The sequence below is a fragment of the Meles meles genome, unplaced genomic scaffold (genome assembly GCF_922984935.1).
Source record: "Meles meles unplaced genomic scaffold, mMelMel3.1 paternal haplotype, whole genome shotgun sequence".
Lineage (NCBI taxonomy): Eukaryota > Metazoa > Chordata > Mammalia > Carnivora > Mustelidae > Meles > Meles meles.
Genome location: NW_025721228.1, coordinates 29,875 through 101,963, shown reverse-complemented (window position 1 = coordinate 101,963; position 72,089 = coordinate 29,875). Strand labels below are relative to the sequence as shown.

At 36.3% G+C, this 72,089-nt stretch overlaps 1 long non-coding RNA gene across 1 annotated transcript; it reads right to left on the bottom strand.

The window, feature by feature from the left end:
* Positions 1-22,155: 22,155 nt before the first annotated feature.
* LOC123936132 lies at positions 22,156-67,125 on the bottom strand. Its single transcript, XR_006817086.1, has 7 exons — positions 66,702-67,125; positions 64,764-64,836; positions 63,213-63,287; positions 61,369-61,482; positions 26,954-27,057; positions 26,102-26,233; positions 22,156-24,904 (listed from the first exon to the last, which is right to left on the bottom strand). It is a non-coding gene; the product is annotated as an uncharacterized LOC123936132 (long non-coding RNA).
* Positions 67,126-72,089: the final 4,964 nt, after the last annotated feature.

Genomic DNA, 72,089 nt, shown 5'->3' with positions numbered 1-72,089 from the left:
TAAGGCTTCCTATAAAACCACAACACATAAATAGCCTTTCCTTAATATCCTCCTAAACAACTATTAAATTTTAAAGACCTGGTCTAAAATTTAGGAGATGAGGACAGCCTTCAAACTTCTAAAGGACCCAAACAGGTACAGTTCAAACTAGTGCATAAGTAAAATTCCATAAGCTTGGTACTTAGAATTATATCATTCAAAAAGAGATTCTTTTGAAGAGGTATAAGCCATCTTAAATAATTGCTGGAGATCTCAGACTGGGAAATCCTAGGAACCAATTCAAAGCATATGGTCTTTGGAGGAAAATGGCTTTTACCTAAGACCTTGCAACCAAGTAGATGACTGTATGAAATACAGACCTATATGCTTTGATGGGTCCCAACTTCCACTCAAGGTCCACATAACAATATTATAAATTGTTGTATTTTAATCTGCAGTCTTTTATTGTTTCTTTTTTTACCTATCTGGTTTAAAGTCACATTTAACTATGTTACTTATAAAACATTTATTATTTGTATTGTTTTATTTATTTTGCATTTCAGTTACTCTTTAGTATAAGTCTGGTACCTGGTTAGGATTTATGTGTGAAGTGATTAATGCATACAATCAAGTTGGCTGTTGGGTTTGTACACATTTTCCTTTGTGAGGCACTCAATTTCCATTGGTTCTAATTCCTTAAAATGAATCAGTAACTAAGGCTTAACAAATAGATGGCCAGGCAAACACAACAACATGCTTGACAACCAGAAATTTAAAAATTCCTGTCTTGCCAAAATGAGCTTCCTGTGTCTACCAAGACTATACTGGATTGGGTGGAAGTTAGCTTTTCTAACTAAACTTTCAGAGGACTAGAACTTGCATAAGAACTTGAAAGCAGAGAGGTTTTGTTCAGAGCTACCTCAATTTCTCAGATCTTATAAGTAAGTAAATAAGTAATAAGATATGGATTTTTTTTTGTTGTTGTTCTTTTAGATCAATAAATGATATTGAAAACACAAAATTTACTGTCTGACATTAAACTATTCTTGATGAGTAGTAATAAAAACATTACAGCCTTATTTGGAAATCTCATAGGAATAATTTTTTTAACACTTTATTTTTTATTTAATTTATTTAGGCTGAGGGGAAGGAGGGGTATGGGGAGAGAAAAAAAATCTCAAACAGACTGCACTGAGCATGGATCTTTGCAGGGCGGTCCCTCTCACCACCCTTAGATCATGACCTGAGCCAAAATTAAACCAGACACTTAGATACCCCTGAAGTATTTTGCTTTTAAACAGATCACTGAGTATCTCTGAAAGACTTTTACTGGATTAGTGAAACAAAAGTCTCCTGGGCTATTTCCTGTACTCTGGACTGGAACTTGTTACCTTGATAAATTAAAGTCTGCCTTCAGTATAATCTCTGATATCACCTGGGTTCTAATTTGGACAATTAATTTCTCTTCTAAGAAGAGATCCTTACATAACTTCATTTTAGAAAAAGAAAAGCCAGGTCTTGATGTTAGATCCAAAGCCCTACAACTCAATGAGAATTATGCATTCCTTTCTATCTTCAAGTCCCCCACACTGACAGACCCACCTCAGTGAAGCTTCAAAATGTCTTCCCATTTTTTTATATACTTCTGAGACTCTGCCAAGGTGGACTCTCTCTTACTATCAAAAGCTAGCATGGTATTTTGGGTGATATTTTTTCAGTAGCCAGAATTTGACATTCATAACATAAAAAATTATTGTTAAATGTATGTGCCCTCAAAGATTCACAAGTAATATTTATTGAACACACAATGCAACAGATGCTGTGCTAAAATAAATCTTCCACCAAGAGATCTCATTTAATTTTGGTAATAGTTGGCATATCTCATCTCTCACCGCAGAGGCAATAAGGAAGACATGGTGAATGGGTCTTTGAATCCAGGCAATGAATCCCAATATCCATTTCCTTAATGAAAATGCATTTGTATCTATTAACACAATCTATTTTCATGATTACAGAGAGCTTTACCCCCTTGTTTATACCTATTTCCCTACTGCCTAGAACAATTTCTGTCTCATACTATATTCTCCAAAAATATTTTTAGAGTGAATAGGTTTAAAACATTCCATGTTGGTACACTTAGTGGTATCTGAGAACATGGGCTTTGAATCCAGCAGTCAAAATTATAATAATAGATATGCTACTTAGTAATTATCTTTTTCCCCTCATATTTGTAGTGAAGGAGTTATTTAGTTTCATGCTAAAGGATATATGGTAGAATTATACAAATCAGCAACCACAGGTGCTGGAATAGACTTGATAATACAAAGTGTATCTATTATTATGATGATGATTATGACAATAATTATTGTATCATTTTCACCCCAGTACTCTTCTTCCTGTATGATTTTATCAAATGGCATATTCCCTTACTTTCTTCAGCTTGTTCATGGTTCTTTAGTAACATTAAAAAAAAATCTGTATTGTAGTTTTCGTTTTTTTTAAATTTTATTTAAATTAAATTTATTAACATAAATTGCATTATTGTTTCCAGAGGTAGATTTTAGTGGCTCATAAGCTGCATACAATACACAGTGCTCATTATTTTAGTCTTCTTTTTTCCCCCGTTCATAGATTTTATTTTTCTTTTATTTTTGTTTCTTTTTTTAACATTGGAGGTTGTTACCTGAGTTTCTGGAGATTACATATGAAGTGGACCATAACCACTTAGTTTCTAACACATCCTACCCAGAATTAGAAATTAAAAGGAAAAAGGAGAACTACGTTGAGTATATGAGGGAGTAAGCTAGTAGTTTTATTCCCAGGGTGGGGGGGGGGGTCTTCTCAAATGTTTATGGTAAGCTGCTTTACCACTAGGGCAAAGTATATTCCAGATCACCTTTCCTGATCTCTATATATTGGAGTTTCTCCTCAATTAAGTGAGTTTAAGCCTATATATATATATATATATATATATATATATATACACACACACACATATATCACATAGACAGGGGTAAAGTATGTGGCTACCATATGGCAAGACCTCAAAAAATGGTAGTAATAGGATAGCTAGTATAATCACAGTTACCTCTGCATCTATTAGCTCATTCAATACAGAATAAATCAAACAACAAATAATCAAATTAATAATAATCAAACAAGTAGTAAAAATGAAATAATTGCCAGTTTAAACACATGCAATAATGTGTTTTTAAACTTCTTCGCTTATAATAGGTTAAATATAATATGACTTAAATATGATAGGTTAAAAATCCATATGACTTCAAAAATTAGGTCTCATCATAGTTTTAGCTATAAGAGTTCTCCTAATACAACTCTTTCATGGAGGTAACAGCTACAAAAACTTCAGACAGAAGGTAGGCAAAAATTATTTTACCCAGTTTTTCAATCATTCATATTTTTTGGTAATTAATTCAATAGACAAACGTTGCTATGGCATCTCTTCTATGCCAGGTATTGTACCAGACACAAGAAGAGTAAAACCCTTCCTCTGGCCTTTTTCATGGAACTCAAAATGGTGCTTGATAGCCAATATGAAGTTGTCAATGCCCCTTTGTTCATTATATCATATCACTTGTATCTCTGATACACACCTCCAATAAGTTTATTCTACCTTTTGAACTTTACATGTTCATGAATACTCACTAAAAGTCACACTAATTAAAGAATGGAATATACATATGTGTGTATGTGTGTGTGTCTATGTCTGTATACAGTTGCACATTCATGAGATTATAGTTTTTACATATGTGTATGTATAATACACACATATGAATGGATATATAATACATTCTACATATAATTATGTATATATAATTGCCCATTCCTTCAATTATTTAATAATAAATTATCCAATGTATTGAAGTTGCATCTATTAAGCACAAGATGTGGGAAGCACTTAGAATATGAAAAAAAATCTAAAGAAGCTTATATTTCCTAGAGTCCATAGTCTTTCATGGTCTGTCTGATCCTCCCCCTCCCCTCTGATCCTCCCCCATTACAGGAAGCAAACTGAGGGTTTCAGAGGGGAAGGGGGGAGTGGGTAAGCCTGATGATGGGTATTAAAGAGGGCACATATCACATGGACCACTGGGTGCCATACACAATCATGAAACACTGCATCAAAAACTAATAATGTACCATATGGTGACTAACATAACATAATAAACAAATAAAGCATAAATGATCTATATAAATAAATAAATAAATAAATAAATAGCTTATAAATTCTCAAGGGTAAAAAAACATTGACAGTAATTGAAATAAAAGTGATAACTGGGTGAAATTACAAACAGTTCTAAGAATAATGTTTTGATTTTTTCCTGAAGTGTTATTTAGAGGACGTTTTCCCTATTTTTTTCCTTAAATTATACATTTAATTTTGTTAGTAATGAATGCAATGTTCTCCAAACCAGAGTAAAGGAAGGCTTGCCCTTCCCTGAAGGGTGTGGAACATGCTAAAGAGAGTTCACTATGGTATCATACAAGTTATAAGTGTCTTGAACAGGATTTTCAGGGGGAGGAAACAGAGACAGAAAATACCAAGCAATTCCACTTTTAATTGTATAAATATAACATGAAATTAATACCATTTTCCTTGTGGTCTACCCAGGACACCAGGAATCATATCTTCAAGGTAAGGGTTGCTAATATAGCATTTATGTCTGCCACTAAAATTTTAAAGCCTATACTCTGGTTACAATTAGAGAAGTCAATGATGCCTGTGTATTCCTTTAACTGGTACTGTTTTCTTTTATCTGTATGAAACCCTTCCATCTGTAGTAGAGGTAATGGCCCATTTCTATATCAGATATGTGATTTCTTCCTTTCCTTATCAAATTTCTTCCTTTTAAGTTTTAAGAGATGACATGGTAATTTAATTTTACACACCTAATTCTACAACTGCCTGAAAAGTATCACTGAGGTGATGGATGGGCAGCTAGGTGGGGCTTAAACATAATTCAGTAGGAAAGAATCAAAGGACAAAAGAACAGTAATTTGTGTGCCTCACATATATTATTTTCTTCACCTCTATAGTTCATTTGAGGAAGTTCTACTTTATTCTACTATCTCACATCTAACTGAATGGGCTTTCCAATGGAAAACTGGCAGTTATTTTGAAATTATATCAAGCAATGCAGTAACATAATATTTGGATATTCATGTACTAGGGCCTTAGAATCTTTTTTTTTTAATATTTTATTTATTTGACAGAGAGAAATCACAACTAGGCAGAGAGGCAGGTAGAGAGAGAGGAGGAAGCAGTCTTCCCATGGAGCAGAGAGCCCAATGCGGGGCTCGATCCCAGGACCCTGGGATCACGACCCGAGCTGAAGGCAGAGGCTTCAACCCACTGAGCCACCCAGGCGCCCCAGGGCCTTAGAATCTTTATCAAAACATATAATGATGTTAAGGGTATGGTAATTATTCATGATGATGTTGCCATGAATAAATAAGTACCATTCCAACTGCCCTTCTAGATTCAGAGAATAGCATATAACTTTGTGGAGAAGCTTTTTTTCCTACAAAATATTAAGAAACCCGAGAGTCAAGCAGTCATGGAAATAGAAAATTTGTCATACCCACATTCTTCCCCAAAAAAGTCAGATGATAAATATTTTTCAATATCTCTAGATACACACTCTCTTCCTTAATGGATAGCAACATCACTAGCCTTTAAAACAATCCACTTAATAGGTCATTTCCTCAGACAGAAAGTGATGCTTAATTATTATCCTCTATTACTTCAACAGCCTGAGGCCAAGGCAGAAAGAACCATTTTCTCTCTAAAGGTGGAGTCCTGATTTAAGCACCATGATTAGTAATGGTGCCTAATAATGTTTTTATATCCCAAGGAGTTCCCTCAATCAAACTGCCTGTCAGTCTGGTGCTTCAGGGGAATTGAATATGCAAATTGGAAACTTAAACCCTAACCACCAAAGAATAATAATTCCCTGAAGCATTGATAAAAGGAATTTTTAAGTCATGATAATCTACAGAGAAGGAACTCCCTGCCACTGTCATTATACAGCTTTTAAGCCTACTAAAAATTAATTTCTTCCACAAAAGCAAACAGGAACAGGTAGATTAATTGGCCAATTAACTAATTTTAGTTGAAATTTATTGCTGTTGTCTAACAGGCTCTAATGCATATTTGGTGGTATGTAGGTTTGTTTGATCATGTAAGCTGGTGGTAATTATTAATGTGATGTATATGGTCATAAAGACTTGCATTAGAGCACATAGCACTCTGGTGGTGGGTAGGGATATATATACATTATAGTTGCCTGGTCATGTTTACAACTCACTGTCTTTCCTTTTCTCTTAGGGAACATTCTCTTTCAGACTATGAAATACTGGTAGACAGTTGATAATCATTGGTTGCCATAGCTCCACTGGGGTTGTGACAAAACTACCCAGAGTCAGTAGATGTCTTAATGAATCAAATTATCCCACTGCTCCACTCTTTGCTTATACATAATTCATTCTTTGCAATTAATTAAGCTGAAGAAGCCTGAGGATAAAGTTTGAGACAAGGTTAATAAAGATCTTTATCTAGTATATGTATATTTTTTTCATTGACACTGATTTGTACACAGAAAGCAAAGTTGTTTATAGAAAGCTAATCACAGCATGTAATATGGCTGGTCAACTCTGATGACATTTGATTAAAGATATTTAATGGCAGTGTAATGTCACAAAGGTGGTAAAAATTTCTCATGTTTTAAAACTCTTCCCCAACCAGATGTCTAACAGACACATGAAAAGATGTTCGACATCACTCGTCATCAGGGAGATACAATCAAAACCACAAGAGTTACCACCTCACACCTTAGAATGGCTAAAATTAAAAGCACAGGAAACAACAGGTGTTGGTGATGATGAGGAGAAAAGGGAACCCCCTTGCACTGTTGGTGGGAATGCAAAGCTGTGCAGCCACTTTGGAGAACAGTATGGAGGTTCCTCAAGGAGTTAAAATAGAACTAGCCAGCAATTGCACTACTAGGTATTTATCCAAAGGATGAAAAAAATAGATTCAAAGGAGTACATGCACCTCAATGTTTATAGCGGCATTACCAACAACAGCATATGTAAACTGTGGAGAGAGCACAAATGTCCACTAAAATTGTATAAAGAAGATGGCACACATTGTGTTGAGCACTGGGTGTTATACGCAAACAATGAGTCACAGAATACTACATCAAAAACTAATGATGTACTGTATGGTGACTAACATAACATAATAAAAAGAAAGACGTTGCACATGCATGCGTGCACACACACACACACAGAATATTACTCAGCCATCAAAAAGAATGATATCTTGCCATTTGCAATGATGTGGATGGAGCTACAGTGTATTATGCTCATTGAAATAAGTCAGTCAAAGAAGGACAAATACCATATGATCTCACTCATATGTGAAATTTAAGAAAGGAAACAGATGAACATATGATAAAAGGGGTAAGGGAGAGAGGGAAATAAACCATAAGAAACTCTTAGTGATAGAGAACAAACAGGGTTGATGGAGAGAGGTATATGGGGGATAATACAGATAGGTGAAGGGTATTAAGAAAGGCACTTTTTGTGATGATCACTGGGTGTTGTATCTAAGTGATGAATCACTGAATTCTACTCCAGAACTCAATATTATTGTGCATGTTAACTAAGTAAAATTTAAATAAAAGGGAAAAAAAAGTTTTTCCCCAGCAGTCGTCAGGGCTACTGTGGTTTATGTAGTGGGTATAATGACAAATGAGAATGGGGAAAAAAGTATAAACCACAAGAAGATAAAATGTATTGATTCCATTAATGATAAATATCATAGCATCAAAGTTCATAAAAACAAAAACTGTACAAGATCCATGAAATTTAAGGAAAACTACAAAGTTTAAAATAGTTTACTCAGTATTTGTCCAATAAAGGAAATTACAAATAAGAGTAGAGTTAAAGTAATTAAGTCTATGGTTGGCTTTAGGTCCACCATTTTGTTATTTGTTCTCTATATAACTCTCTGTATTTAGTTTCTTCCTTCATTCTTTTCTGATTTAGTTTCAATTAAACCAAGTATTTTTATCCTCATGTTTTAATCCTGCTATTGGCTTTTTACCTATAATTCTCTGTACTTCCTAGTATTTGTTCTAAGGTTATAGTATGCACAAGTTATCAGAGTCTACATAGACTTTATGTAGTATAGCTTTATGTAAAATATAAAAAACATGCACTACTATAGTTACATTCATCCTTGCTCTATCTTACATACTCTTGTTATAATACAGATTATATTTCCATGTGTTACAACACCAAAGAAAAATACTATAACTTTAGGTTTTAATAATAATAGTAATATGGCTACTAATATTGAAAGAAAAGATAAAAAACATCTTTTTTATTAACCAACATGTATCCGAAATTATTTTTCTGTCCTAATTTTTTCCCAAGACTCCAATTACATTCATGTCAATAGAAACATACTAAGATGATCCCAATGTGGTATTAACAGTTTTGGACTTTAAAAACTCATTAAAATATGTTCAAAATGGTTGAAGGAAAATATGCTTATAATGAATGAATAGATGGGAATATAAGCAGATAAACTGAAGTTATAAAAGTGAGCCAATGAATGTTCTAGAACTAAGAAAGACAAATACAAAAGTAAAAAATATATATATATAAAGTAAAATTGAAAAAAGAAGACATAGTCTGTGAACCAGAAGACATCTCAATAGGTATTGCTGAATTGGAAAATCTCACAAAAAGAATAAATAAATAAATAAATAAATAAATAAATAATTTAAAAAGAAAAGAACACAGGGGCACCTGGGTGGCTTAGTCAGTTAAGCACCCAACTCTTGATTTTGGCTCAGGTCATGATCTCAGCGTTGTGTGATTGAGCCCTGAATTGGGCCCAGTGATAGGGATGAAGCCTGCTTAAGACTCTTTCTCTGCACTGCCCTCACTTCCTTCCTAAATAAATAATAAGGGGCGCCTGGGTGGCTCAACTGGTTAAACATCTGCCTTCAGCTCAGGTCATGATCTCATGGTCCTGGATCATGATCAGATTGGGCTCTATGATCAGTGTTAACTCTGCTTCTCCCTCTCCCTCTGCCTCTGTGATCTCTCTATCTCTCAAATAAATAAATAAAATATTTAAATAATTAATGAGTAAATAAATAAATAGAAAATGAACAGAGCATCACTAATCTATGTAAAAACAGAAAGTATTTCAACATAGGTATAGTTGTAGTCCATGATGAAAAGGGGGGAGTGGTAAGGAGAAGAAAATACTAGAAGAAACAAAGGGCACAAGTATCTCTAGCTTTTTTTTTTTTAAGATTGTATTTATTTGGAGAGAGACAGTGAGAGAGAGCATGAGAGGGAGAAGCTCAGAGAGAGAGGCAGACTCCCCATGGAGCCAGGAGCCTGATATGGGACTATTCCCAGGCCTCTGGGATCATGACCCAAGCCAAAGGCAGTTGCTTAACCAACTGAGCCACCACATGCCCACAAGCATGTCAAATTTCATGAAGGAAGTCAGTCTGAACATCTAAAGGTTTGAACACCAAACAGGATAAATACAAATAAAAATACACTTAAATACACACTAAATAAAATAGAGGAAACCTTAAAAGTAGATGGAGGAAAACAGATAAAATAAATAAAAATAAATAATAATTCAAGGAATGTCTGTATTCTCAAAAACAGTGGAGGCCAGAAAAGAATAAAATTCCATACTTAAGGTATTAAAAGGAGAAAAATGTCCATTTATAATTGTATGTATTCAGTAAAAGTGAAAGTAAACATATTTTCAAAAATAGAAGTAAGAAAATTTGTTCTTAATACACCTCCACTGTCAGAATACTAAAAGAAGTTTTTCAGGCTGAAAAAAAAGTAGAAATGATAAATATATAAGTAAATGCAAATATCTCCTCAATTGTTTTAAAATACTGATGCAGAAAGGATAATTTTAACATATAGATTTTATATCATATATAGATATAAAATATGATGAACACAAAGGATGAAAGAGTACAAAGTTTAATGATTTTGCTAAAAGTTTTTATACCTTAAATGAAGTATACAATATTAATTCTAAGACTATCATAATTTATAGCTACACATTATAATCCATATGGGAACTCAAATAAAAACACATAAAAGTAAAGCTAAAATTTAAATAAAGAACTTAATATGGAAAACTAAAATGCATTCAATTAACTCATAATTTGGCAATTACTTTTTTTTTTTAAAAAAAGGAAACAAAACAGGGAGAGAGAAATAAATTAAAAGGGAAAAATATGGAAAAAAGTAGCCAAATAGTAGGCATAAATCCAAATAGGTCCTTAAGTATATTTAATGTAAATAGGCAAAAAAATTTCAAAATATTTTTGAAACAGTAGTCATAAGAAACAGTAGTCATAAGAAAGCTGGTATTACTATTCTAATAGTAATTCATCTAAATAGATGAACAAAGGTTTGGACATATACCATCTTGTATCAAGATTTACTATGAAGTTTCAATGAAAAAGAATGACACAGAGTTTAAAACAGAGTTCAACAGCAATCAGGCAACAAAGAGAAATAGAAGGTACCAAATTGGCAATGAAGTCAAACTCTCTCTCTTCGCAGATGGCATGATTTTTTATATGGAAAACCCCAGAGACTCCACCCCCAAATTACTAGAACTCATACAGCAATTCAGTAAGGTGGCAGGATACAAAGTCAATGTACAGAAATCAGTGGCTTTCTTTTTTTTATAAAGATTTTATTTATTTATTTGACAGACAGAGATCTCAAGTAGGCAGAGAGGCAGGCAGAGAGAGAGGAGGAAACAGGCTCCCCCCTGAGTGAAGAGCCCGATGCAGGGTTCGATCCCAGTACCCTGGGATCATGACCTGAGCCAAAGGCAGAGGCTCAACCCACTGAGCCACCCAGGCGCCCCAATCAGTGGCTTTCTTATACACTAATAATGAAAATACAGAAAGGGAATGAGAGAATTGATTCCATTTACTGTGGCCTGGAGAATCATAAGATACCTGAGAATAAACCTAACCAAAGAGGTAAAGGATCTGTACTCGAGGAACTACAGAACACTCATGAAAGATATTGAAGAAGACACAAAAAAATGGAAGACCATTCCATGCTCTTGGATCGGAGGAATAAACATTGTTAAAATGTCTATACTGCCTAGAGCAATCCATACTCTTAAGGCCATTCCGATCAAAATTCCACTGATATTTTTCAAAGGGCTGGAGCAAATAATCCTAAAATTTGTATGGAATCAGAAGAGACCCCGAATTGCTAAGGAAATGTTGAAAAACAAAAACAAAACTGGGGGCATTATGTAACCTGATTTCAAGCTTTACTACAAAGCTGTGATCACCAAGACAGCATGGTACTGTCAAAAAAACAGACACATAGACCAGTGGAATAGAGTGGAGAGCCCAGATATGGACCCTCAACTCTATGGTCAAATAATCTTCGACAAAACAGGAAAAAAATATACAGTAGAAAAAAAGACAGTCTCTTCAATAAATGATGCTGGGAAAATTGGACAGCTATATGTAGAAGAATGAAACTCGACCATTCTCTTACACTGTACACAATGGTAAACTGGAAATGAATAAAAGACCTCAACGTGAGACAGGAATCCATCATAATCTTAGAGGAGAACATAGGCAGTAACCTCTTCGATATCAACCACAGCAACTTCTTTTTTTTTTTAAGATTTTATTTATTTATTTGACAGATAGAGATCACATGTAGGGAGAGAGGCAGGCATAGAGAGAGAGAGAGAGAGAGAGGAGGAGGCAGGCTCCCTGCCAAGCAGAGTGCCCAATGCTGGGCTCAATCCCAGGACCCTAGGATCATCACCTGAGCAAAAGGCAGAGGCTTTAACCCACTGAGCCACTCAGGCGCCCCAACCACAGCAACTTCTTTCAAGATATGTATCCAAAGGCAAAGGAAACAAAAGTGAAAACGAATATTTGGGACTTCATCAAGATCAAAAGTTTCTGCACAGCAAAGGAAACAGTCAACAAAACAAAGAGGCAACCCACAGAATGGGAGAAGATATTCACAAATGACAGTGCAGACAAAAGGTTGATATCCAGGGTCTATAAAGAACTTCTCAAACTCAACACACACAAAACAGATAATCACGTCAAAAAATGGGCAGAAGACATGAACAGACACTTCTCTAATGAAGACATACAAATGGTTATCAGACACATGAAAAAATGCTCATCATCACTAGTCATCAGGAGATTCAAATTAAAACCACATTGAGATACCACCTTACACCAGTTAGAATGGCCAAAATTAGCAAGACAGGAAACAACATGTGTTGGAGAGGATGTGGAGAAAGGGGAACCCTCTTACACTGTTGGTGGGAATGCAAGTTGGTGCAGCCGCTTTGGAGAAGAGTGTGGAGATTCCTCAAGAAATTAAAAATAGAGCTTCCCTATGAGCCTGCAATTGCACTACTGGGTATTTACCCCAAAGACACAGATGTAGTGAAAAGAAGGGCCATCTGTACCCCAATGTTTATAGCACCAATGGCCACAGTCGCCAAACTGTGGAAAGAACCAAGATGCCATTCAATGGACAAATGTGTAAGGAAGATGTGGTCCATATGTACTATGGAGTATTATGCCTACATCAGAAAGGACGGATACCCAACTTTTGCATCAACATGGCCATGACTGGAAGAGATTATGCTGAGTGAAATAAGCCAAGTGGAGAGAACCAATTATTGTATCGTTTCACCTATTTGTGGAGCATAAGAATGTAGAGGACATGGGGAGATGGAGAGGAGAAGGGAGTTGAGGGAAATTGGAAGGGGAGAAGAACCATGAGAGACTATGGACTTGAAAAACAATCTGAGGGTTTTGAAGGGGTGGGGGTGGGAGGTTGGGGGATCCAGGTGGGTATTATGGAGGGCACGTATTGCATGGAGCACTGGGTGTGGTGCATAAACAATGAATTCTGTTACACTGAAAAGAAATTTTAAAAAATAACAGAGTTCAAAAGAGATCCTTTCATATATAATCAATTTATTTTCAAACAAGGCATCAGATAATGGAACAGAAAAAGAAAATTCCCTTCAAAATGTTCAACATCACTTGGCATCAGGGAAATACAAATCAAAACAACTAGATACCCCCTGACACCAATAGAATGGCTAAAATTAACAAGTCAGGAAACACTACATGTTGGCCCAATGCAGAGGAAGGAGAACCCTCTTACACTGTTGATGGAAATGCAAGCTGGTATAGCCATTCTGGAAAACAGTATGAAGATTCCTCAAAAATCTGAAAATAGAGCTAACATAAGACCCAGCAATCACACTACTAGGTATTTACTCAAACGATACAAGCATAGTGATTCAAAGGGGGTACCTGCACCCCAGTGTTTATAGCACAATGTCTACAATAACCAAAATATGGAAAAGCCCGGCTGTCCACTGACAGATGAGTGGATAAAGAAGATGTTATACACACACACACACACACACACACACACACACACACGAATATTATATATATAATATCATTATATAATATATAACTATAAAAATGCATATATATATTTATATATTATAAATATTAAACATATGTAAATAAATACATAATCATATTTGATGTAATTATATGTCTACCATATATAAATTCCATTATATATAAATATAATATTTTTTATATATATTTGTATAATATATATAATAGAATATTACTCAGCCATCAAAAAAAAATATAAAATGAAATCTGAACAGTTTTAAGGATGTGGATGGAACCAGAGGGTATTATGCTAAGCAAAATAAGTCAATCATAGAAAGACAATTATATGATTTCTAATATGTGAATATAATAAACAAAGCAGAGGACTATAAAGTAAGGGAGGGAAAAATAAAATAAAGTAAAATCAGAGAGACAAACCATAAGAGACTCTTGACTATAGGGAAAAAACAGGGTTGCTGGAGTGGAGGTACGTAGGTGGATGGGGTAGCTGGGTGATGGGCATTAAGGAGGACACATAATGTGAAGAGCAATGGGAGTTAGATATAAATGATGAATCACTGAACTCTACCTCTGAAAGTGGTAATACACTATATGTCAATTGAATTAAAATTTAACCAAATTAAAAAGTTATTTTCAGTAAATAACTCTGGAACAATTAAAAGAATACATTAAAAGTGAACTTGACTCCAGGAAACAAGGTTGCGGAAAGGGAGATTGGTGGGAAGTGGGATAACTGGGTGATGGGCACTAAAGAGGGCATGTGAGGGGCGTCTGGGTGGCTCAGTGGGTTAAAGCCTCTGCCTTCAGCTCAGGTCATGGTCTCAGGGTCCTGGGATCAAGCCCCACATCATTGGGCTCTCTGCTCAGCAGGGAGCCTGCTTCCTCTCTCTCTCTCTCTGTCTGTGTCTCTGCCTACTTGTCATCTCCGTCTGTCAAATAAATAAATAAACTCTCTTATAAAAGAGGCCATGTGAAAAAATAAATAAAAATAAAAACTGTAAATACAGAAGAAAAAATGAACTTTGACCCTGATAACATACCATACTGGGGGAATCACATTGCCTGATGTCAAGTTTTACTACTAAGCTGTGATCACCAAGATAGCATAGTAGTGGCACAAAAATAGACACATAGACCAGTAGAAGAGTAGAGAGCCCAGATATGGACCCTCAACTTTATGGTCAATTAATCTTCGACAAAGCAGGAAAAAACGTACAGTGGAAAAAAGACAGTCTCTTCAATAAATGTTGCTGGAAAAATTGGACAGCTATGTGTGGAAGAATAAAACTTGACCATTCTCTTATGCCATACACAAAGATAAACTCAAAATGTATAAAAGACTTCAATGTGAGGCAGGAATCTCTCATAATCCTAGAGGAGAACAGAAGCGGTAACCTCTTTGACATCGGCCACAGCAACTTCTTTCAAGATATGTCTCCAAAGACAAGGAAACAAAAGCAAAAATGAAATTTTGGGACTTCATCAAGATAAAAAGTTTCTGCACAGCAAAGGAAACAGTCAACAAAACAAAGAGGCAACCCACAGAATGGGAGAAGATATTGGCAAATGACAGTACAGACAAAGGGCTGATATCCAAGATCTATAAAGAGCTACTCAAACTCAACTCGCACAAAACAGATCATCATGTCAAAAAATGGACAGAAGACATGAACAGACACTTCTCCAATGAAGACCTACAAATGGCTAACAGACACACGAAAAATGTTCATCATCACTAGCCATCAGGGAGATTCAAATCAAAACCACATTGAGATACCACCTTATACAATTTAGAACGGCCAAAATTAACAAGACAATAAACAACATGTGTTGGAGAGGATGTGGAGAAAGGAGATACTTCTTACACTGTTGGTAGAACTGCACGTTGGTGTAGCCATTTTGGAAAACAGTGTAGAGATTCCTTAAGAAATTATAAAAATAGAGCTTACCAATGACCTTGCAATTGCACTACTGGGTATTTACCCCCAAGAAGCAGAGGTAGTGAAAAGAAGGGCCATCTGTACCCCAATGTTCATAGCAGCAATGGCCACAATCGCCAAACTGTGGAAGAACCAAGATGCCCTTCAATAGATGAATGGATAAAGAAGATGTGGTCCATATATACTATGGAGTATTATGCCTCCATCAGAAAGGACGGATACCCAACTTTTGTATCAACATAGATGGGACTGGAAAAGATTATGCTGAGTGAAGTAAGTCAAGCAGAGAAAGTCAATTTTATGGTTTCACTTATTTGTAGAGCATAAGACATAACATGGAGGACATGGGAAGATGGAGAGGAGAAGGGAGTTGGGGGAAACTGGAGGGTAAGATTAACCATAAGAGACTGTGGACTCTGAGGAACTAACTGAGGGTTTTGGAGGGGAGGGTTGGGAGGTTGGGTGAGCCTTGTGGTAGGTATCATGGAGGGTACGTATTGCATGGAACAGTGGGTGTGGTGGATAAACAATGAATTCTGGAACACTGAAAAGAAATAAAAAAATAAAAATTTTAAAAAAGAAAATGTTTTGAGATAGATATTACACTTATGTGGAGAAGCTATCAATGTAAAGCTTCTAGAAGAAAACTTAGAACATATTCGCAAACTTGGAGTAAGCAAAGAGTTAATAGTGAGTTCATAATAACCACTAAAATGAAAGAATCAGACTGATACACTGGATCTTCATCAAAATTAGTAATGACTGCTTATCTATGGCTGAGTATATGCATGTATAAATATACACACACACACACCTTCTTTATATATTCATCCACTGATGGACATTTGTCCTGTTTCCATATCTTAGCTATTATAAATAATGTTTCAGTAAGCATAGGGAATGAAATTTTACCCTTTGTGACAATGTGGATGGACCTGGGGGGATAATACTAAGTTATATAAATCAGAGAAAGACAAATATAATATCCTTCATACATGGAATTTAAAAAACAAAACAAATGAACAAAAAAATGAAAAACAAACAAAAACAGACTTTCACATACCCACAAGAAACTGGTGGTTGCCAGAGGGAAGGTGGGTGGGGAATGGGTGAAATATATAAAGGAGATTAAGAGTTTTGCTTATCTTGATAAGCACTGAGAAATACATAAGATTGTTGAAACACTACACTGTACCTCTGAATCTAATATAACAATGTATGTTGGGGTGCCTGGCTGGCTCAGTGGGTTAAGCCTCTGCCTTTGGCTCAGGTCATGGTCTCAGGGCCCTGGGATCAAGCCCTACATCGGGCTCTCTGCTCAGTGGGGAGCCTGCTTCCCCCCTCTATCTGTCTGCCTCTCTGCCTACTTGTGGTCTCTCTCTCTGTCAAATAAATAAATAAAATCTAAAAAATCTAAGAATCTAAATAAATAAATAAAATCTAAAATCTAAGAAAAGAAACAAGTAAAATCTCAAGTAAACAATTTTATACCTAAAGGATCTAGAAAAAGAAATAATAACACTCAAAGCTGGTAGCAGGAAGGAAATAATAAAAATCAGAGCAGAAATAAATGAAATAGAGAACTTAAAAAACCATAGATCAGCTCAATGAAATCAGGTACTGCTTTTTGAAAAGATAAACACAATTGATAAATCTTAAGCATCAAAAGAAATGAAATCTTGCCATTTGCGACGACGTGGATGGAACTAGAGCGTATCATGCTTAGTGAAATAAGTCAATCGGAGAAAGACAACTATCATATGATCTCCCTGATATGAGGACACGGAGAAGCAACATGGGGGGGTAGGGGGATAGGAGAAGAATAAATGAAACAAGATGGGATTGGGAGGGAGACAAACCATAAATGACTCTTAATCTCACAAAACAAACTGGGGGTTGCTGGGGGGAGGTGGGATTGGGAGAGGGGGAGCAGGCTATGGACATTGGGGAGGGGAGGCGAACCATAAGAGACTATGGACTCTGAAAAAGAACCTGAGGGTTTTGAAGGGTCAGGGGTGGGAGGTTGGGGGAACAGGTGGTGGGTAATGGGGAGGGCACGTTTTGCATGGAGCACTGGGTGTTGTGCAAAAAGAATGAATACTGTTACGCTGAAAAAATAAATAAAATGGAAAAAAAAAAGAAAAAAAAGAAAAAGAGAGAACTCAAATAAAATTAAAAAAAATGAAGAAACAACAACCAACACCACAAGGGAAAAAATGAGAAAGAAGAAAGAGTGTAATAATTGCTGTAGGCAAGAATCATCAATGGGTGCTAAAATTAGTGAGTAAATATATGATGAAAAAGAAGATATTTGCATATCTCTTTCAACGTACTTACTAACCACAAAGAGAAAACTGTAACTTTGTAGTAGAGAAATCTTTCATACATCACTTTAACCAAATGAGTATATTTAACATCAACAGAAATAAAACATAATGATATCATATATTTCTTATATGGTCCACTGAAAACCACACACTATTAACACTCTTTTCTTTTTACCGGAAATGCGTAATCACGATCTAGTCATGAGAAAATATTTTAAAAATTCAAATTGAAGACTATCATACAAGATTACAATCTAGTTTTCCTCAAATGTGTCAAGGTTATGAAATGCAAAGAAATACTGAGGAACTCTCCATTGGGGAAGTTGAGGATTGTGTACTAAGACAAGGAAATGCTGTGAATCAATGTATGTGGGATCTTGAATTGGATTCTGAACTAGGAAAAAAATGATAGTAGGCAACTAACAAAATTAAAATATGGACCTCAGAACTTTTAATAGTATTATGTCAATGTTAGTATATTTCAATAATTGTTTTATGTATCAATGTTACAATAATGATTACATAAGATGTTAACATTAGGAAAGCAAAGTAAATAATACATATGAACTTTATTATTTTTTGAAAACTTTCTATAAGTCTAAAATTCCTTCAAAGTGGGTTAAAGCCTCTGCCTTTCGCTCGGGTCGTGGTCCCAGGGTCCTGGGATCGAGCTCCGCGTCAGGCTCTCTGCTTGGCGGGGAGCCTGCTTCCTCCTCTCTCTCTGCCTGCCTCTCTGCCTACTTGTGATCTCTATCTGTCAAATAAATAAAATAAAAATCTTAAAAAAATAATAAATTACATATCTAGTAATGCAATTGCTAGATCATAGGATAGTACTATTTTTAACTTTTTGAGGAACTTCCATACTGTTTTTCAGAGTGGCTGCACCAGTTTGCAATCCCACCAAGTGCAAGAGGGTTCCCCTTTCTCCTTGACAACACTTGTTGCTTCCTGTGTTGTTAATTTTAGCTATTTTGACTGGTGTGAGGTGATATTTCTTTGGAGTTTTAATTTGTATTTCCCTGACGATGAGTGGTGTTGAGTATATTTTCATATGTCTGTTGGACATCTGTATGTCTTCTTTGGAAAAGTGTCTCTTCATATCTTCTGCTCATTTTTTTAACAGTGTTATTTGTTATTGGGTGTTGAGTTTTATAAGTTCTTTATATGCTTTGTATACTAACCCAGTATCAGATATATCATTTGCAAAATACCTAAAGGATACAAAAATATTAATTTAAAGGGATACATGCACCCAATATTTATAACAGAATTATCAACAATAGCCAAATTATGGAAAGAGCCCAAATGTCCATTGACTGATAAATCAGTAAAGATTTTATATCTTTATACATAGATACATGTATATATACATATGTATATGTATGTATGTATACGTGTGTATATACATGCATGTGTATATACATAAATGTATATGTACATACATATACATACATCTATATGTACTATGTACATATGTATATATACATATATATACATATATACATATATCTATGTATAGAGATAAAATCTTATATCTCTATACATAGATATAAAATCTTCTTTATATATATATATATATATATATATATATACACACACACACAAAGGAATATTGCTCAGCCATCAAAGATAATGAAATCTTGCCATTTGCAACCACATGAATAGACGTAGAGTGTATTATACTAAGGAAAATAAGTCAGAGAAAGACAAATACCACAAGACATCACTCATACATGGAATTTAATAAACAAAATAAATCAAAACAAAACAAAACATAGGTGGGGGGGAAGAGGAAAACCAAGAAACAGATTCTTAACTATAGAGTACAAACTGATGTTTAGCAGAGGGGAGGTGGGTGGGCAGATGGGTTAAATAGGTGATAGGGGATAAAGAAATGCACTTGCTGTGATGAGAACTGGTATTGTATATAAGTGTTGAATCGCTAAATTCTATACCTGAATCAAATATTTCATTGAATGTTGCCACCTGTAATTTAAATAAAAGCTTGGAAGAAAAAAATAAACTTTGGAGAAAAGAAACAGAAATTTTACCAAATAATATTTATAACTGGCAGCTAACCTCACGAAAAATTGTTTATCTTTTTAAATAAACACAGTGAATATTGAAGTCACAATAAGACACCACTTCACACCCACTGAAATAGATAAAAATTTAAGAGAATGACAATGTCCCAGGTTAGTGATAATGGATAGTAACTGAAAATATCATCCAGCATGGGTTGAGAATGTAAAAATCTACCAAATATTTAGAGAACATTTTTGAAGTTTCCTATAAAGTTAAGCAAATTCTATCTTATGATAAAGCACATTCCATTTTTAGGCAATTATGTAAGAGATCTGCTAACATATTCAAAATGGCCAGAAACAACCCAAATGTCCATCAATAGAAGAATAGGCAAGTGAATTATAATATGCCCATTCAGTTGAAAGTTACTCTGCAATTAAAAGGAACAAGTTTTAAAATTCACTAATATACAGAATAACATGGATGAATTCTAATATCATGATGGGTGGAAGGAGCACATACCATGGATGAATTCTAATATCATGATGGGTGGAAGGAGCACATACTATGTGATTCAACTTATATTAATCTCAAGAACAGAAAAAAACTCATCTATTATAGAAATTAGAACACAGTTTTCTATGAGAAATAGATGTGGTTGAAAGGAGGCAGCAGAGGAGGTTCCCAAGTAATAAAAAGATTCTACTTCCTGATTAAGGTAGTAGTTACATGGGTATGCACTTAGGAAAACTCAATGAATTATACAGTTAAGATCTCTGCATTTAACTATGGAAATGTTAGCTGTGTAAGAATATAAATATTTAAAAAGCTTCTCAATACTGATATGAATTGATCTGCTAGAAATAGTAAAATATACCTTTCTAAAAAAGATTTAATTTATGTATTTGTGTGAGAAAAAGAGAGGGCACAAGCAGGAAGAGTGGCAGAGGCAGAGGAATAAGCAGGCTCCCCACTGAGCAAGGAGTCCAGTGCAGGACTTAGTCCCAGGACCCTGGGATCATGACCTGAGCTGAAGGCAGATGCTTAACCAGCTGAACCACCCAGGTGTCCCTAGAAATAGTAAAATATTTATATAGTACATAAATACAGAAAACTAAGTTATACAACATTACAAAATGTGTGTGTGTGTGTGTGTGTGTGTGTGTGTCTGAGAGGAGAAACAAGAAGTTTTAAGGCTAGTTTTCTCCAAAAAGGGAAAATTAGGTAGTTATAAAGTACAGAATTGAGCTGAATATCCTCTTGTAAATTTTGGAATTTTGTGACATATATTACTTGTAACAAATATACAATTTGAAAAATGATCCTGGGGAAAGAGAAGTTTTATAATTTCTGTAAGTTATTTGAAAATACCTTATAATTAACAGGAAGTAAATATGGCTTTTTTGTAAATACAAATAAATATCAAAACTGTTGATAATGGTGGACCCTGATTTCCTGATGTCTGCAAATTTACTGTTCTTTTCTCTTTACACTCTGCATGCTTACACTGTGTTCATAATGAGAGAAGTTTTATAAAAGTTGCAATAGAACAAATCTTTCATTACCAAAACAAATGAAAATAAGTGTATTATACATGTTTAGAATTTATTTAAAAAACACAAAAGACTACAGAAAAATATATAAATAAATTAGAACATAAAAAACCCCACACTGATAAGTTACACCAAAAAGCTGATTGTGGGAAAGGAAAAGGATTAGCTAATGTTGCTAAAAATCCATGAGTTCATTATAAAAAAAGCATAGCAGAAATAACCAAAACTGGGATGAAAAGTAATATTAATTGAAATGAGAAATTAATAGAGTGATGAAAGAACACTTTGCATAACTTCCTGTCACTGTGTTGGAAAATATTCTTGGCTTATGATTTTCTAGGAGGAAACAAGTTAATTAAAAGATGTAAAAAAAAAAAAATCACTGTGGAAAAAGGTGAGAAAATTGTCTAGATAGCCTCAGTTCTACTGCAAACCACCAAAATCAAAGGAGAGGTCGGATTATTTAACTGAAGTGTTCACTTAACTATTCATACTAATGCTAAAGATTTTCAACCCATTCTACAGTATTGAGTAAAAAAAATCCTCAAAATTACTAAATGCAAACAAAGCATCTGAAATCAAAATATGGCAAATATATAGAGGGGTGAGGGGTGGGAAGTTGGGTGAGATTGCTGGTGGGTATTATGGAGATCATGTATTACATGGAACACTGGGTGTGGTACATAAACAATGAATTCTGGAACACTGAAAAGAAATTTAAAAAAAAGAAAAAAAGAAAATTGCAGATCAACTTCATTTTATCGTTTACTTGCAAAAAGTCAAAATCAAATTAAGATACTCATAATTTAGCAGTAAATTTAGAGCAACTTTTTGGTACGAAATAGGGTTTTTCATTTAAGGAATAAAAGAAAATTTTAATAATAGAATTATTTCACAATAATAAAAGCTTGAAGAATAATACAATTTTTTATGCAAAAAGCATTTATTACATCTACCACCTGGTCCTGATTAAAATTTCTTAGAAATATATATAAAGTGGGAGACTTACCTAACATGATACACAAAAACATTTCAAATTTAAAATTCACCTATTTCATTGATGGTTGAGACCACCTAAATAAAAATAACTTACCTATTGGGACTAGGACTTGAAACCATCCCTAGCAGAGTCCTATACAAAAGATAGAACTTCAAACAAATAAATACATTTACAGTCTTCTCATATAAGCTACATCTCTTCTATCATTGAAAACATCTTACTCGCATAAGCATACAGCTTATCAGACAATTTTTTTTCTAGACTCACATCAAGGACCTCATGTTACTCTTTTGCCAACCTTATACTACTGCTTCACAGATTTTGTCCATTCTTAGCCAGTTTTATATTTTGAAAAGCCCATTTTAAATCACATCACCCGAGACCCCAAAGCCAACTTTTAGAACACTATTAAACATTGTCAAAATGGTGTTTTCCCTTGCTGCAGTAAGTTTAACACACTCAGATCTTGTTGATTATAGTTTTTTTCCTTGGAGTCTTTTGGTGTAAAAGACCAGCAACAATGTACTGGTCAAACCCAAGAAACATTCTATTAAAAACTGCTTAAATTAAGGATGGGTAATAATTCCACATTTAAGTGCTCTGAAAGTACCAGTCAGTGAACATTATCAATATAATTAAATCAATATCATTTGGAAGAAAAGAATCAAAATGATCAATATTTGCAAAGGTTTTGGTATGTACTTTGGAAAAATCTGAAAAGTCATGAGAAATAGTAAGGTGAGCACTTACCACCCAAAACAAAACTTTCAGATGTAGAAAAAATATCAAGGGAGAAAATAAAGAAAAACCCCCGTCACAAAGTGAAAATATTAACAGTAATTAAAATTGTTTAATAAAAAGAAAGACATACCTTATTCTTGGGTAGGAAGACATATTATTAAAAACCAAATTCTCCCCTAAATTAATTTATTAAAGTTGATGAAATTGCAGTCTAAACTGTAATTTCTTCCAACAAGAAGACACATGAAACAGGAGGCAGAAGAAGAGACACACAGATCCACAGAACAAAAATGGTGCCAGTCACAGATGAGAATACAGCACATGTGTAAGATGGCATTACAGATAAATGGGCAATTATTGGCAAATAATCGCAAGTAATGGCAAATAACTTGGCAACTTTAAGATTTCAAATCAAAAAAATTTTTCATGATTTAAGAATTTGAATAAAAGAAAGACAAAAGAATAAAAGTTAACATAGGTGAACGGTTTTATGAAATCAGTATAGATATTTTTCCAAAATGTCATGAAACTCATAAGCCATTAAAGCAAACATGGTTATACTTGGACATATAACAATCATACACATTATTATAACAAAAATAAAGTTTAAAAGTGCATAAAAAATATCTGTAAAGCTTGACAATCCAAACGTTTTTTCCTCAATAATAAATGAGCTCTTCAAAATTAGAAGATTAAACCTCCACCCCCAAAATTGGACATAAAGAGGAAATTAAAGAATACAAATGGCTAATAAACATATGAAAAAATGATCAAACTCAAAAACAAAAGAAATACAATTTAAGACAATAGTTTGGGCTATCACATTTGCAAAAAGTTTAAATATTTATAAAATCCATTGTCTGTGAACTGTGGGAAAGCTGGCAATCTTGTTCATTGCCATTTGAAGATAAAGTTGTTACCACATTTTAAGGAAATCTTGTAATAATTTGAAATGTGCATAATCCCAGTATTTCAACTGCTAAGTAATTTATTATGATATAAGAGACAAATGCAAAATTATTGATAGGGAGGTTCACTGCACAAAAATTTTGTGCTAACAAATATCTATGGATGAGAAATTCTTATAACATTTAATTATATTTCATCTACAAAACAGTCATGCAGTCATTCAACAAATGACACAGATGCAAATTACTGAAGTAGAAAAGAGTATTAAAACTGTAAAATGAAAGGCAATTTGCAGAAGAATGTGTACAGTATGGCCCCACTTCCAGAACGCCTCAAAATAGTTTGTGTATATGTGTGTCTGTGTGTGTGCATCTATCCACTTAAAGAATGCACACAACTCTTAAGAGAAGAAAATTCTGGGGGAGAGAACTGGCAGAGAGGAGGGCACATAATTTATATATTAGATATTTAAATATGTTTTGAATTTTTGAAAAAAAATTTGTGCAGTTTCTTTTTAATATATCTTATTTAAAATTTTTACCATATGGCAAATGGAAATTATAAATGTATATTTATGGGAGCACTGAGAAATTCCACCATTTTGAGTTTCTTGTATAATAATATTTCCTCTACTGAGGCTCCTGTGATTGAGTCAAGTGGCAGCAAGGGAAACAGTCACCATGCCCAAATTAAAGTCTCATCGATGATATCCCAACATGAGCATTTCTCAGTTAAGCATTTCTTATCTGCAGGAGGTGTCCGCTGCAACACAGGAAAGAGAGGAATCGCCAAGCATAAAGAAGAGTGTATCATTGTTTTGGTGAAGTCGGTGGTAGAAGTAATGGCACCCTCAATAACAAATTCACCTCATATTTGTGGTCACCACCTGCAAGGTACAGAGGAAAAATATGGCAAAGGTGAGAGACACATTTTCTAAGAAGCACACTGAGGACTATGAAATCCTTATATACTCTACCTCTACATGTGCTATGTATGAATCTCTCCAGAGAACAAAAAGAACGCCATATTTTCAGCTGCTGCATTCACCATGTGGCCAGAAAAATTACTTTAAACCTTCCTAAATCAACATCAGTGCTACTTTTTCTTCTTTACCAAGCTAAAAACTAATAGACATCTCCAATTACCTATGAATTTTATCTGTCTCTTTCTCTCTGTATCCGACCTTAAAATTCTAGGTCACTCATTCATTTGATCAATTATTTCAGACAAAACTATTATTCTTTCTTCCAGTCAAATAGATACTGAAAACAACTAAATCTCAGGCACGCAACTACTTTCTGTTAACACAATGAATTCAGCCAAGTAGGAGCTTAGTTCATTGGATAAGAAAAGCTAGGGAGGGGCGCCTGTGTGGCTCAGTGGGTTAAGCCTCTGCCTTAAGCTCAGGTCATGATCCCAGAGTCCTGGGATCCAGCCCCGCATGGGGCTCTCTGCTCTGCGGGGAGCCTGCTTCCTCCTCTCTCTCTGCCTGCCTCTCTGCCTGCCTCTCCGCCTGCCTCTCCGCCTGCCTCTCTGCCTGCCTCTCTGCCTAGTTGTGATTTCTCTGTCAAAATAAATAAAATAAAAATAAATAAAAAAAGATTTATTTAAAAAAAAAGCTAGGGAAATCTTTCATATTCACCATAAACATACTAACAAAAACTATAGAATATCTATGAAGGTATATAAGAAAAGCTGTATCTCTTTTTAAAAAAGATTTATTTATTTATTTGAGAAAGAGAGAGAGAGAGAAGAGAGGAAGGGAAGAAGGAGGGGAAGAGAGAGTTTTAAGTAAACTCTGCACTGAGTGTGGAGCCTGACACAGGGCTTGGTTTCAGGGCCCTGAGATAACAATCTGAGTGGAAACCAAGAGTTGGATACTTAACAGACTGCACCACCGCCCTGAGAAGCTGTATCTCTTAATTCCCATGCATTGTGGCCCTAGAGTCAATTAGAATATAGCCAAAATCATTAATCCTTAACTAGAATATAGCCAAATTATCAATCTGCAGAAAACTACATCTATTTTCCTACTCAAATATGATTGCTCCTAGAATCAAGGACTATTCTGACAAAACATTACCTTCAAAGCATGATCCTCAGACCACAGTCTCCTTGTCTGAAGAGTCTTGTTTCAGAGATTTACTGGTATCATTCATTCCCAAGAGTTCCCAAGAAGTAATCTTCTGAGGGAGGAAGATGAGAAACACCACTTCTAGTGAAAAAAGGTTAATCAGCTGGATGCTGGGAAGTTGTTCTTTGGTACTCTTTCATATTGATTTCATTTGGGAGCTGCTTCTTACTCTCACACAGCTCTGAAACTACAGCTAGCTGCACTGTAACTCTACACATTTCAATATCAGCATATTTTATCAGAAACTTTCTCTCCCATGCATTTCCAAGACAGTCTGGATTGCTTGAATCCCACTGAAAATCATGCCTCTTTTTTCCCATCATTTATCATTTTCTGCTTAGTAGGCCAGGTTATTTACAAAATCACTTAAATAATCTACTTATACATCTATATGCAATAAAAGTTCATTGAGAACCTATTGTATGCCTGGCAATCCCTAGGTACCTGTATCACAAAAGTAAACTAAAAATATCAGGTCATAAGAAATTAAAAGCCCATTTGATTAGTCAAACATAGAAATAAAAACATGAGAAGCAACTTAGTAAATGGTCTTGTAGAAGTTGATTCTGTCTTAGGAGTGATGGTTGAGGAAGTCCCCCATTTGGTAAGACCTGTCATGACCCACAGATACAACTCCCAGTTACTGTGCCCACTATTATCTGCATCTTGGATGGGTTTTTAATGATATTTAGTTACGACCAAATGTCATCAAGCTTAAGAAGAGTAAGATCTATCAACTGCTGTCCCTCTCGGGATTTTTTTTCCCAACAATCATGCAGTTCCCTGATAATGTAGTCATACCTGCAAGGGTGTCCAAAAGACCACAGGTAGCCACTGGAGAACAACTGACTTAAAAATAATTTGTCATCTCACTCTCTAGAGATGGCATAGGCATCCATCATTATCTGGCAGGAAAAAAAAAAAGAGGAAAAATAACTTATTAAGAAAGAATATGCAGATATAAATATAAATGTATCTATATACACAAAGAATTGTGTATGTAATAAAATTTTGCAATAAAATATTCACAAATTGTGAGTATCATGCTATACAGATTTTGAAGGGTGCATATTACTAAGTCTTTGTGTGTCATGGGCACAACCTTCAAATGTGCACTGCTTGCCCTTCCCCTGAGATCCAATAGACCCAATAATTGGCTGGCTAATAATTATTTTAGCAAAGTAAAATATTCTTATCCTATTAAGACTGCATGTTATAAAACATTTTTACTATTATATATAGACCACTAAAAATATGGTTTCTCGATTACTATCTGGTGAAGTCCAAGGGACGTTCCCAACAATTCCATTTACAAAAGAAAATTGTTATTTATCAATGTTTCCAAAACCATCTTCAGAAGAAAATAATAATATCTAAATATTTGGAAAAATTAGACTAAACTAAATTACTCTTTTATAACAACAGTCTAATATTTGCCACAAAGCAAAGCCATTTTTTAAAATCTCAAATCTTTTTTAAATCTCAAATTCACTGATTACTCAGTGAAATTGAACTATGTCTATCTTAAAGCAATGTCCTAAAAAGGTATTTCTTAAGTCATCTGTAGAACATGATATCACAAGGTTAATCAAATATATTTAGATTTTCTTCTTTTAACATGTCAACCATTAAAATATCTTGAAGTACTAGATTTAAGTAAAGGTATAAAATGTTAACCCTTATATTAAAGCAAAACTAAGCAAAAAAAAACCCCATAATTGTTAAAAAGTGTATTTGTCTTCTGAATATAAACATATTAATACAATACCATTGTCTTCTTTATTTCAGTACCTGTCTACTGACAAATTTAGAGATATTTATCATAATGTGGTATCTTATAATTCTATTTTCAAATATATTTTCACCAAAATCATCTTAGTTAAGATTTCAACAACATATTTTAAAGAGGTTATTTTTATAAGATCCATATATTTCATAATATGTTGGCATGTATGAGAGTAGCTCTAAATAATTTGTTTTCTTTTTTTTTTAAAGATTTTTATTTATTTGACAGAGAGAAATCACAGAGAGGCAGGCAGAGAGAGAGGAAGGGAAGCAGGCTCTCCGCTGAGCAGAGAGCCCGATGCGGGACTCGATCCCAGGACCCTGAGATCATGACCTGAGCCGAAGGCAGCGGCTTAACCCACTGAGCCACCCAGGTGCCCTAAATAATTTGTTTTCAACAGAACTTTGGCTCCTGCTGAACAGAAATTTATAAATCTCACGGGCCAAGATAATGGTATAACATTGTGCATATGTAATTCTCTGGTCTCAGAGAAAATTTGATTCTGAAAATTGCTGTTAGCAAATAAATAGATGTGGACCTTGGGGTTTTCTCAAAGTCTCAATGAAAGACAAGCAGCCTTCCCCTTCAAAGGAACCACACAGATACAGTTTTTCAGAAAATATTTAAGATCTAAGTTAGGATAGTATATCCTGGAAGAAAAAGATATTAAATGAGTCTAAATGGGAAAAGAACCACAGTCTCTGCAAAAACTGCTACTACTGAGGAAATCTTGACCAACTGTAGCAACTGCTCTAGCTTCCATTACATCTGATTCTTAAAGTTAGATGGCAGAAATAGATTTTCTTTAGACTTGTATGATAGTGTTTCTCAACATATTTTTAATATTTTATTTATTTAACAGAGAGAAATCACAACTAGGCAGAGAGGCAGGCAGAGAGAGAGGAGGAAGCAGGCTCCCTGCGGAGCAGAGAGACCGATGCCGGGCTGCATCCCAGGACCCTGAGATCATGACCTGAGCTGAAGGCAGAGGCTTTAACCCACTGAGCCACCCAGGCACCCCAGTGTTTCTCAACATTTTAAAAAAATTATTTTCACCTTCACGGATATCTTTTTTAGACATCTCCCCCTAGTTTTCACACCCTCAAACTTTAATATCATAGATATGTTTTATATCTACTTGTGTATGATCGCTGTCTGGAGGGCCATGATCCACCAACTATTTAAGATTTCTTTTGCTCCCAAGAACTAATTTTCACCTCGGAAGTATGACATCATCTATTTTGAGAATCATGGTGTACAGTAAATTGAGAAAAATAACTAAACAGGTTGGAAGTGCATACAGTCTTCCAGCTTGTCATGAAATGTGTTTAGTTTCTTATTCTTTTCTAATGCTTGTACCCAACAGGACACACTATTGAGTCCTGTTGAGGGATGATTCCTGTTGAGGGATGATTCCTGTTGAGTGATGAGGGATGATTGAGGGATGTTCTCTCAATCACATACCTTACTTTGGCCCAATATCATCTTCTTGTCTGAAAATAACTATGCTTTTATGCTTTGGTCTAAACACAAAAATGCCCCAAATCCTAGAATCCACAGGAGTGAAAAATATGGAGGACTCACCATATCATTAATGTACATATCTAATGTTGAGATTACAGAAGGTCTCCTAAAATAGATTAAATTGTTGATTAATTAAAACAAACATTGGCTAGAAACATAGATAAATATGAATGGGTTATACTACAGTGTCAAGGGACCTTCTGGAAGTTTCACAGACATAAGCGCTGATATTGATTGGAATCTAAATATCAGTGGCACATGGTTGAATTTTAAGTGAAACTATACCTTGTATTCCTCCATATCCATCTCCCCTCAAGAAAACATGAGGTAAATAATATTTCTGATGGAATTTAGAGATCATTAGCAATGCCCCTCTTTCATTCCTAACATTTTCTGTTTCTTGTTCAGTCTAACTAAAGTCTTGTGAGTTTCATTAACCTTTGAAGAAATGTAACTTTTAGTCTCATGGGTTTTCTTTACAGTTTTTTTGGGGGGGGTTATTTGTATTTCATTGACTTTGTTCAAATATTTATTTACTTTTACATACTTGATTTTCTAGTTGAGTCTTTTTCTTGTATCTTAAGGTAGGAGTTTAGGTTATTTATTTGATATATTTACTTTTTTCTCATAGTCATTTAAAACTATAAATCTTGGGCAAGATGGTGGAGAAATAGGAGACTCAGTTTCAAATCGTCCCCTAAAGTGAGCTAAGTGTCTACCAGAACACTCTGAACACCCACGAAATCAGCCTGAGATGTAAGGTTATACACGTCTGGATCTCTATGGGGGCAGAAGACATCAATGGAGAGGTAAAGCAGAGTGGGAATGCTTGGACTGATATGGAAGGATAAACAGAAGGGGGAGGGAGCCACCATAAGTGACCAATTGGAAAGAAATACGCAATAAAAAGGTGCCCTATGATTGGGGACCAGCATTAACTTGGAGTCTGGTTAAAAGCACTCAAAAAAAGCAAAAGATCTTAAGGGGAAACTAGTGGAATCAGGCAGTCATGGGCACAGGCCAAAGCCCACATTCCCAGGACAGTCACTTCTGGTGACCACCCATGCCAGAGAGAGTCCAGCAGGGCCTCCAGTCCATGGTCCCTGAGCCCATGACTTTCTGCTGCTTGCATCACCATTCAGGCTGAGCACACTCCCACTCGCACCTGAGAGAATCAGATGTGGGCGCCAGCCAGTGTTCTCTAGGACTGCAGGCTTCCACAACTAACCACAGGGTCCAGACATTCCCAGCCCATGCTTGAGAGAACCCAGCACAATCTCGGGTCAGGATCCCTCAGCAGGCAGCCCTCCATGACCTTCATGACCACTGGGTCTGAGTGCACCTGGTATGGGCCTGGACTCCAGATGGAAGTCCTGGCAAAGGCAGCCACTGGAAGTGGGCTCCCCGGACCAATATCACTCGCAGTTTTAGTGGCATGGGGTGCAGAGAGAAGCAGGGACCTCAGGTGACCACTGGGATGGTGACTTGGGGTACACACCACCTATGGGAGGTTGCACTGTTCAGAGGTCTGGAGAGGGGAAGTCTGTGTGTTGTGGATCACCCAGAGGGGAACAGTCTGAGGCTTTTCTCTGAGGCAGAGGCTTGGGTGCAGACAGATATTTTCTTTGCTCCGACCCTCAGAAAAGCGACAAAACCCACTAAAGAACAAAAACCTCGAGAGAACAAAAGCCTGAAAAACTGGTTTCCACAGAGCCCAGCCCCTTGATAAACTGCAGGGCAACTCAACCCAAGCAAGATTGACAGGAGAACAATGCAGCAGCACCCCCCCCCACAAGACAAGCCAAAAGAACAAGAGGACAACACCACAGGGTCCCCATAAATTATATAACCCTAACACTAGGGGAAAATAATACGTTAAGCTCCCAATATTGTCCTGAAACCTGCATACTTCATACATAAAACTTTTTAAAAATTTGTTCTCATGTTTCTTGTTCTTTTAATTTTTTAAACCTACTTACCATTACAACTAGAGGTTTAATGCAACAAGTTCCATAATAACTTTTTTAAAAGATGTTATTTATTTGACAGATATCACAAGTTGGCAGAGAGGCAGGCAGGGAAAGAAGGGAAGCAGGATCCCTGCTGAACAGAGACCCTGATGTGGGCTTGATCCCAGGACCCCAAGACCATGATCCGAGCTGAAGGCAGAGGCCTAACCCACTGAGCCACCCAGGTGCCCCCATAATGACTTTTTAATTTGAACTTTTTTCATACATAAGCCTGTGTTTGTTTCTTTTTCTTTTCTTTTTTAAAATATGCATATAGATATAAGCTTAAGGTAATCTTTTTTCCCCTATTCAATACTACCCTTATATATAAACCAGTTTTAATTTCCCTGTATCACTGGATATTGAATCCTTTAACAAAGATATCAAGATACACCCAGGAAGAACCAAAATAACGTTCCTCACACATATCAAGGACTTATAACCACCCTCCCAACTTATTCTTCTGTCAGTGTTTCTGTGTATTTGTTTTATTTGTTTTTGTTCTGGGATCATATAAATCATATTCTTGGGATTCATTTTCACTGGGCTCTTCTTCTTTTTTTTTTCGTGTCATTTATTTTGTCGGTCCTTTTGTTTGTTAGTATTTGTTTATATACCTTATAAGTCTTACTTTTGGGGCTCATTTTGTCTGGATTTTATCTTTTTTGTTGTTGTTCTCTTTCTCTCTCTTTTTTTCTTCTTTCTTTTTGGTAGTGACCTCTAAATGTTCCAGAACATTCCAGGGTTCACCTTGCCTGGATCACAGTTGTTACATTCAGCTATACATCCCCTCACCCACCTTTCACCAAAATGACTAGGAGGAGGAACACCCAACAGAGGAAACATTCAGAGACTGTGCCCTCTCCATCAGAGTTATTGGATATGGACATAAACAGTATGTTTGAAAGGGAAATCAGGGTAACAATTATCCAGGTAATGGCTAAGCTGGAGAAAACCATTAGTGACAACATAGAATCTCTAAGGGAAGAAGTAAAAGCTGCCTTGGGAGAACTTAAAAATGCTATCAATGAGATCCAATCTAATCTAATACTCTAACAGCTAGGGTAACTGAGGCAGAATATAGAATTAGTGATCTAGGGAGCAAAGTGATAGAGAAAAAGGATCAGGAGGAGGCATGGAAGAAACAGCTTAGAAAACATGAAAACAGAATTAAGGAAATAAATGACGCCATGAAATGTTCCAATGTCAGAATTACTGGGATCCCTGAGGGAATAGAGAGAGAGAAGACTAGAAGATATAGTTGAACAAATTCTGGATGAAAATTTTCCCAATCTGGGGAATGGAACCAGTGCTCATGTCCTAGAGGCAGAAAGATTACCCCCTAAAAACAACAAATCTCAAAAGACCCAGAGACATTTGATTGTGAAACTGATGAACCATAATTTTAGAGAAGAGCTCCTGAGGGCAGGTAGGGGAAAGAGGTTCCTTATGTACAGATGAACGTCCATCAGAGTAACGTCAGACCTGTCCACAGAAACCTGGCAAACCAGAAAGGGCTGGCAAGAAATATTCAGTGCACTAACTGAGAAGAACATGCAGCCAACAATACTTTATACAGCAAGGTTACATTCAGAATGGATGGAGAGATAAAGAGCTTCTACGATGGACAAGGGTTAAAAGAGTATGTGACCACCAAGCCAGCACTACAAGAAATATTAAGGGGGGGGGGGGGATTCTATAATAGAAGAAAGAACCCATGAGTGACATAGAACAGACATTTACAGAGACAATCTATAGAAACAAGGACTTCACAGGCAACATGATGTCAATAAAAACTTACATTTCAACAATCACTCTCAACATGAACAGCCTAAATTCTCCCATAAAATGGCACAGGATTGCAGACTGGATAAAATGACAGGACCCGTCCATATGCTGTCTACAAGAAACACATTTTGAACCTAAGGATACATCCAGACTAAAAGTGAAGGGATGGAGAGCCATCTCTCATGCCAACTGGACACAAAAGAAATCTGGGATAACAATTCTCATATTAGATAAGTTAGTTAATAAGCTAAAGACTGTAGTCAGAGATACAGAATGAAACTACATCATTCTTAAAAAGTCTATCCATCAAGATCTAACAATTGTAAATATTTATGCCCCCAATATGGGAGCAGTTAACTACATAAGCCAACTGTTAAACAAAATAGTCATATTGAAATTAATACATTAATTGTAGGGGATCTTAACACACCACTCTCAGTAATAGATCATCCAAGCAGAAAATCAATAAAGAAACAAGAGTCTTGAATGACACATTGGACCAGATGGACCTCATAGATATATACAGAACATTCCACCTTAAAGCAACTGAATACTCATTCTTCTCAAGCGCACATGGAACTTTCCCCAGAATAGACCACATACTGGGTCACAAATCAGGGCTCAACTTACAACAAAAAACTGAGATTATTCCCTACATATTCCCAGACCATAGCACTTTGAAATTGGAACTCAACCACAAGAAAAAGTTTGGGAGGCTGGAGTCAAGATGGCGGAGAAGTAGCAGCCTGAGACTACATCAGGTAGCAGGAGATCAGCTTGATAGCTTATCTAAACATTGCAAACACCTACAAATCCAACAGGAGAGCGAAGAGAAGAAGAACAGCAACTCTAGAAACAGAAAATCAACCACTTTCTGAAAGGTAGGACTGGCGGAGAAGTGAATCTAAAACGACGGGAAGATAGACCGCGGGGGGAGGGGCCGGCTCCCGGCAAGCGGCGGAGGAACGGAGCACAAAATCAGGACTTTTAAAAGTCTGTTCCACTGAGGGACATTGCTCCAGGGGCTAAACCGGGGTGAAGCCCACGCGGGGCCAGCGTGGCCCCAGGCCCCGCAGGGTCACAGAAGGATCGGGGGTGTCGGAGTGTCGGAGAGCTCGCAGCTATTAGAACGGAGAAGCCGGCTGCCAAGACAGAGCCGAGGACTGAACTCTCAGCTCGGGGTTACCTTGAACTGGTCGCGGGCTGGGTGAGCTCCGAGCGCGGCTAGAGGCTGGGGATACGGGAGTGATTGGGTGCTGTCCTCTGGGGGCGCACTGAGGAGTGGGGCCCCAGGCTCTCGGCTCCTCCGGGCCGGAGACTGGGAGGCCGCCATTTTCATTCCCGTCCTCCGGAACTCTACGGAAAGCGTTCAGGGAACAGAAGCTCCCAAAAGCGAACCCGAGCCGATTACTTAGTCCGGCCGCCGGTAAGGGCGGTGCAATCCCGCCTCGGGCAAAGACACTTGAGAGTCACTACAACAGGCCCCTCCCCCAGAAGATCAACAAAATATCCAGCCAGGACGAAGTTCATCTATCAAGAAGAAAGCAGATTCAATTCCTAAGACAGCAGAGCAATTCCAGAGGAGGAGAAAGCAAAGCACGGAACTCATGGCTTTCTCCCCATGATTCTTTAGTCTTGCGGCTACTTCAATTTTTTTTTCTTTTTTCAATTTTTTTTTCTTTTTTCAATTTTTTTTTCTTTTTTCTTTTTTCTTCTTCTGCTAAATTTTTTAAAACTTTTACCCTTTTCTTTTTTAACATTTTTTGACTAGTTCATCTAAATATATATACTTTTTCTTTCTTTTTTGTATTTTTTTATTTGTTTTATTTTTTAAATTCTTTTCTTTCTTTTTTTTTTTTTCTTTTTTTTCAGAAGCTGTTTTATCCCCTTTCTCCCCCCCACAATTTGGGGTCTCTTCTCATTTGGTTACAGCGCATTTTTCCGGGGTCTTTGCCACCCTTTTAGTAGTTTATTTGCTCCTTCATATCCTCTTATCTGGACAAAATGACAAGGCGGAAAAAATCACCACAAACAAAAGAACAAGAGACAGTACCGAAGGCTAGGGACCTAATCAACACAGACATGGGTAATATGTCAGATCAAGAGTTCAGAATGACGATTCTGAACATTCTAGCCGGGCTCGAAAAAGGCATGGAAGATATTAGAGAAACCCTCTCTGGAGATATTAAAGCCCTTTCTGGAGAAATTAAAGAACTAAAATCTAACCAAGTTGAAATCAAAAAAGCTATTAATGAGGTGCAATCAAAAATGGAGGCTCTAACTGCTAGGATCAATGAGGCAGAAGAAAGAATTAGTGATATAGAAGACCAAATGACAGAGAATAAGGAAGCCAAGCAAAAGAGGGACAAACAGCTACTGGACCATGAGGGGAGAATTCGAGAAATAAGTGACACCATAAGACGAAACAACATTAGAATAATTGGGATTCCAGAAGAAGAAGAAACAGAGAGGGGAGCAGAAGGTCTATTGGAGAGAATCATTGGAGAGAATTTCCCTAATATGGCAAAGGGAACAAGCATCAAAATCCAGGAGATGCAGAGAACCCCCCTCAAAGTCAACAAGAATAGATCCACACCCCGTCACCTAATAGTAAAATTGACAAGTCTTAGTGACAAAGAGAAAATCCTGAAAGCAGCCCGAGAAAAGAAGTCTGTAACATACAATGGTAAAAATATTAGATTGGCGGCAGACTTATCCACAGAGACCTGGCAGGCCAGAAAGAGCTGGCATGATATATTCAGAGCACTCAACGAGAAAAACATGCAGCCAAGAATACTCTATCCAGCTAGGCTATCATTGAAAATAGAAGGAGAGATCAAAAGCTTCCAGGACAAACAAAAACTGAAAGAATTTGCAAACACCAAACCAGCTCTACAGGAAATATTGAAAGGGGTCCTCTAAGCAAAGAGAGAGCTAAAAGTAGTAGATCAGAAAGGTACAGAGACAATATACAGTAACAGTCACCTTACAGGCTAATAATGGCACTAAATTCATATCTCTCAATAGTTACCCTGAATGTTAATGGGCTAAATGCCCCAATCAAAAGACACAGGGTATCAGAATGGATAAAAAAACAAAACCCATCAGTATGTTGCCTACAAGAAACTCATTTTAGACGCGAAGACACCTCCAGATTTAAAGTGAGGGGGTGGAAAACAATTTACCATGCTAATGGGCATCAGAAGAAAGCTGGGGTGGCAATCCTTATATCAGATCAATTAGATTTTAAGCCAAAGACTATAATAAGAGATGAGGAAGGACACTATATCCTACTCAAAGGGTCTGTCCAACAAGAAGATCTAACCATTTTAAATATCTATGCCCCTAACGTGGGAGCAGCCAACTATATCAACCAATTAATAACAAAATCAAAGAAACACATCAATAATAATACAATAATAGTAGGGGACTTGAACACTCCCCTCACTGAAATGGACAGATCATCCAAGCAAAAGATCAACAAGGAAATAAAGGCCTTAAATGACACACTGGACCAGATGGACATCACAGATATATTCAGAACATTTCATCCCAAAGCAACAGAATACACATTCTTCTCTAGTGCACATGGAACCTTCTCCAGAATAGATCACATCCTGGGTCACAAATCAGGTCTCAACCGGTATCAAAAGATTAGGATCATTCCCTGCATATTTTCAGACCACAATGCTCTGAAGCTAGAACTCAATCACAAGAGGAAAGCTGGAAAGAACCCAAATACATGGAGACTAAACAGCATCCTTCTAAAGAATGAATGGGTTAACCAGGAAATTAAAGAAGAATTGAAAAAATTCATGGAAACAAATGATAATGAAAACACAACAGTTCAAAATCTGTGGGACACAGCAAAGGCAGTCCTGAGAGGAAAATATATAGCGGTACAAGCCTTTCTCAAGAAACAAGAAAGGTCTCAAGTACACAACCTAACCCTACACGTAAAGGAGCTGGAGAAAGAACAAGAAAGAAACCCTAAACCCAGCAGGAGAAGAGAAATCATAAAGATCAGAGCAGAAATCAACGAAATAGAAACCAAAAAAACAATAGAAAAAATCAATGAAACTAGGAGCTGGTTCTTTGAAAGAATCAATAAGATTGATAAACCCCTGGCCAGACTCATCAAAAAGAAAAGAGAAAGGACCCAAATCAATAAAATCATGAATGAAAGAGGAGAGATCACAACTAACACCAAAGAAATACAGACAATTATAAGAACATACTATGAGCAACTTTACGCCAACAAATTGGACAATCTGGAAGAAATGGATGCATTCCTAGAGACATATAAACTACCACAACTGAACCAGGAAGAAATAGAAAACCTGAACAGGCCCATAACCAGTAAGGAGATTGAAACAGTCATCAAAAATCTCCAAACAAACAAAAGCCCAGGGCCAGACGGCTTCCCAGGGGAATTCTACCAAACATTTCAAGAAGAACTCATTCCTATTCTCCTGAAACTGTTCCAAAAAATAGAAACGGAAGGAAAACTTCCAAACTCATTTTATGAGGCCAGCATCACCTTGATCCCAAAACCAGACAAGGATCCCACCAAAAAAGAGAACTACAGACCAATATCCTTGATGAACACAGACGCAAAAATTCTCGCCAAAATACTAGCCAATAGGATTCAACAGTACATTAAAAGGATTATTCACCACGATCAAGTGGGATTTATTCCAGGGCTGCAGGGTTGGTTCAACATCCGCAAATCAATCAATGTGATAGAACACATTAATAAAAGAAAGAACAAGAACCATATGATACTCTCAATAGATGCTGAAAAAGCATTTGACAAAGTACAGCATCCCTTCCTGATCAAAACTCTTCAAAGTGTGGGGATAGAGGGCACATACCTCAATATTATCAAAGCCATCTATGAAAAACCCACCGCAAATATCATTCTCAATGGAGAAAATCTGAAAGCTTTTCCGTTAAGGTCAGGAACACGGCAGGGATGTCCATTATCACCACTGCTATTCAACATAGTACTAGAAGTCCTAGCCTCAGCAATCAGACAACAAAAAGAAATTAAAAGCATCCAAATTGGTAAAGAAGAAGTCAAACTATCACTCTTCGCAGATGATATGATACTATATGTGGAAAACCCAAAAGACTCCACTCCAAAACTGCTAGAACTTGTTCAGGAATTCAGTAAAGTGTCAGGATATAAAATCAATGCACAGAAATCAGTTGCATTTCTGTACACCAACAACAAGACTGAAGAAAGAGAAATTAAGGAGTCAATCCCATTTACAATTGTACCCAAAACTATAAGATACCTAGGAATAAACCTAACCAAAGAGACTAAGAATCTATACACAGAAAATTATAAAGTACTCATGAAAGAAATTGAGGAAGACACAAAAAAATGGAAAAATGTTCCATGCTCCTGGATTGGAAGAATAAATATTGTGAAAATGTCTATGCTACCTAAAGCAATCTACACATTTAATGCAATCCCTATCAAAATACCATCCATTTTTTTCAAAGAAATGGAACAAATAATCCTCAAATTTATATGGAACCAGAAAAGACCTCGAATAGCCAAAGGAATATTGAAGAACAAAGCCAAAGTTGGTGGCATTACAATTCCGGACTTCAAGCTCTATTACAAAGCTGTCATCATCAAGACAGCATGGTACTGGCACAAAAACAGACACATAGATCAGTGGAACAGAATAGAGAGCCCAGAAATCGACCCTCAACTCTATGGTCAACTAATCTTCGACAAAGCAGGAAAGAATGTCCAATGGAAAAAAGACAGCCTCTTCAATAAATGGTGCTGGGAAAATTGGACAGCCACATGCAGAAAAATGAAATTGGACCACTTCCTTACACCACACACAAAAATAGACTCCAAATGGATGAAGGACCTCAATGTGAGAAAGGAATCCATCAAAATCCTTGAGGAGAATGCAGGCAGCAACCTCTTTGACCTCAGCCGTAGCAACATCTTCCTAGGAACAACGGCAAAGGCAAGGGAAGCAAGGACAAAAATGAACTGTTGGGATTTCATCAAGATCAAAAGCTTTTGCACAGCAAAGGAAACAGTTAACAAAACCAAAAGACAACTGACAGAATGGGAGAAGATATTTGCAAACGACATATCAGATAAAGGGCTAGTATCCAAAATCTATAAGGAACTTAGCAAACTCAACACCCAAAGAACAAACAATCCAATCAAGAAATGGGCAGAGGACATGAACAGACATTTCTGCAAAGAAGACATCCAGATGGCCAACAGACACATGAAAAAATGCTCCACGTCACTCGCCATCAGGGAAATACAAATCAAAACCACAATGAGATATCACCTCACACCAGTCAGAATGGCTAAAATGAACAAGTCAGGAAATGACAGATGCTGGAGAGGATGTGGAGAAAGGGGAACCCTCCTCCACTGTTGGTGGGAATGCAAGCTGGTGCAACCACTCTGGAAAACAGCATGGAAGTTCCTCAAAATGTTGAAAATAGAACTACCCTATGACCCAGCAATTGCACTACTGGGTATTTACCCTAAAGATACAAACATAGTGATCCGAAGGGGCACGTGTACCCGAATGTTTATAGCAGCAATGTCTACAATAGCCAGACTATGGAAAGAACCTAGATGTCCATCAACAGATGAATGGATAAAGAAGATGTGGTATATATACACAATGGAATACTATGCAGCCATCAAAAGAAATGAAATCTTGCCATTTGCGACGACGTGGATGGAACTAGAGCGTATCATGCTTAGTGAAATAAGTCAATCGGAGAAAGACAACTATCATATGATCTCCCTGATATGAGGACATGGAGAAGCAACATGGGGGGGTAGGAGATAGGAGAAGAATAAATGAAACAAGATGGGATTGGGAGGGAGACAAACCATAAATGACTCTTAATCTCACAAAACAAACTGGGGGTTGCTGCGGGGAGGTGGGATTGGGGGAGGGGGAGCGGGCTATGGACATTGGGGAGGGGAAGCGAACCATAAGAGACTATGGACTCTGAAAAACAACCTGAGGGTTTTGAAGGGTCAGGGGTGGGAGGTTGGGGCAACCTGAGGGTTTTGAAGGGTCAGGGGTGGGAGGTTGGGGGAACAGGTGGTGGGTAATGGGGAGGGCACGTTTTGCATGGAGCACTGGGTGTTGTGCAAAAAGAATGAATACTGTTACGCTGAAAAAATAAATAAAATGAGAAAAAAAAAAAAAAAAAAAAAAAAAAGAAAAAGTTTGGAAGGAATTCAAACACTCGGAAGCTAAAGACCAGTCTGCTCAAGAATGTTTGGATTAACCAGGAAATCAAAAAAGAACTTAAATAATTCATGGAAACCAATGAGAATGAAGACACATAAATCAAAAACCTATGGGATAGGCAAAGGTGGTCCTAAGAGGGAAATACATAACCATCCAATCCTCACTCAAAACAAAAAACAAAAACAAAAACAAAAACAAACCCAAAAACAAAACAAAACCAAAACAAACCTGAATATACCAGCTCTCTTTATACCTTAAGGAACTGGAAAAATAAAAACAAAACTTTGGACATCATGTTGCCTGATTTCAAGCTTTACTACAAAGCTCTAATCACCAAGACAGCATGGTATTGGCACAAAAACACATGAACCAGTGAAACAGAGTAGAGAGTCCAGAAATGGACCCACAACTCTATGGCCAAATAATGTTCAACAAAGCAGGGGAAAATATCCAGTGGAAGAAACACAGTCTCTTCAAGAAATGGTGCTGGGAAAATTGGACAGCTATATACAGAAGAGGGAAACTTGACCATTCTCTTATAACATACACAAAGACAAAGCATGAGAGACTGTGGACTCTGAGAAACAAACTGAGGGTTTTGGAAGGGAGTAGGTGAGCCTGGTAATGGGTATTAAGGAGGGCACATATTGCACGGAACAGTGGGTGTGGTGCATAAACAATGAACCTTGGAAAAGTGAAAACATAAAGTTAAATTAAAAAAACAGATTAAGCCATCTATCATTATATAATATCTGTTTTCATTTCTAATAATATTTTAACTTAACGCCTGTTTTCTATATCAGAATAGCAACTCCTGTTCTCTTCTGGATATTCCTTGCATAATATAGTTTTACCCACCATTAACTTTCAAACAATTTGTGTATTTTATTCTAAATTTTCTCTTTCAAAAATAATGTATAGCTGTTTAATTTTTGATGAGTCTCCCACTTTCTGTCTTTTAAACTTGATAGTCATATGGCTGGATTTATGTTCTCCCTTCTTCTGTTTTCTATATATCTTGCATCATTTTGGCCTCTCTATTCATTCTTAGCTGCTTTCTTTTGTATTAAATGGGTACTTTGCTATTGTACTATTTAAATCCTTCAGGGATATCTTGTAATTATATATAAATATAATTATATATAAATATAATTACAAGATATCCCTGAAGGATTTAAATAGTTATATATATATAACTAATATATATATTCATTTATATATAAAACTATGTATATGTTATATATATAATACATATATGCTAATATATGTATTAGTTTATATTAGTTTATTATATAAATATATATTAGTTATATATATATAATATATTATATATATAATAACTATGATATATATTTAAGTAGGCTCCATGCCCAGAATGCAGCCCATTGTGGGGCTTGAACTCATGACCCTGAGATTAAAAGCTGAGCTGAAATCAAGAGTTGGATGATCAACTGACTGAGCCATCCAGACACCCAGACACCCTTCCTGTGGTAATTTTGTGTTATTACTTAGTACTTACCCTGTGCCTTTATTATCTTGGTATCTATTTTATCCAATAAAGTAGATTTCAAGTTACTGCTATATATTTCAGGTCAACACTAACTCTGTTATATGTTCTTTATATGTCTTGAACTCGGTTTCAGAGAAATGTTTTTGTCATTCAGGTTTCCCATGTTTTCAAACAAATAATTTCAAACAAATTATTTATGCCATCATTGACCCAGGCATGTTTGTAAGTGGCTGACCGTCCGAGATAAATGATAAACACTAAACACTAAGGATTTTGTGACCATTGGACACTAGGATCACATCTTGAAGTCAGGGAGAACAGCAAATACAATGGCTGGCCAACATAGGCAGAATCTTACTGCCGTTTGGAGCATTATAATTCCCTGGAAAAATGTCAGTATTCTTGGAATAAAATGCATACCTACGGTTTAATTTTCATATATTTGTTTTGCATACTAGAGAAAAGTAAGTCTATAATCTCTTTGGATTTTGACCATCTAACAGTCCCCAAAAGACCAATGAACACTGAGAAGATTCCATCAGGACAGACAAATGTGTAAATGGCTCACATGTAGACAGAATCATTTCTCAAATTTTCATGCTCATGTGATAATTCCCCAGGTCTCTTTACTACAACTATATTTAGGCTGTCATCTATGCACTCAAATAGATAGCTTCACCCATGAATTGGATATGTAAGATCACAGTATATTTCAATCCCTCTTATGCATGTAAATGGCTTAGCCTTCCTTTTTTTTCATTTACAAATATTTAAATTCTGTTTGGTTAACACATAGTTTCATATCAGTTTCAGGAATAGAATTTAGTGATTCATCAGTTACAAATAACACCCAGTTCTAAATGCAACAAATGCCTTCCTTAATACCCACTGTCCATTTTGCCCATCCCCCAGCCACTTCCCCTCCATCAGCCCTCAGCTTCTTCTGTATGATAAGGAGTATCTTGAGATCTTGAGGTGCAGGGAATATGGTGGAAGAATAGGGGACCCTCATTTCATCTGGTCCCTTGAATTCAGCTTGATACCTATCCAATTATTCTGAACACCTGTGAATTCAGCCTGAGATCTCTGTAGAATTTCTGTAATTCTACAAATAGAAAAGCAACAATTTTTGCAAGGTAGGAGGTGTGGATAAGTGAATTGGAGGAGATATATTGGAAGATAAATCACCAGGGGGCGTGAGCCTGCATAAACTGGCTACCAGAAAGAGATATAGCAGTAGTGTGCAAAATCAGAACTTTTAGAAGTCTGCACCTGTGAGGGATGTCCATACCAGAAGTGTGCTCACATGGCAAAGTGGGGGAGAATCCTAGGTGGGCCAGTGTGGACTCAGGTCCCTGGGGTCACAGAAAGAACAGGGATGTCTGAGTGTGGCGAGTTTCCAGGCATTGGAATGAGGAAGCCAGCTATGATCACTAAGCCCAGGAGTGGGCTCTCTAATCAGTGTTGTCACACAATGAACCATGGCACAATTGGGAAGCTGCTATCTGAGCAGGGGCCCAACAAATGCAGGACACCAGCAAGACCTTCCTCATTCCCCTGGGAAGATAAATGGGGGTGTGTACTATATAACTCTGCAGACTTTGGGGCACACAAAAGTAACTAACAGCTTTTTCCAGTGGGTACAGTAATGAGTGCAAGCCATGATCTTTCAGTTACAGGTCTGGAAATCAGGGTGCCACCATTTTTATTTTATTTTTTTCTTTATCCTCTCAAGTGGCAAGAAAAGCCTTCAGGGAACAAAAGCCACATAGAGCAACCCAGTGCAGATTAAACTGAGCCTGGCCAATTAACAAGAGGTGCTGCAGCTCCACTCAGGAGAAGATACCTGAGGATCAATGGAACAGGCTTCTCCCACAAAAGACCAGCAGGAACATCAGACTAATACCAAGTTTACAGATCACAGAGAACTGAGAAATTCCTACACTGGGGGAAGCAGTATATAGAATTTGAGGGTTTTTTCCTCATGATTCCTTAGTCTTTCAGTTTAAAATTTTCTTTTTCTCTTTTTCTCTTTTCTTTTACTTTCAACTAGTTTTTTAAAAAAACTTATCAACTTTTTAAAAAGTATTTTTTAATTTTTAATTTTGCTTTACCTTTTAGGGATATATTCTTCATTTTGGCTTCCTTTCACTGTACACATTTTTTCTTCTGTATATACATATCTGGGTTTAATTACAATTTTGGGCCTAGTGTCTTCTAATACACAGACTAAAATACATCCAGGACCAAGTGTTTTTATCCACCTATTAGATTATATTCTTTCTTTTTCCTTTTTTCTTTTCTTTTCCGGTTTCTAATCTCTTCAGATTTGTCTAGTGTACATTTCTCGGGAATCATGGTTGATGTTTTTAATTTTGTTCTCTCATTCATCTAGTCTCCTTTGGAAAAAATGACTAGAAGGAAAAATTCCAACGAAAGAAAGAACCAGAGGTAATACTATCTGCCATAGATTCAATCATTATGGATATAAGTAAGATATAAGACATAGAATTCAGAATAACGATTATAAAGATACTAGCTAGGGTTGGAAAAAAAGCATAAAAGACACTATAGAGTCCCTTAGTGCAGAAATAAAAGAACTAAAATCTAATCAGTCAAAAAAAATTCTTTATCTGAGATGCAGTCTAAATGGACACTCTAATGGCTAGGGTAAATGAGACAGAATAGAGTCAATGGCACAGAAGACAAAATGACAGAAAATAAGGAGGCTGAGAAAAAGAGACAAACAACTACTGGATCATGAAGGGGGGCTTCAAGAAATCAGCAACACCATAAAGTGAAACAATATTAGAATAATTGGGGTCCAGGGGAAGAGGAAAGAGAGAGGGAGAGAGGTATATTTGAGCAAATCATAGCTGAGAATTTGTCTAATCCGGGGAAGGAAACAAACATTCATGTCCAGGAGACAAAGAGAACCCTCCTCAAAATCAGTAAATATAGATCAATACCCAGACATACAATAGTGAGCCTTGCAAATTTCAGTAAAGAGAAAATCCTGAAAGCAGCTCAAGATAAGAGTTCCTTAACCTACAAGGATGGAAAGAGTAGACTGGCATCAGACCTAGCCACAGAGACCTGCCAGGACAGAAACAGCTGGCATAATGTATTAAGGGTAATACATAAGAAAAACATGTAGCCAAGAATACTTTATCCAGCAAGACTGTGATTCAGAATGGAATAAGATATAAAGAGCTTCCAGGATAAACAGAATCTAAATGAACTTGTGATCATTAAACCAGCCCTGCAGAAATATTTAAGGGGATGCTGTAAGTGAAAGAGAGACCAAAAGCAACACAGACCAAACAGGAACACAGACAAAATACAGAAAGAGTGATTTTACAGGTAATACAATGACACTAAATCATATCTTTCAATAGTGACTCTCAATGTAAATGGGCTAAATGCTCTAATCAAAAGATGCAGGGTGTCAGACTGGATAAAAATGCAAGGCCCAACCATATGCTGTCTACAAGAGACTCATTTTAGACCAAAAGAGCCATTTATCATGCTAATAAACATTAAAAAAAAAGCTGGGATAGCAATCCTATCAGATAAATGAGCCTTAAACCAAATGCTACAGTAAGGGAAGGAGAGGGACACTATATAATACTTAAAAGATCTACCCAACAAGAAGGTCTAAAAATTATAATTATTCATGCTCCTAACTTAGAAGTAGCCAATTATATAATCCAATTAATAACAAAATTAAAGAAACACATTGATAATAATACAAAAATACTAGGGGACTTTAATACCCCACTCACGGCAATGGACAGATCATCTAAGCAGAATATAAACAAGGAAACAATGGCTTTGAATGAAACACTGGACCAGGTGGACTTCACAGATATATACAGAACATTCCATTCTAAAGCAACAGAATACACATTCTTCTCAAGTGCACATGGAACATTCTCCAGAATAGATCACATACTGGGTCACAAATCAATTCTTAACCAGTACCAAAAGACCGGGATTATTCCCTGCATGTTTTCAGACCACAATGCTTTAAAGCTTAACCTCAATCATAAGAGGAACTTTAGAAGAAACTCGAACACTAGGAGGTCCAAGAGCATCCTGCTAAAGAATGAATGGGTAAATAGGGAAACTTAAAAAGAATTTTAAATTTCATGGAAACAAATGAAAATGAAAACACAAATGTTCAAAACATTTTGGATACAGCAAAGGCAGTCTTGAGAAGGAAATACATAGTAATATAAGACTTTCCCAAGAAACAAGAAAAGCCTCAAATACAGAATCTTAAAATACGCCTAAAAGAGCTGGACAAAGAACAGCAAATAAAGCCTAAATCAAGCAGGACAAGAGAAATAATACATGTCAGAGCAAAAATCAATGAAATAGAAACCAAAAGAAAAGTAGAACAGATCAATGAAACTAGGAGCTAGTACTTTGAAAGAATTAATAAGATTGATAAACCTCCTAGCCAGACTTATCAAAAAGGGAAGAGAAAGGACCCAAATTAATAAAATCATGAATGAAAGAGGAAAGATCACAATTGACGCCAAGGAAATACAAATAATTTTAAAAACTTAACATGAGCAATGCTATGTCAACAAATTAGGCAGTCTGGAAGAAATAGACGCATTCCTGGAAAAATGCAAACTACCAAAACTGAAATTGGAAGAAATAGAAAACCTGAACAGACCCATGACCAGCAAGGAAATTGAAGCAGTAATTAAAAAATCTCCAAAAAACCAAGAGTCCAGGGCCAGATGGCTGTCAATGGGACTTCTACCAAACTTTAAAAAATAATAATAATACCTATTCTTCTGAAGTTGTTTCAAAAAACAGAAAAGGAAGAAAAACTTCCATACTTGTTCTATGAAGCCAGCATTACCTTGATCCCCAAATTAAAGACCCCACCAAAAAGGAGAATTATAGATCAATATCCCTGATGAACATGGATGCAAAAATTCTTACCAAGATACTAGCCAATAGGATCCAAAAGTATATTAAAAGGATTATTCACCACAACCAAGTGGGATTTATTACTGGACTGCGAGGGTGGTTCAACATTCACAAATCAATCAACTTGACACATCACAATAAAATAAAGGACAAGAATCATATGATCCCCTCAATTGATGCAGAAAAGCATTTAATAAAATACAACATTCTATCTTAATTAAAATTCTCCACATAGAGGGAACATACTTCAAAATCATAAAAGCCATATATTAAAAGCCCACAGTGAATAGCATTCTTAATGTGGAATACCTGAGAGCTTGTTCCTGAGGTCAGGAACAAGGCAGGGATATCCTCTCTCGTCACTGTTGTTCAACATAGTACTAGAGTCCTAGCCTCAGCACACGCACATCAAAAAGAAATAAATGCCTTCAAATGGGCAAAGAAGTCAGTCTCTCACCCTTTGCAGATGACATTATACTTTTTTTGGAAAACCCCCAAGACTCAACCCCAATATTTCTAGAATACATACAGGAATTCAGCAACACGTCAGGATAAAAATCAATGCACAGAAATCAGGGGCATTTCTATACACTAATAATGTGACTGAAGACAGAGAAATTAGGGAATCAATCCTATTTACAATTGCATCAAAAACCATATGATGCCTAGGAATAAACCTAATCAAGAGATAAAGAATCTATACTCTAAAAACTACAGAATACTTATGAAAGAAATTGAAGATGGTACAAAGAGATGGAAAAACATGCCATGCTCATGGATTAGAAGAATAAATACTGTTAAAATGTCTATGCTACACATAGCAATCTACACATTCATGAATCCCAACAAAATACCATCAAGAAATATCTGTTCATGTCTTCTGCCCATTTCTTGACTGGATTATTTGATTTTTTGGCTCTTGAGCTTCATGAGTTCTTTATATGTCTTAGATATTAGCCCTTTATCTGTATTGTCATTTGCAAATATCTTTTCCCCATTTTGTAGGTTGCCCTTTAGTCTTGTTGACTGTTTCCTTTGTTGTGCAGAAGCTTTTTATATTGATGAAGTCCCAATAGTTCATTTTTACTTTAGTTTCTCTTGCCTTTGGAGACGTGTCAAGCAAGAAGTTGCTGTGGCTGTGGACAAAGAGGCTCCTGCCTAGGTTCTCCTCTAGGATTTTGATGGATTCTTGTCTCACATTTGAGGTCTTTAATCCATTTTGAATTGATAATTGAGTAATGGGCATTAAGGAGGGCATGTGATGTGATGAGTACTGGGTTTTATACACAACTGATGAATCATTTAACACTATATCTGAATCAAAAATATTCTATATTTTAAGTAACTGAATTTAAATTTTTACAAAAGTCATTTATGGTTTTCTTCTCTTTTTCCCCTTTCTTCTATGTTCATCTCTTTTGTTCTTTAAATTCCATATATGACTTAAATCACATGGTATCTTTCTCTGAACTGATGTATTTTACTTAACACACAAGCTCTATTCATGTTGTTGCAAATGGCAAGATTTAATTTTTTTGAGGACTGATGACTTTTGATGACTGCTCCATTGCATATATATAATCTCTTCTTTATCTCTTCATCAGTTGATGGACATTTGGGCTCATCCCATGATTTGGCTATTGTTTATAATACTGCTATAAACATCAGGAGACATATCCTTCTTCAAACCAGTATTTCTTTTTAATCCTTTGAGTGAATACCTAGCAGTGCAACTAGAGGGTAATAGGGTGCTTCTATTTTGAACATTTTGGATTGTTTTCCAAAGTGACTGCACCAGTTTGCATTTATACCATGGATGTGTAAGAGGTTTCCTCTTTCTCTATATCTTTGCCAGCACCTGTTGTTTCCTATGCTGTTAATTTTAGCCATTCTGACAGGTATGAGGTGGTATCTCATTGTGGTTTTGATTTGTATATTCCCCTGATGCTCAGCTATGTTGAGCAACTTTTTATGTATCTGTTGGCCATTTTGATGCCTTCTTTGGAAATGTGTCTATTCATGTCTTCAACCCATTTCCTTACTGGATTGTTTTATGGGTATTGAGTATGATAAATTCTTTATCTGATATGTCATTTGCAAATATATTATTCCATCTGCTTTTTACATTTGTTGATTGTTTTCTTTAATGTGCAGAAGATTTTTGTTTTGATGAGGTCCCAATAGTTCATTTTCACTTTTGTTTTCCTTGCCTCCCAAGGCATGTCTACTAAGAATTTACTACGACCTAGGTCAAAGAGGTTGCTGCCTGTGATATCCTTAAGGATTTCGATGGTTTTCTGTGTCACATTTAGGACTTTCAACCATTTTAAATTTATTTTTGTGTAGGGTATAAGAAAGTGGTTCAATTTCATTGTTCCGCATGTTGCAGTCCAGTTTTTCCAACATTTATTCAACACTATTTTTTCCATTGGATATCCTTTCCTACTTTGTAGAAGATTATTGATCATACAGGTGTGGGCTCATTTCTGGGTTTTCTCTTCTGTTCCATTGATCTATGTGTCTTATTTTTGTGTCTTATCTTGATGGCTACAGCTTTGTAATATAGCTGCAAGTTTAGAATTTTTCTTTTTTAAGAATGATCCTTGGGATCTTTCTGTGGTTCCACACAAATTTTAGGATTTTTAAATTTTTGTTCTGTGAAAAATGCTGGTGGTATTTTGAGAGGGACTGCATTAAATGTGTAGATTGCTTTGGGTAGTATAGACATTTAACAATATTTATTTTTCCAATCCATAAGCATGGGATGTTTTTCCATTTCTTTGTGTTATCTTCAATTTCTTTCATATGTTTTACATGGTTTACAGAGTTTTACCTCTTTGACTAGGTTTATTCCTAGGTATCTTTTGTGGTTTTTTTTTGTGTGTGTAATTGTGAATGGGATTGATTCCTTGAGTTTTATTTCTGTTGCTTCATTATTGCTGTATAGAAATGCAACTGATTTCTGTACACTGATTTTATATCCTGAGACTCAGCTGAAGTTTTGTATCAGTGATCACAATTTTTTTGATGGAGTCTTTCAGGTTTTCTACATAGAGTATCATGTCCTCTGCTAATAGTGAAAGTTTTACTTTTGCCTTACTAATTTGAATGCTTTTTATTTCTATTTGTTGTCTTTTTTGCTGAGGCCAGAACTTCCAGTACTATGTTAAATAGGACATCTCTCTCTTCTACATGACCTTAGAACCAAAGCTCTCAGATTGCCCCAGTGAGGATATTAGCTGTGGTTTTTTCATATAAGGCCTTTATGATGTTGAGGTACGTTACCTCTATCCCTACTTTGTTGATGGTTTTAATCAAGAATGGATGCTATATTTTATCAAATGCCTTTTATGCATATTTTGAGGTGATCATAAGCTTCTTATTCTTTATTAATGTGGTGTATAACACTGATTGATTTGCAGATATTGAACCACTTCTGAAGCACAGGAATAAATCTCACTTGACCATGGTGAATAATTCTTTAAATGTACCATTGGATTAGAACTGCTCATATCTCAATGGGAATTTTTAAGTCTGTGTTCATCAGGGATATTGGTCTGTAATTCTCCTTTTTAATGGGGGTTTTGGAGGTTTTGGAATCAAGGTAATGCTGGCCCTCTAGAATGAGTTTGGAAGTTTCCCTTCCAGTTCAATTTTTTAGAACAAATTGAGAAGAAATTGTATTAACTCATCTTTAAATGTCTGGTAGAATTCCCCTGGGAAACCCTCTGCTCCTGGACTTTTGTTTGTTGGGAAATTTTTGATTACTGATTCAATTTTTTGCTTCTTATGGGTCTGGTCAAATTTTTTATTCATTCCTGTTTCAGTTTTGGTAGTTTTCATGGGTCTTTCTTTCTTTTTTTTAAGATTTTATTTATTTATTTGACAGACAGAGATCACAAGTAGCAGAGAGGCAGGCAGAGAGAGAGGAGGAAGCAGGCTCCCTGCCAAGCAGAGAGCACGAAGTGAGGCTCAATCCCAGCACCCTGGGATCATGACCTGAGCCAAAGATAGAGGCTATAACCCACTGAGCCACCCAGGCAACTAGTTTGCATGTTTCTAACAATTTATCCATTTCTTCCAGATTGCCTATAGTCTATGGGCATATGATTATTAATTACATTCTCTTATAATTGTATTTCTACGGTGTTAGTTATGATCTCTCCTAAAGTAGTGATTTTACTTATTTTGTTCCCTTCTCTTTGCTTTTTGATAAGTGGCTAGGAGTTTATCAATTTTGTTAGTTCTTTCAAAGACCAAGGTCTTAGTTTTGTTGATCTGTTCTACAGCTTTTTTGTTTGTTTCTGTCATTTATTTCTGCTCTGATATTATTATTTCCCTTCTTCTGTTGCCTTTATGTTTTATTTGCTCTTCTTCTAGTTCCCTTAGTTGTAAGGTTAGGTTGTATATCTGAGACTTTTTTGTTTGTTTGTTTAAGATTTTATTTATTTATTTGTCAGAGAGAGAGAGCAGAAGCACAGAGAGCTGCAGGCAGAACAGGCAGAGGGTGAAGCAGACTCCCTGCTGAGCACAGAGCCCAATATGGGACTCGATCCCAGGACCCTGGGATTATGACCTGAGCCAAAGGAAGATGCTCAACCAACTGAGTCACCAAGTAGTCCTGTATTGATATATATGTCTCTCTGAATTCCAAAGAATTTGGACTATTATGTTTTCATTGTCATTTGCTTCTACGTATTTTTATTACTTCTTAAATTTCCTGGTTAACCCATCCATTCTTTAGTAGGATATTCTTTAACCTCCATGTATTTGTGTTTTTCCAACTTTATTTTTTGGTGTGCGTGGGGGTGGGGATTGATTTCAAGTTTCATAGCATTGTGGTCTGAAAATATGCATGGCATGACCTCAATCTTATTGTACTTATATGTCCTTTTGTACTTGATCCAGTATGTGACCTACTCTGGAGAACGTTGCATGTGACTAGAAAAGAATATATATTCTGCTGCTTTAGGATAACATGTTCTGGATATATCTGTTATGTACATTTGCTTCATTGTTGGTATTCTGCTTAAATGATCTGTCCGTTGCTGTAAGTGGGGTGTTACAGTCCCCTAGTATTACCGTAATAAGTCATTGAGTTTCTTTATGTTTGTTATTAATTGATTTATATATTTGGCTACTCCTAAACTGGGAGCATTAATATTGACAATTGCTAGAACTTCTTGTTGGATATACCCCTTAATTATGATATAGTGTCCTTCTTCATCTCTTATTACATTCTTTGGTTTAAAATCTAGTTTATCTAATGTAATTATTGCTTCTCTGGCTTTCTTTTGATGTCCATTGGCATGATAGATGGTTCTACATCCTCTCACTTTCAATCTGGAGGTTTCTTTAGGTCTAAAGTGAGATTCTTGTAAGCAATACATAGATGAGTCTTATCCTTTTATCCATTCAGATACCCTATGTCTTTTGATTGTAGTATTTAGTCCATTTACATTTAGGGTGATTAGTGATAGACACGTACTTAGTGCCATTGTATTATCTATAACACTGGTATTTCTGGAGATTTTCTCTGTTCCTTTCTTTGTTGATTTTGATCTTTCTTTAACATTTGAAAGTCCCCCTTTAATATTTCTTGTGGGGCTGGTTTATTGGTTGGGAACTACTTTAGTTTTTATTTGTCTAGAAAACTATTTCTCCTTTTTCTTTATGTTCTTCATTTTCTCCCAAGTTTGTATTTAAATTCAAGTTGGTTAACACACAGCATAGTATTAGTTTCAAGAGTAGAATCCAGTGATTCATCATTACGTGTAAGATTCAGCGCTCATTATAAGCGTCTTCCTTAATGCGCATTACCCATTTAGCCCATTTCCCCACCCATATTCCCTCCATCAATCCTCACGTAATTCTCTATAGCTAAGAGTCTATCTCTCTTTCTATTCTGAATGTCAGCCTTGCTGGATAAAGTATTCTTGGTTCCATATTTTTCCTATTCAGCTCATTGAATATATCATGCTACTCTCTGGTTTGCCAAATGTCTATGGACAGATATGCAGCAAACTTCATTTGTCTTCCCTTCTAGGTTAGACATTTTTCCCTTGCTGCTTTCAGGATTCTTTCCTTTTCTGTGTATTTTGCCAATTTTACTGTGATTTGTCTTGATGGCTGGCTTTTGTTGAATTTGATGGGAATTCGCTGTGACTCCTTGATCTGGATGTCTATTTCTGTCCCCAGATTAGGGAAGTTTTTAGCTATAATTTGTTCAAATAAACCTTCTGCCCCTCTTTTTCCCTCTTCTGGGACTCCTGTAATACAAATGCTATTACTCTTTATGGACTTACAGAGTTCCCTAAGTCTATATTTATGATACAATATTTTTCTTTCTGTTTTCCTTTCAGCTTAATTTTTTCCATAATTTTATCTTCTATATCACTGATTAATTTCTCTGCTTCTCCCATCCTTGCCAATACATCCAGTTAGTTTTGCATCTCAGTTATAACATTTTTTTATTTTGGCCCGACTAGTTTTTAGTTCCTTTATCTCTGCAGTAAGACTTCGTAGAGTCTTCCATGTTTTTTCTATCCTAGCTACAATCCTTATTATTGCTTTTTAAAATTATCATTCACATATATTACCTACTTCTGTTTTGATTAGACACTGGTTGTGATTGCTTCTTGTTCTTTGTTTTGGGATAAATTCCTCCATCTGGCATTTTGCCTAGACCTCCTTCTTCTGTGTGTTAAGGAAACCTGTTATGTTTCTTGCTCTTGAAAGTAATGGCCATATCAAGAAAAGATCATTTTCTGTCTAGGGTCTTGTGCTTCAGGAAGTTGCCTTCGGTGGGGTGTGTTTGGACCTGGTTCAGTGTGTGGTGAGTTTTAATTAGGTATGTTTTGGTCTGCCCTCTTTATTACTCCCCATACTTCTTATATGGGCCAAAGGTCTTTTTAGCCACCACTAAATGATCAAGGGCCTGTTAAGAGAGCTTTGCATAGGTTTAATTTCTTTCTAAATGAGAATGACAGACATGTTTGTCAACTGGTATTGGGAATGGGGGCAAGAAGGAAGAGGATGCATCTGAAACAAATGTCTTGACTCCCAGTCAGTACTAGCTTCAGGTTTTCTAGTTCTCTATAGAGATCGGTGTGGAGCAGAAGTCAGTCAGTCACAGTTTTTGGAAAGATATAAGTATAGTGGCATCTTAGGCTGGAGCAGTACACCATAGGTGCTCAGTGGGAAACCTGCTTCTCATTCTGCCACTCTCCCTGCTTTAATTCCCTCTCTCACATCTCCCTCTGTCAAATAAATAAATAAAATATTTTTTTTAAATGAGCACCTTGATTTTCTAATACTCCAGTTATTGCTGGTACCACACAAATGAAAACACAGATCTCCTTCTTGTACATATTTTCTCTACAGTGGATATCTGTGATGGACCTCAGTTTCACAGAAACAATTGTGTAACTTATTTTGTTCAGATGACATCATCTGAGCAATGACATCAATTAGAATCACCACTGATACATACAAGTTCCTAAAACAGGATATTGTGTACCTCAAAAAAACAAAAGAAACTGAACACTCTGGAATTCATTACTCTGGGAAACATTCCCTATTCAGTCATGGAGACCAGCCCCAACATTAATGATTCATGTTTTCTAGCTGACTATCATAGAGTACCTTATGATAACTGGAGTATCACATAATCCCTAAAAGAAAGATCAATATTTTAGGGACAAATGCTAACTAAAAATTATTGAGCATTCCTACTGGCCATTGAGGATGGTGTCATATCTCAAGGATAAGGAAAAACATTTTTATGTGAAACCGGAGCTTTATCCTCATTAACCTGTGGGAATAGAGTAAATATGTAGAAAGATGAGAAATAAATATGTTCATTAGTCCACCAGAGGCACAAGATAGGAGGGTTAATGTGCCTCTTATTGAATAAACTAATATACTGCTATCCTAGGATGTTTCCAATGATGTGGGAAGCCGCAGTGGGGCTTGAGATGAGAGCCAAACCATGCTCCAACTTGTGCCTCCTCCAATGTCTCACTGCCTGATTCAAGGCAGAGGATAATGGAGTTGAGTTGCATTTGAGAAAGAGCTTGGGCCATGCACTGCTTGCTCGCCTACGTGACTTCTCACATGCCCTCTAGATATTTGACCTTCAAAACAACCTAGATGCACTCTTTAATCTTCTAGTGGTTCTTGCTGTCCTGTTAGAAGCTATGAGATAACTTTCAAGTGTGTTTCTAGTGGATGATGTTTACCATCCACCACCTGGCGCTGGTATGTCTGTAGTGAAAAATATTATGAAACTGGTGTGTGAACCTTTAATCCTGCAGCAACACTTAGATAAGGCACCCTTTCACTGTTAGACTTCTATATACTCTCTTGTTTTTACTAATAAAGCGGCATTTGGTGGAAATCATCCCTGGTGCTCCTCCTGCCCCATCTCGTTGTCTCTTTGATTTCTTTTCACCAGCCTCTTACCCTCGCATTCCTGGTTGATTTGTCATGCGGGCCGTGACAAGTGGTGCCCGAACAGGGACAGCGAGCGCCGCGCATACACAGGTAAGTAATTACCGCCATTCAGGTAAGAGGCACCCAGACTGTGTGGGCGACAGCAGGAGTATATAATGGGGCACTTTCAGTCTTTAGAGCAGGATCTTTTTGTCACTGCAGTGCAGGCCCTTTTGAAGCAGAAAGGGTCCAAGGTCTCTAAGAAGGCCTTGCAGCAATTTTTTTGTACAGTTTCAGAATTATGGCCATGGTTCCCCAAAGAAGGAACCATGAGTTTGGATGCATGGCAAAGAGTGGGGCAAGAAATAAAGAACCAGATCAAAATACGTGCCCCTACTACTGTTCCCCCTGATACTATGCAGGTCTGGGATAATATTCGTGAGGCATTAGATCCACAACACTCTTTTGAGCTGGTTTCTATAGCTTCCCAGGAACCTCCAGATGAGATTGACGATTTGCCCAAGAAAACAGAGGATATAGGGGAGCCAATGGCTGTAACTGGAGCTAACTGGGGTTGATCTAACTCAGGACAGAGACCTTAGGGAATATTCCTCAGCAGCTGCCAAAACCTCTTTGTTTCGGGGAAGTTCCCTGCTTTCTCTGGCCTGACTACTTAACCCTAAGTTAAGTTTGGTGGTTTAATTAAGATAGACATGTCTTTTAAGTTATCAGCAGTAAATGTAAAACTTCAAAGTTTACTGAAGGTCAAATAAGCTCATGTTATTGGTTAAAATTTGTTAGCAAAAAGAAATTACTCAACTGATGGTTAATTGTCTGTCTCAAAGTTTTAATGGGTAATTGTTAAAGTAGCTTTCAAAGTCTTTGGTAACCTAAAAATTTAAAGTTTTGCTTGAATAACAAATAAAATTAAATTTGTTGGACATCTAGGTATTTTTCAGATAGAATAAAATACTAAAGCTTTGATTACTTAAACATAGGTTTGTGCTTTTAACTTCTTATAGCAAAGAAATTAAGAGTATTTAAATCTGTTTATGTTATTAACATAATTATGTTATGTTATGTATATTAAATCTGAGCATGTTTTGTGCTTAACTGATTCATAATTTGCCATCATAATTCATATTCATAATTCATAATTCATAATTCAAATTCATAATTTGCCATCAGAATTCTAAAGAATTCTGTTATAATGTTCACAATTGGTTAACACTTAGTCTTCACTAGAGATTAAGGTGTTTCTAAGAGTACAAAATTCTGCTTAGTGTAACTAAGACTGATGGAAATAAAGAAAGCAACTCTGTATGTAGGAAAGTAGGAGATATGTAAGAAAGATTTAAGGAATGGGAATACATTTTATTAAAGGTAAAAGAAGGTAATTTTGTCCTAAATGAGATGGTTGTTTGGAAGGAAATGGCTTGGGACAAAACCTGAATACAAAGGAAAGTTGTAAAAGGTTTGTAAAGGGAAATCTTCAGAAAAGAAATTTTAGATATGGTCAGGATGGACAAGAAAAGAAAGAAAAAACAGCCCCCAGGGTGATTTAGCACCCTCCTGGCATACTTCCACATAGATTATACTTCCAAGTGAAAGGGCCATTTGGCCTTGAGAGATTGGGAAAGCGGTCCAACCTTGAGGGACTGCGAAAACACCCCGTTACCATCCCCCATTGCCTGTAACCATAGAAACTCACTCTTATTCGTAAAGAGTGAAAGGGGAGACTGATCACCTCCCATTAGCCAGGGATACCCAGGGAAGTGTGATGTCCAACCTGTTTGAATCTGAAGAGTGCCTGACTGTGTGAATGTGTCTGTATGGCTCCACCACTTCAGCTATGGAGTCTGAGTGGGCTGCACCCTGAGTCTCGTGGGGCGTCATGTGGCATAATGGTCATCTACTCCACGGAGTAGCCTGGTCCGGGGTTTATACAGACAGACCTTAGCTAAGACGCTTCTAAGTTCCCGCAAGGGACACGAGCAGGACAGCATCTGAAAGATCCCCCTCCCTTTGTCTGCGACATCGCTCACAATAGGAGAGAAATCTAATAAACCCACTATCTTAAGACTGCATACTTAAAAATAAAAAGACACTTATATAAAAAAGCTGGTTTTCTCTCTGTTTAAAAGGGCAAAGTTTTCTTAGGTTAATTGATCTGTTATGGTTTTCTCTTTGCCTGCCCAGAAAATACAGTTTCTATGTTTTGTTTTATCAGGTGTTTAACATCCCTAATTATATTTAGGCATGTGCTTTAAAACTTTTTAAGATTTTAGCAATTGTTGACAAGATTTAAATTGTAAATGAGAGCTCTTTGATTCATAAGACTTTTCCTTGGTATACTAAGTTACTCAGTAAGTACTGCTAAACCAATAATAAACCTTGAGTTACATTTGGGTAAGTGCTGTAACTACTCTAAGGGTTCTATACATTTCCTAAAGTTTTAATGTTTTGATAAGGTCATTACCTGGTAATTTAGCCATATCTATTCTGTTTTTGTCATTTGTAATTGTTTTAATTATATTGTAAGATGAATTCCACTTTAAAGAAGATTCATATAAAGGACTTTCGGGACAGATACAGGTCTTTGATATGTTAAAATCCTAAAACTGAAATGGGTAAGAATTTCCAGAACTAACGAAAGCTGCATTCAGACTAAACCAGATTTAGTAACATGGGACTAAATAAACTAAAAGATTATAATGTTGTGTCTCTTAATGTTTTGTCTTATTTTAAACATAGCTGGTTCTCTAATGTTTGCTCTTCCAGACTAAGGAAACTTTTTTTCTTAAGATGTCTGTGACTTACAGAAATATAAAATTTTTATTTGCAAACAAATCAAAGGGTTCAATTTTTTTTTTCTGTCTGAACCCTCTGAAAATCAAAAGGTCTCAGTAAGTATTCTTTCTTCCATGGCAATCAGTTATTTGCATAAATTCAATAAGAATCTGTTCTCCTTGTAACAGGACACTATTGGAAACATGGGTTATTTTACTAAGGCTTTTCAGAAATTTTGCCAAACCCTTCAAATTAAGCATTCGATGAGTATTCCTGATAATTCTCAAGGACAAGCCATTACAGAAAGAGCTAATGGAGTCCTAAAATCCTATCTCAAAAAATTAAAAGAGGGGGAGATACTACAGGGAACAGTGAAATATTCACCTCATATGCATTTAATTTTAACTCTTTATGTTTTAAATTTTTTGATATAGGTCGCACAGCAGCTGAACGGCCAGAACAGATGGAGAAGAAGAAGACACCTCCCCCCTTACAGTCAGAGCTTAATAAGAGATCTCCTGAATCAGGCCCTAGAGATAGTGAATCAGATCCAACCCAATAAAGCATTGATCACTATATTATTAACATTATTAACTATGGTTGGCCTCCCCCATAGTGAGGTCACAGCCAATTGGGCATATCTGCCTGACCCACATAATATAAGGCCTGTTACTTGGGATGATCCCACTCCCCGAGTACACACTAATGTTACAGATTATTTCGGGGGAGGCAGCTCTGATGGCATGGAGTGCACGGAGCATTATATTAATTGGGCTAGTCTAGCAGCTCAAGTACCGATATGTTTCCAGTTACCTTCCTCTGGCCATGATTTTATCAATGGGTGTATGGTAGTCCAATCGAGACCTCATATAGTTACCTATATTTTAGGATATGCATGAGGTGGAATCATTTGTTCTAATTCTGAGATAGGGCTAGAAAGATGGACAGTCTATGAGGTTATAGGTGACAAAACTCCTAACACTCCCCAGAGAGATATGCGTCCTCCTGGTTACCCTAATTATCCCCCAAAATTAAACTATTCTAACTTATACTTTCATTCTAATCCAGGCCCCACTTGGACAGAATGTCTCCAAGAAAAGCCCTTGATCATCTCTCCTCACGGCATCCCTGATTTCTCCATCACCGATTGGTCAAGAATAGATAGAGAAGAACTTCTGCAATATGTTGCTTACCCTCCCGGCCTGCCGATGCATAATGTGACTATCCCTGGCGGGATCTTCTCTACAGCCGGAGGGATGTTTCATGCAGAACTCTGGAAGCTGGTTGCTGCCCTGGGACCAATTGGGGTGTAAATAGCTAAGAGTGGTTATACTGCCACAAAAGACTTCAACCTAACCTTACGGGCCTGTGTTCCTAGACCTTTTTTACTGGTAGTGGGCTCGGGAACAATAGTTTTCACCTCCTTTCCAGGGGAACACCTACTGTAAAACATCCATTGTAATTACTGTGTGTTAACTAATTGTTTATCATACTAATGTTAGCCTTGATTTAGTGGATCTACAAAAGAATATATCAAGCATCAGTCAGTCTCGACTGGATGTAGTAAACCCTGCTGATGTAGTAAATCAAATACTAAGCAGCCTTCGAGGTTTTAATCTGGGTAATATCATGAAACATTCCTTCTGGATTTTTATAATCATTTTTGTGATTCTCACTGCCCTCCTCATCGGCTGGTCTATTTCTGTATATCGAACAGGACGGTAATGACTGCATACCCAAGCCCAACTTCATATGCTTGATTTATTTAAAAAAGAAGGGGGAGATGTGGGAAGCTGCGGTGGGGCTTGAGACGAGAGCCAAACTAGGTTGGGACTTGTGCCTCCTCCAATGTCTCACTGCCTGATTCAAGGCAGAGGATAACGGAGTTGAGTTGCATTTGAGAAAGAGCTTGGGCCATGCGCTGTTTGCTCGCCTACGTGACTTCTCACATGCCCTCTAGATATTTGACCTTCAAAACAACCTAGATGCACTCTTTAATCTTCTAGTGGTTCTTGCTGTCCTGTTAGAAGCTATGAGATAACTTTCAAGTGTGTTTCTAGTGGATGATGTTTACCATCCACCACCTGGCGCTGGTATGTCTGTAGTGAAAAATATTATGAAACTGGTGTGTGAACCTTTAATCCTGCAGCAACACTTAGATAAGGCACCCTTTCACTGTTAGACTTCTATATACTCTCTTGTTTTTACTAATAAAGCGGCATTTGGTGGAAATCATCCCTGGTGCTCCTCCTGCCCCATCTCTTTGTCTCTTTGATTTCTTTTCACCAGCCTCTTACCCTCGCATTCCTGGTCGATTTGTCACATGGGCCGTGACACAATGATATTCCAAAAATATATTAATTGTGTTGATTTCTAGCCTCCATCAGAGCAAATTTTATCCAACATTTCCTGCCATACAAATTAAATGAGCAACCAGAGTATCTGAGTATGCTTAAATTTCCAAGAAGATGTTGGTCTGGTGAAAATTTCAATCACAACAATGCACATTTTTCCGGTAACTCAACCTCAGAATTATTTTATCCTCAAAGATGATCCAGTGATTTGGAGAGGAGGAAATCACAAAAAGCCATTATAGGGAAATAAAGGGCAGTTGTTTAAAAATTACTTACATCACTTAATCTGCTTGAGCTCAGGAACATGGCAATTTGCAGAGGACACATAGGGTTATGCTACACCTAATTCCACAGTGTGGTCACAGCAATGCATGCAGGGCTCACATGGGCACAATACATATGACACATGACTAGAGGGGTTCAGTGTACACAGAAAACTCAGACACTGAACCTCTTAATTAAAATACTTTTTATTCTATTTTTAGTGTGGTCCTCACAAAGATACACTGCTAAGTACTAATGGCATTTGGGTAAGGCACAGTTTTGGTACGAACACAGCCACACTGGTGAGAAATGACCTTGCCATCATTTCTTTGCCTAACAGGAATTATTAGGCATTAATGGAAAGATTGAGAAACTACAAAAATTCTGGAAAAAAAATAAACAAAATTCTTGAAGAATCACTAGATTATTAAAGCCTCACAGTGTTTAAATCGACAGACTCTATACAACATTAATTAATTCTTGATTACTTAAACAAATAATAAAAATAACCCAGGAAAAAGTTCATAAAAATTTAGGTATTACCTTAAGAGTGCATCATTGTTTCTTCTCAGATAAGGGAGTTGGTAAAAGTGACAAAATCAGGTATTCTTTGGTGAAGTGGCAAGAATTTCATGCAACTGCCATCTTACTTCCAACCTACAAACCACAGGGACAATCAGAGGAGCTAAGGAAGAAAAACTTTCAAATTCAAAGTTTATTGACAAGAGTTTATAAGCAATTAATTATATACATTCAATGACCACCTATATGACAAGAATAAAAAGTATCCTGCTCCATGGAATAGGAAGGTACAGAAAGTAATTTGTTTTAAGACCTAGTCAGTTTCTCCGAGGACCTTCCTTTAAACAGAAGGAAACAGACAGAAGGAATATCAATATTAGCCAATAAAATTCCAAGATTTGGAAATAACTGGCAATAATTTCACAGTTACAAATATTTATTTTTTATTTTTTTATTTTGTTCAGTTAGCCAACATATAGTGCAATATTAGTTTTTGATGTAGTGTTCAACGGTTCATTAGTCGTGTATAACACCCAGTGCTCATCACAATATGTGCCCTTCTTAATACCCATCACCTGGCTAGTCCACCCCCCAACACCCTCTCTTCTAAAAAAGATATTTAGTACAGTATATACTTGAATCCATCATTCAAATGTCTAGCAAATTTCTCTTTGAGTGACAAGAAAAAAATGCTCTATGAATTATTGTGACTGGGTTAACAAGCAAATTACAACACTGAGATATTCCCATAAATATAAATCATTGTTCAGCTTCTATTATGTTTCTTTTATCTAAAAAATAATTGGCAACTAATTAATTATAATATCTTTTGAATTATCTATTTGACCTCAATGGACTATGCCTCACTCACAAAACTGCAGCGTCTAAGGAAATCTTATGAATGGCTTAAGGGTAGACAAAAATGTGACTCATCAGTCTCAATACTCATATGCAGGTTCCCCAGTGTCTGATTATTATGAATGTATACATGCTGCCAGCCAAGCACTCAAAGACTTACCATGTCATTTCTAAATCAGATATTTATAGATCTCTGTACAATTCTTTTCTCCTAATGTATGCAATAAGTTTAGGTTTCAAACACCACAGACCTAGCTGGTACTATTACCTCATTAACTGAACTTTATCCATATTTTTTGCCTCATATGGTCTTTTGGCAGACCCCAGCTCACAGAATTGTTTCTGTCACTCATTTTTTTCAGATTTTAGTGAAATCCATTTTTTAATTCATCACTGATCCAGTCACATTTATAAAAGGGATACTGATCCTAAGATATGTGACAGAAACTAAGCACTCCAGATTCTCTCTCCCTGGGACACACTGACCTGTACTACTTAATCATGGAGACTAGTCATCACAGTCAATGACAGCCTCACAACTGATTAGTACAGTCAGAATTTTACTACCATATGAATGTTAGTGTATCCCAAGAGGAATGCCAGTATTTTCAGGACAAAATGCTTACTGATGTTAGAATTTGTAATGGAATTCTCTTTTTTAAAAGATTTTATTTATTTATTTGACAGAGAGAGTGAGTGAGTGAGAGAAAGAGAAGACGCATGGTGAGGGGCAGAGGGAAGGGAAGAAGCAGTTTCCCCACTGAGCAAGGAGCCTGATGTGGGACCTGATCAATCCTGGGACTCCAGGATCATGACCCGAGCCAAACACAGATGCATAACTGAGCCATCCAGGGACACCCCACAATGGAATTCTCTCAAAAAGAAGGAACAAATTCATATGAGACCCAGATAGTGGTTCATGACAACCTGTTGAAATAGAGTAAAATATGGAAAGACGTGATGTCCATTTGTCAAACATGCATAATACAGAAGAGATTACAATATACCTTCATATCAAATGAACTCATATTACTTTTCTAGGATGTTTCTGCTGTTATTCAAAGAGAGAAGTCATAAAAATCCTGGAAATAAAAGACAAAATATTTCACATTTCACCAGATAATTAATAACTCACATTGCTTGGATTAACAGATACTTCACAAAACCAATTATCTACTTGACTACAGAAAAATATTTTAAAAATAAGCCATAAAAGTAAACTTATTTAAAATTGGTTGTTACCCTTGGAATGCATTGTTTTGGTCCATCTCAGAGAAAAGGAACCAATAAAAATGACAAAATCAGCACTTCTTTATTATGGTGATGAGTATTCTATGCAATTCAAAAAAATCACATTCCACAAAAACACAGGAATTTTTAAAATTTGTGAAACAAAATCTTCCCGGTTGAATGTTTACTGATAATAGATAATTAAGGAATGAAAGATGTTCCCTTGACCATCTACATAACTAGAAAAATTATTCTTTCCTCAGGAAAAAAGTAGTATAGAAAATCAAATTTTCTAAAACTTTCATCTCAAAGCTGACCCAAAGCCTACCTCTCAAGCATTACTCACTAAAATTAGAACTTATCTTTATACACATAAAGCCACTGAGGGAATATGAATGTTAGGCAATGATATCAACATAAAATTCCAAGATTTGGAAATTTAATCTTTTCATGTTAAAATGTATAGTGAAATATCTAATTTAATCTGCCATCAAATATCTAGAAAATTTCTCCCTGAGGAGAAAAAAGAAAAAAAAAAGAAGTTCTATTCTTAAAACTAGGCTAAAAAGCAAATTAAAACATAGTAAGATTATTCAATAAACATGATCTGCTTACTCTTCAACTTTCTCATATTATATTTAAGAGATAAGTGACAAGCAAAAAAAATGAATAATTTATTTCTGACTGACTGTCTAATAAGACCTAAATATGTTGATTCTCACAAATGACTGTGACTGAGAAAATGGTATAAATGACTCAAGACTAGACACAGCCATTTCCCAGTGTTCACTACTCATGTGCTGTTTTTCCATACACTGCTTACTGTGGGCATATGAAGGCTATCAGGCAGGTACTCAGAGTTGCTATGTCATTCCACAGTAGTTATTTATGTACCATTCATGTCCTCTAGCAATTGATAGCATGCTAGTTTTCCAATGCATAGTCTTTTTTATTTGGTACCACTTGCTGACCAAATTGAATTCTCTTTCACATTTTTTGCCTAGTACCATGTTCCCTGTGCTGGACCTCAGCTTATAGAAGTGATTTTTGTCACTCATTTTATTCAGATTTCAACAAGACTCATTTGTGAAGCCATCATTTATCTAAGCACATTTGCAAAGGGATTTTAATCTTGAGATATATGGCAGACACTGAACACTCGGGATTCTGTTTCCCTAGGACACACTGAACCATACTATACAGTTATGGAGACTTGCCACTACAGTCAAGGATCTAGCCTCATGACTGATGATCTTAGCCAAAATTGTATCAGTAGAGGTTATAATTCCCTGAGAGGAATGACAGTACCTTCAGAAAAAAATGCTTACCAGCATGAAAATTCCCACTGACCCTTGAGGATGGGATACAGAATTCCTCTTTAAACTTTCCTTCATTTCATGTCTCAAAGAGAAGAAACAAAATCTTTTATATGAAACCAAGTTCTATATCCATGCTGAAATTAGCATAGAATAAAATTATGGAAAGATGAGACGTATACATGTCCATTGGTATCATTCATAACACAAGAGGTTTACTATGCATAACTATATCATAATACTATTTTTCAAGTAGGCCCTTCTGATGTAATTTAAAAGAGAAAGTGTATAAATCCTGGGGGAAATACACACAGAAGCCTCAGATAACACAGAAAAAATAGGCTTCACATTGTTTGGATTAAGAGACTCTTCAAAATTACGTGTAATCTTGTTTGCCAACAATAAATAAGAAATAACCTAAATTATAATAAATACTAAATTTAATTAAAAATTGTAAAGTTACTCTGGAGTACACTGTTCTGCTTGTTCTCATAGAAGAGAGCTAGTAACAATGACAAAATCAGCAGTTCATTGGAGCAGTGGTAGAAATTTTATCACCAAGTTCAATGATCACTTATAATCTGCAAAATACACTGGGAAATTAGGAAAGTTGACAAACAAAACCACTATAACTGAAAGTTTACTAGCAACAAGTTATAAAAAATAAACCATATATATTCACCTGACTCTCTAAATAACAAGAAAAAATATGTTCACTAATTGAAACAGGGAAGTGTTGAAAGTCACAAGACCTTAGTTCCAAAGTTTCCCCAAATGGCCTCCATCAGATGAAACTCACTAACAAAATATGAATATTAGGCAATAAAATCTACCCAAAACACCAAGATTGAAAATGCAAACATTTTACAATTAAAAATGTTTAGTGCAGCATCTACTTGAGTCCACAGCTCAAATGTCTAGAACATTTCTGATTGGGAGACAGGGGGAAAAAGAATAATCTAATTCTTGTGACCTTATCAGCAAGGAAATTAAAATGTTTTGACAAATAGAAACTACTCTTCAACTTCCGTATTTCTTTTACTTAGGAGATAAATAAGTAAAGACTCATATCCTTTACCTTGATTATCTAATCAATCTGTCAATTGCTCTTCACTCTGAAGATTTTGGCTTGCAAGAGAAATGTGTGAATGGCTCAAAGGTAGGCATAATCATTTACTACTTGTCTGTCTCTTCACATGTTGGTTCTCCAGAGTCTGGTTACTATGAATGTATGGAGGCTGCCAGCCCAGCATTCAAAGAGTTGTCATGTCATTGTTAAATTAGAAATTGAAAGATCCTTGTATAATTCAGTAATTAATATATGTAATCAGGGTAGAATTCAATTACTATATTCCCTATTAGTTTATACCAGCTGACCAAACTGAACCTCCCTCCAGATTTTTGCCTAGCATGATCTCTTGTGCAGGACCTCAGTTCATAGAAGCAACTTTGTCACTAATTTTGTTTGGACATCAATGAGAATCAAAGATCCAGACACATTTCTTTTTTTTCTTTTTTTTTTTTTTTTTTAGTACACTTGCAATGTTAGCAACAACCAAAAAAACATTTTCATCACCCCAAGAGAAAATCTTGCACATATTAAGTAGTTTCTCCCAGCGCCCCACCCCTGCTGCCAGCCCCTGGCAACTGACCACTCTTCTTGCCATCTCTATGGGTTTATGGGATCACAGACACAAATCCCCTTTTATGTCTGGTTGCTTTCATTTCTTTTTAAAAAAAAATCTTGATCCTGATATATGTGGTAGACACCGAGCACTCCCAATTTCTTTACTCTGGGACATTACTGAACCATAGGTTTTATTCATGGAGACAGTCATCACAGTTAATGATCTGGCCTCATGGCTGACTAGCACAGTCAGAGTCTTACTATAATAGAAGTGTTATAGTGTCTTAAGAGAAATGTCAGCATCTTCAGGACAGAATGCTTACTGGCAGTAGAATTCCTACTGGCTCTTTAGGATGAGATGGGATGATTATTCCCAATATTTTCTTCTTTTTCACATTTCAAGAGGAAGGGATAAATTTTTTATTCATAATAAACCAAGATTTTAGTTTCTATTGTCCTGTGAAAGTAGAGTAAAAATAAGAAAATATGAGAAATATACATGTCCATTTGTGAACCACAGAAAAGACTGAATGGTTCCTTATTTACCTGCATATAAAATATACTAATTTGCTACTCTACTATGGATTTTTCTGACATTATTCCTGGAAATAAGTGAAACAGAAGCCCCAGATGACTCCAAAAATTATTAAACCTCACCCTGGTTAGTTTCACAGAATTTTTGCAAAACCAATTATTAACTAGTTAAAAAAAGGTGCACACTTGCTGTGATGAACAACAGGTGTTGTATGAAACTGTTGAATCACTATATTGTACACCTGAAACTGATATTACACTGTATGCTAACTGGAATTTAAATAAAAACTTCAAAAAATAAATGAGTGATCCGTGAAAAATAAATTTATTAAAAGTTAAGACATACAAATGGCTATCAGACACATGAAAAAATGTTCATCATCACTAACTATCAGGGAGATTCTAATTAAAACCACATTGAGATACCACATTACACCAGTTAGAATGGTCAAAATTAGCAAGACAGGAAACAACATATGTTGGAGAAGATGTGGAGAAGGGGGAACCCTCTTATACTGTTGGTGGGAATGCAAGTTGGTGCAGCCACTTTGGAGAACAGTGTGGAGATTACTCAAGAAATTAAAAATAGAGCTTCCCTATGACCCTGCAATTGCACTACTGGGCATTTACCCCAAAGATACAGATGTAGTGAAAAGAAGGGCCATCTGTACCCCAGTGTTTATAGCAGCAATGGCCATAGTCGCCAAACTGTGGAAAGAACCAAGATGCCTTTCAATGGATGAATGGATAAGGAAGATGTGGTCCATATACACGGTGGAGCATTATGCCTCCATCAGAAAGGATGAATACCCAACTTCTGTAGCAACATGGATGGGACTGGAAGAAATTATGCTGAGTGAAATAAGTCAAGCAGAGAAAGTCAATTATCATATGGTCTCACTTATTTGTGGAGCATAACAAATAACATGGAGGACATGGGGAGATGGAGAGGAGAAGGGAGTTGAGGGAAATTGGGGGAGTAATGAACCATGAGAGACTATGGACTCTGAAAAACAATCTGAGGGTTTTGAAAGGGGGGTGTGGGAGGTTGGGGAAGCCTGGTGGTAGGTATCACGGAGGGTACGTATTGCATGGAGCACTGGGTGCGATGCATAAACAATGAAATCTGTTACACTGAAAAGAAATTAAATTTTTAAAAAAGCTAAAAAAAAGTTGTAATATTATCTATGGAAATCAGTGTTCTGGTCATTTCTAGAAAGGGATATTTGTAAAAGTAACAACACCAACACTTTCAGTGGTATGGAAGGAACAATTTCAGGCAATTTCAATGTCATTTCCAAACAATAATGCTTGGGGGACGCATTGAAAAGAAAACCTTCCTAATTAAATACCTATAATGAACAGGTTCCAAGGAATTAAATATATAGATATGCATGACAACCTACCTGACAAGAAAATTAAACTCATTCCTTGAAACAGAGTAGCAGAGAAAGTCATCTTTTATTTAGAAGACACTGGTGTCAAAATTTCCCCAATTATCCCCCTTAGTGTCATCCATTATGACTATAATCCACCTTTAAATACTTAAAAAATCAGCTAAAGAAATATCAGCCAGTGAAATATATCTTGAATACCAAGAAAGAGAAATTTATTTATTTTATTATTTAAAAAATGTTTCATGTACTATCTCCCTGAACCTTTTACTCTAACATCTAAAAAATTGCCCCTTGGATGATAAGAAGAAGAAATTAAAAAAAAGCTATTCCACTTCCCATGACTATATCACCAATCTAATTAAAATACATTCTAAAACATTCACAGGAATAAAAACAACTCTAAAATTATTCATTTGTTTTACTTGAGATAAAGGACAAATAAGACTCATAAATTCTTTCAAATAGATTCTCTAATATATCTCAATAGACTGTTCCTCATTCAGAATATTGAGTCATCTAAGAAAATAGCATGAACGACTTAAGGGTATGTATAGCCATTTTCCACTGAGCTCATTATTCATGAGTTGGTTATCCATGGTCTGTTTACTATGAGTACATACATGCTACCCATGCAGCTAATCAAATGTTGCCATTTTCCCCAACAATTAGATACTTGTAGACAACTATATAATTTCTTTCCCTTAATTTATGCATTCAGGTTAGTTTTCAAATACCCTGTTGGTACTAGTACCTCATCAACTGAATTCTCCAGAGTTTATGCCTTGCATGGTCCCTATCCTGGAACTCAGCTTATAGAAGTGATTTGTTACTCATTTTGTTCAGATTTCTACAAGACCCATTTTTGAAGACTTTACTGATAGAGACATATTTATAAAATAGATATTTAGAATGAGAGATGTGACAGACACTAGAGCAATCAGGATTCTATCAACCTGGAAAATGCTGACCCGGCCTCACGTCTGACTAGCGTAGCCAGTCTTACTATGATTCACAAAGAGGGATGTCAGCACTTTCAGGACAAAATGCTTACTGATGTTAGAATTCCCAATGACCCTTAAGGATGGGAGGCAGAATTATTCCCAATACTTTCCTTCATGTCATACATCAAGGAGAAGGAATAAACCATCTATATGAAACCCAGTTTTTGGTCCACACTAGCCTGTGGTAAAATTACAAATGTGGAAATCTAAAAGGTGTATGACCATCTGCCAAAATGGCAAAAGACAGGACGTACTATGTACCTTTATGTAAAAATATACTAATTTATTATTCCTCTAGGATGTTTCTGAATTTTTTAAGTAGGGGAAAGAATAAAATATGAAAAATAAGGGAGACTGAAGCTTCATATAATCCAATGGATTATTAATGCTGATAATAGTTTGTATTAACTACCCACCAACTCAATTAAATTATTGATTACTTAAAAAATAAGAGAGATACATAAACTCACTATAAACTGTGTTTTCCATCAGGGGTCAATTGTTTCTTTCCTTTCCAGATAAGGGAGCATTTCAAAATAAGCACTTCATTGGTGCAGTGATGAAAGTCCATGGAATTCTAATAGTATACTCAGTCTACAAATTACCATAGGAAAATAGAGAAGTTGCAAAACAAAATTTTCCTAGTGAAATATTTAGTATAAAACGTTATAAGAGTTCATAATGGATAGTCATTGGACCATCTGATGACATGAATGACTATACTCAAATTTTTTATGCCACCTGAGATCAGCTTTATTCCTAGCAACCATTGAATACATTTTAATAAAAAAAGTAAAATTAAAAAAAAAAGAATGACTATACTCAAGTTTTGATCAAAGTAGTACGGAAATAATTGCTTCTAAGATATTTTTCTCAAAATTTCCCAGCACCTCATGCAAAATCATGTATTATAACTAGGGTGTATCTCTAAACACATTAGAAACCCACTGATGATATATGAAAGTGGCCAATGAAATTCATGTAAGAATCCAATAATTTTAAATATAATCATCTCACATCTAAAAATCTAACATGTAGTTGAAGCCATCACTTGAAAGTATATGAAATTTCTTGGGGAGGAGCCAAGATGGCGGAGAAGTAGCAGGCTGAGACTACATCAGGTAGCAGGAGATCAGCTAGATAGCTTATCAATCCATTGCGAACACCTACAAATCCAACAGGAGACCGAAGAGAAGAACAGCAACAATTCTAGAAACAGAAAACTGGCCACTTTCTGAAAGGTAGGACCGGTGGAGAAGTGAATCCAAAGCGATGGGAAAATAGACTGGGGCGGGGTTGTGGGGGCTGGCTCCCGGCAAGCGGCAGAGCAACTGAGCACAAAATCAGAACTTTTAAAAGTCTGCTCCACTGAGGGACATCGCTCCAGGAGCTAAACTGGGGTGAAGCCCACGGGGAGTCAGCATGGCCCCAGATCCTGCGGGATCACAGAAGGATCGGAGGTGTCTGAGTATTGAAGAGCACACAGGTATTAGAGCGGGGAAGCCGGCTACAGAGACAGAGCCTAGTAGTGAGCTCTCAACTCGGGGTTACCTTGAACCGGTCACAGTCTGGGTGAGCTCGGAGGGCGCATTGAGTAGAGGGGAACCGAGCTCTCAGCTCCTCTGGGCGGGAGATTGGGAGGTTGCCATTTTCATTCCCATCCTCTGGAACTATACTGAAAGCATAGGGAACAAAAGCTCCCGAAAGTGAACCCGAGTGGATTACTTAGCCCGGCCCCTGATAAGGGCAGTGCAATTCCGCCTGGGGCAAAGACACTTGAGAATCACTACAACAGGCCCCTACCCCAGAAGATCAACAAGAAATCCAGCCAGGACCAAGTTCACATACCAAGGAGAACAGCAGAATTCCAGAGGAGGAGAAAGCAAAGCATGGAATTCATGGCTTTCTCCCCATGATTCCTTAGTCTTACAGTTAATTTAATTTTTTAATTTAATTTTTTTTCTTCTTCTAATTTTTTTTAACTTTTACCCTTTCCTCTTTTAACATTTTTAACTAGTTTATCTTAACAATCCTTTCATAAAATAGTAATACTAATAATCTTTTTTGAACCATCATTATTATAGTCATATTTTATCCTTCATTGTATCTAACTTTATTTTTTGTATACACATAGGGTTTTTATTTCTAAAAAATTTGGGGTACAACTTCTTCTCATAGATCAAAATATGCCCTAAATCTAGCTTCGATCTTGTTCTAGTCTCCAGCCTGAGCAAAATCTCTCCACTTTCTTTTTCTTTATTCTCCCAACCAACTTTCTTTATCAACTCCTTTTTTAGTAATTAAATTTTTTTTTCATTTTTATAGGCATATCCCATCCCTTCATTGTGTTTACCCTTATGTATGTTTCTCATTTTTTTTTAAATTTTGGGAGGTAGTTTCTTGTAAGAGACCAAAATACTCCCAAAATTAAGTGGGTGGCCCTGTTCTAGTCACCAGTCTAATATATATATTTTTTTCTGTTTTATATATTTTTTAAAATTTTTTGCTTTTTTTAATTTTTTTTTTCTGAACTTCTTTTTATCCCTTTTATCACCCCCATGATTCGGGGTCTCTTCTGATTTGGTTAAAGTGCATTTTCCTGGGGCCTTTGCCACCCTTTTAGCATTTTATTTGCTCCTTCATATATTCTTATCTGGACAAAATGACAAGGTGAAAAAACTCAACACACACACACAAAAAAGAACAATAGGCAATACTGAAGGCTAGTGACCTAATCAATACGGACATTGGTACTATGTCAGATCTAGAGTTCAGAATG